The following is a 72,089-nucleotide window of genomic DNA, read 5'->3' on the forward strand; positions in this document are numbered from 1 at the left end:
AATCATATAAAGGATTGTGATATGATTCTATCCAGGCTTGAAGAAGTGAATCTTACTTTGTCTGGACTGAAATCAGTGTTTGGGGTTGGTGAAGTGCTAATAGTGGGACATCTTTGTAGTACTAGTGGACGCCGACCTTGTCCAGCCAAGATAGATGCAATACAAAGAATGAAAGAGACATGCATTAATGTTACAGAGCTGAGGAGATTTCTTGGAGCATGTGTCTTTTATGTTATTTGGATCCCACACTATGCGCATGTAGCAGATCCTCTTTATCAACTCTTGAGGAAAAATCAAAAATTTTTGTGGAATGTAGCACATACTAAAGCTATGCGGAAGCTGAAATATTTGCTTCAATCATCACCTACTCTAAGGAAGGCAGATTATGAGTGTGGTAGGCCTGTGATTGTTACAGTTGACACTAGTCCTACTGGGATAGGATGGGCAGTAGGGCAAGATGATGAGGATGATCACAGGTATGTAATCAGATTTGGAGCAAAGGTATTAAGCTTTCGACAACGAAAGTATCCACAAATCAAGAGAGAGTTATGGGGAATAGTCACTGCTCTAAAATGTGATAAAGAATATCTTATTGGGGCATCTGTACTTGTGGAAACTGATTGCTTGCCACTTCTTGGGATGATAGCAAGTTGTACCACTCCAGATATTGCTATGCTTAGGTGGATTGCCTATATCAAGTCACTAAATCCTGAGTTTGAGCATATTGCGGGAAAGGATAATCCAGTTGCAGATATGCTATCAAGAGCCAGGTATGAAGATGAAAAAGAGATGATTAGTGACATTGATGATGTGGGTACAAAGTTCTACACTGCTGCATATGCAAAGGGGGACCATATTTGCCTATCAAATGCACTTGAGTCCTTTACTAAGGAAATGTATGAAGGAGATTGGTTGCTTATTGGTCAATACTTGAGTACTCTGACAAGACAGGAAAATTGGTCTGACTCAGAATTTAAGAGGATCCGCAGAAAAGCATATGGTTATTTTCTAAAGGATGGGTACCTTTGGAAGCATCCTAAGTAGAGGAATGCTATGCCACAGAGAGTCATATGTGATAAAGAGACTCAAGGGAAGCTTGTGAAAGAATTCCATGAGAGTCTCTGGGCTGGACATCGAAGTGTGTGGGCCACTTTTACCAAAATAAAGGAAAAATATTGGTGGAAAGGAATGTACAAGGATATTTCCCAATATGTGGAAACATGCATGGAATGTCAAATGTACTCAAATGTGCGACATCGTGATGGCTTGCAACCAACCTACCCGCCTGCCATGCACTACAAATGGGTAGTGGATCTAGTTACAATGCCTTTGGGAATTTGGCAGATGCGGTACATAGCACTTGCAAGAGAAGATTTGACAAATCAGGTAGAAGGGCGTGCTCTTAGAACAAAGAGTACGGAAACAGTATGCAAATTTCTCTTAGAAGATGTGATTTGTCGATATGGTTGTGTTGGGAAAATAACAGCTGATAGGGGTGAGCTAGATGTTGAAGAAGCAAGGGAATTCTTTTCTAGAATTGGCATTAAACTATCCCTAACATGTGCTTACAATCCTGAGGGCAATGGTAAAAGTGAGCGAGGACATCCTCCAATCATTAAAGCTTTGGCTAAGGCATGCAGAGAAAGAATGCGAGAGTGGCCAAGGCTGCTACCATATGCTTTGTGGGCTGACCGTACAACTCATAGCTCAGTAATAGGATACATGCCTGCAGAATTAATGTATGGTCAGAAGCCAGTAATGCCAGTTGAAGAAGTAGTTCCAACTTGGAATGTATTGCCCTGGATAGAAGGATTGAGCAGGGAAGACCTCCTTGCATTGCGAATAAGGCAGTTGGAGAGGAGGCCTGAAGATGTAGAGCTTGCTAAAGCTCGCTTGAAAGATGCAAGGTTGAAAAATAAAGAAAGATTTGATAGAAGACACAGACTCCGGCCAAAACCTATTGAAGAAGGTGATTGGGTTCTAATGTATGATAGTAGCCTTGACAACCAATTCACTGTCCAAAGAAAATTTGCAAAAAGATGGTTTGGCCCTTACATTGTCAAGCATGTGCATGGAAATGCCACGTATACTCTGTGTGAGCTTGATGGAACAGAGATAAAGAATCGTGTGGCAGGCAAAAGAATCAAGATGTTTAAAAGAAGGCATGATAGTGATCCTTTTGATTCACAGGAGACTCAGGATGAGAGGCTTTGACAGTGGTAGTATGGATATGGTTGAAGAAGAAGAGGATGATCTTCCTGGTAATGTAGAAGATGAAGACGGCATCCAGTTATATGTGGATCTTGATGATGATTTGGCACATACCAGAGGATGTGCAGGTTTAGAGGGGGTGGATGTCGTGCCATGGCACGCCTATGATGTGAAACCATGCATATGAGACCATTAAATGCAAATCCAGATGCATGGGATTAAGTGCCATGACTTGAGTCATTATATGATGCCTAAGTACATATGTTCATATTGTAAATGAGGTTCAATAAGACGAGCTGAGGCTGAGTCAGGTCTTGAAGCTTCTGTACATAAGCGTGGTGTGAATTATGGAGCTTTATGCTTATGGAAGACCTTGTAGTAGGGAACGCCTTTCTCAACATGTATGGAAATGTGAAAGCATGTATGATGTGAGGATTGGTTTTGAAGAATGCCCTTTTGAGATATTGTGTCTTGGAATGCCATGATTCTGTGCTTGCTCAGAATCGATATAATCAGAATACTTTGGATTTTTTTCTTCAACTGATGCTACTGGAAGGTTTGATGCCAGAAGACTTTAAACTTGGAGAGAGTGAAAATGTTTTTCATATGCTTGGCAGAATGATCAGGGAAGGTATCAAGCCAAATCTGGTTACATTTGGTAGTGTTCTAAATGCATGCAGTCATGCACGTCTAATGGAAAAAGATCAGTTGTGCCTTGATGCCATTAGCAATGACTATGGTCTCATCCCAACTCTTGAGCATTACACTTGCATTGTTGATCTCCTTGGCCGGGCAGGCCATGTAGACAAGGTGGTAGCTTTAATTAAGGAGATGCCATTTCATCCTAGTATTGTGAATTGGCATACAATATTGGTAGCATCACAAACCTTAATAAGAGGTATTATAAGGAGAGCTTGCGTGGCAGCAATGAAGAAGGCATATCCGAGATTTATTAAAAAAAAGGGGGCGCACTTGTTTTTTAAAACAGGGAAATACGAATAAATAGCTGCAAAAGGTGGTGAGGCGGGAACTCCTTGCGGGAGAAAATAAGGAAAAACCAGATAAGCATTGGGGAAAAAAGAAGGAAAGCGCATATCAGAGAGCCGTATGCAGAAAAAAATGAAGACCAGAGGCGCCTTCGACCAGAGAGTTTAATTCTAGGCTGGCGACGACTGTCCATGGCATGTAGGGGTTACAATTGAAGAGCAAGACAAGTACTACCTAATGATATGCTTCATCATAAACTTGTATTCTGCTATGCGCCGTCTGCAGCAAAGCGACCGTGTGGGAATTAGTAAAAATTCAAGAGAAATTCGCTTTAATACTTTCAGATAAGTGGTGGGTTTTTTTTTACTATTTTATTTGACTATCCTACTTACGATTTGGAAAATCGTAAAGCTTTAAAACCTTTAAAGGTTTTGTAAATCAAGAGAAACTTGGATATGAAGTGTTGTGATATCGAAGCATCAAAAATACGCGGATTCAAGACATCAAAAATGCAGTAAGGATTCTAGAAATTTGATTTTGTTTTCTACCCAAATGGATTTGGAATGCAAGTCATGGGATTTCTTAGAATCATGTGAATATGTAATAGTTATGCCATATATCGTCATTTGTTTGTGAGATGTTAGTATTTAAGAGCAGGTTTTCAGGTGATAAAGAACATCATGAAATGATGAATTTGATGACACTGGATGTATGGAATGTAAATGGTCACATGTATGTTGGAAATATTTGAAGGTTATGTTATGCCTACATGTGATTGGTTTTGAGGAATTTGGAAAGAGGAGCCAGTGAATCTATGCTTGGAAAGGATAAGCATTTGGAACACAATTTTTGTGCAATCATCAGGTTGAATTCAAGGATATATTGAGGTGAACCGACACATGAATATGTCATTAAAAATGGATATGTCCTATGCTTCTCGGAGAATTTTGTGTGTAAGTTTCCTTGTAGAATTTGGTACCTACTCTCACAGCTAGAAGTCCTGTACTTTCCCAGCGACACCGTCCACGTCACGACAACGTGTCGCTAACCTTTATTTATGAGTCAAAAACCTCATACTTGTCACTTATTATCTATATTTAAACTACCTTCTCCTTCATTTTTACCCATTTTCTCGTACCATGAATATCTTAGATATTCATGACCATGAAAAACCTAACTCATTTTTTATGCCAAATGAAAAGCTCAGGAAGTCCTCAGTTATACCATCTTTCATCTCTAACATCATCTTGTATCAAATGACTAACATTTTCTTGCCACCCCATAAAATCACGTGTGAAAAACCACCTTGATTTCATTGATGAGTGTATAGCATTGGCTTTTGTTCATTAACATGTACTTCTTTTGCTTACTAAGTCTTGGAGGTAAAGTACGTGTCATAAAAAAAGCTTCAAGTTGAGCTAAATATTCTCTCCCTGGATACAAAAGACCCTCTATTTTGGCTATATACATTTCATTTCCAATGGCTTGTTGAGCTATTTCAGGCACCCTGTAAACAGTAAAAAAACAGGCATTTGTTTACCTTTAGTGGCTAATCTCTCCTAGTAAATGAAGGAATTTCGTTTCAAGTTCTTTTGTTGGAACATCATATTCAAAGTTGGAAATATAGTTGCATAATTTGATTAAGCATTAGATAGTCAAAAGTCCTCATTTTCTTAGGTACAAAGTCTATGTATACACCCTGTCCCAAATTTGAACTAATTCCATAAAATGCTAATATCTTTTGCATATAAACTCATATGAGATTCCCACTTTGTACCTTAGATCTTCACATAATATGGAGCTTAACTTGATTTTTCGAGAAAATTTTAAGATATTTGTCTATTTTCTTTAAATATTTCAAGGTCTTTAAAGTGTTATAATATATGCCACTTTTTGTACCCACAATAGCTACCACTTAAAATCCTCAATCTTGTAGATCAAAAGAGTGGGTAGATACTGAGACATTAGTATAATGTGATGGTTAGTAAAAATTACAAATCCAATGGTTGGATTTTTAATGATCTCTTTTTTAAAATTCTTCCAGACTATCAGAAGGCCTGCAAATATTAATAATCTAATTAGTAAAATTACATTTTTGATGTGAATCATTTAAAACCTATAGGGACTAGTGTACTTGTAATGGTGCATCTATGGAAAAATAAATTGGATCACTCTAAGTATGGAAAGATCATTTGTTTATCATTTCATCATATTTTTGATTAATTTTGATTAATTAGACTAATTTATATTAATTTAAGTTATACTGGGTTAATTTAAGGGCAAGCGTATTTTCTATTATTTGCTTGATCTCATTTTAAGTACCTTGCCCCCAAAATTTGCTCTCCAAGCATTGTCCCGTCTAGCATAAACTGGATAAAATTGGACACCCTGATCTTGCAACAACCCAGATGTAGTTATATGTATGTGAAAGAAATGATGTAGATGTGGAATGTGGATATGGATGTATGGATGAGAATGTGAATGTGAATGTGGATGTATGTGAATGTGAATGTGGAATGAATCCGATGTGATGGGATGGAAAATGATGTATCTAGTCAAGAATGGATACACATATGATTTGGAATTGGATTAAGTAATCATATGGATTGATATGGAATAATGTGGAATGACAAGAGTTCAATATAGAAACTGTATTTGTAAACTATTTGCAAATGACTGTTTTATGTCAAAGATGCTGGGGAAGCATTTTGACTGTCTTGAGTATGTGGTCGTAGAGACCTACCTGATAAAGTTGCAACAGTTGTCGGAGAGTCAATGGAGGACGTCTCGCGTAGCAAGGTCGGCCGAGGTCTTGACCAGCCTCGGTTCGATTTAAATGGTGAGCTTTCGGTACGGTGGATGAGGGACCAAAGGAAGCGGCCTATGAGTGAAGCGCTAGGTGACCTGCGAAGGATCCCAGAGGGTGCTGACCATACAGTGCTCGGGCTCTGGGTCGCCGAAGATACCCACACGTGCGTCGTGGAAGATATTGGAATAAGGAGTAAGAGTTGTTTTCTGAAACCGGGCATGGATCTGGTTGATTGACCTTGCTGGTCCTCAACGGATGAGTCTATGGCTCTTTTATATGGATCTGTTGGTTGATCTTGCTGATCTTCCACGGAGATTCCATTTTGTTATGTGAATATATTGCCGGTTACTATGAGCTAGGAACTATCGAAAAGGTCCTGAGTGAACAGGTGGTGAGCGTTCTGGTTGCCAATGATGCCATAAATACACCGATGAATGAATGATTAGAAATATGGATTAAACCAGAGATTTTGAGGATAGTGATCAATGACATAATGGTTTCATTAAAGGATTGTTTTAAAGTTAGCTGGTGCTGAGAAAAAGGCAATTTCATATTGGGTGCGTAAGTGGTGTGACTAGTTTTATGTTTGCATGAACTTCCGGCTAGGGGGCCTGGGAACTCTTTTCCTTGGTACCCGAGACAAAACCTAACCAAATTCCTAATTGGATCCCATCACTACAGTGGTTGGGCAGTTGGCTAACCCATGGGACTGGATGGGGTTAGGCTGGACTGATGGATCTGTAAATGTTTAGTTCAATAGATGAAGTAAATCCCGGACAAAAATTGTTCTATAGAAAAAGGATCAACAGCTGTGCCTCTCGATGAGGAAAAAAGCGTTGGTCTCTATGATCCGAGTGCAATCTGTCCCTTGAATCTGACTATGGAACTTACGAGTTTGGTTAGATCAGTTTAGTTAAGTAAGGCTTTTGACTACGTTAGGGAAAAGCTTTCCTGGTGGAATCGCCGAGCAAGAGAAGTTTTTCCAAGTTCGGTTTGGAAGAATCGAGGAATTAGTCACCTGTCCGGATATCCGTGGGCGAGGCCCCGAGTGTGGGACCCTGCCCCACGCAAGATGTGCTACTTCCGCTGCTAGCACCCCGAATCCGTTGCATGGTGGGGACAGGGATCTTACAGTATAGGGTCCAGGTGTGCTAGGAGTATTCACTTGAGGGGAGGTGTTGAAATATACAAGTGAATAGGGTGTGTGTGGGAACAAGCCCTTGGCAAGAGGCTGTAAAAGAGGATGCGTAAATGTGAGAGAACCTGTGAAAAGGTGAGAAGAATCTACTGGGAGAGAGAATAAAGGGTAGCATGAGAAGATTTAGGAAGTGTGGAGATATTCTGGGAAAAGTGAAGAGGTGGAGAGAATCAAGCAAAAGAGGTGGAGTGAATCAAGGAGAAATCAGTGGGATTAGATGCTTGGATGTAAACTCTATAAATTCTCACCCATATCAAGTCTTATACCATGGCTTATCAGATATGGAAGAAGCTCGAGGACCTCTATGAGGTCAAGACCTCTACCAAGTGCATGTCTTTGAAGGTGCAACTTGTAAAGATATCATGTACTGATTCGTCTTCCATGAGAGATCACATCAACCAGATGGAGTTGTTGTGGAGTCAGATAGCGTCTTGTGCCAAGAACATTGCCTCCACAGATATGGCAATCAAGCTACTTGCTCAGTTGCCTCCCAAGTTGGACAAACTGTACTCGTCACTTCTTGCCTCCAATAGGATAGAGGACGACATCACATGGGAGGATCTTGTTCCTATGATCTTGGCTCGGAATGCCATATCCGACATACAATGGTGGTAAAACTTCGGGAGTAGAGTAGAGGGGTAGTAGCCCCATGGACCCGGTTGCAAAGTTTCAACCGCAGGGAGGACCCCTTGGGGAGCACTATGCAAAAAATAGCGGGTGGCAGCACACCATCTCACCCATCCAACGTCTGACGGTGGTGAAACTTTGGGAGTGAAGGGGTAGCAGCCCCATGGGCTTGCATGCAATGTTTCACCTGTTCCTACCCACCATCTATATTTCTCTTATATTGAACACTAATTGATGGTTTAGTATGTGAAATATTGACATTCCTTTTCTTTTGAAAATTAATTGTGCTCTCTCCCTCATAATCGGGCCCTTCTGCAACAGTGGTAGCAGATGGAGACTTAAAGGCTGCTGCCATAGCATGGTTCATGAGTATGACACTCATTCTCTTTAGCCTTCTTCCCTTCACACTATGGCACTCATCCAACTTCAGCACAAAGGAGACATTGGAACCTATAAAACATGGAAATCAAACAAAATATTAAGCCGTTCCCTATAAATGAGCATAGACCTAATGCGTGCAAGTTTATGAAAGCTACTTACACAGAAGGGCAACCCATAGAACAATATCATTGCCTTTTGTAGCTTTCGCATTTCAACAAAAATGTTATTGAACTCATTGAATTTGAATGAAACATTACCATCCGCAGTTTTCTTCTTTCCCCATGCTACAATGCAAAGTGTATCGTTGATGTGGTAGTAATCCCCAAACCTGCATTTTACATCTTTATTCCTCACTCCCTTTGCAAAGTGTATCGTTGATGTGGTAGTAATCCCCAAACCTACATTTTACATCTTTATTCCTCACTCCCTTTGCTAGACAAACCCTCTTTGGTGGTGGAAAAAGGTTGTGCGTGATACCTTTCTTACTAAGGGTGTCTCCTAGCAATTGATAAAGAGCTTTGTAGCCCTTCGTGTGCTAATGCCTACCTCATCATATCCATTAACAACATCAACACTGCTGCTGATACTTTGGGAAACCTCTTCTATAATTTCATTGGTGTTGAGAGGTTTGGATTCTTATAAAAGGAGGAAAATTGTTAGAAGAGCTTTGAGGTATGTGTTGATTGGTGACTTACTTTATCATAAAGGAATAGATGGTGTTTAGAGAAGTGTTTGTGTCACGATGAGATTTAGGAATACTTGAAATCTTGCTATGAAGAAGGATGTGGAGGCCACTATGGGGTTGACATCACAAAAAGAGAAGTATTAACATCAAAGCTTATGTGGCCTAGTATCAACAGAGCCCGATCCATCATTGGTGCACAAGTTGTCACGAGTGCCAAGAATTTCAAAAAAGGTGCTAGTTCCTAAGCCCATGCATCATATTATGACCTTTGAAAAATGGGGGATAGATGTTATTGGGCCTCTTTGAGGAACTAGAACCAGATAGTATTATATCATCATTGTAGTGACTATCTGACTAGGTGGCCAAAGCTAGAGAAACCAGTAGTGCCACAGCATAACAGGTTTGCAAGTTTGTTTATGAGATGATTTGTTGTCATTTTGGTGTACCTTTGGAGCTGGTGAGTGACCAAGGAAGGGAATTCAGAGCTGATGTGGTCAAGAATTTGACCAAGAAATGCGGTATAAAACATATGTTTACCACACCATATCATCCCCAATGCAATGGGCTAGTTGAAAGTTTTAATGGGGTTTTGCTGAAGTTATTATTCAAATTGGTAAAAGGCCACCCCAATTATTGGGACATGCAATTGGATAGAACTGTGTGGGCATTTAGAGTTCTTGAGAAGAATGTTGCAGGGTTTACCCCATATCATTTGGTATATGGTGAAGAGTGTACACTGCCACCAGGAGTAAGTGTTATACTTCCTTGACTTGGTTTTTTTTTTGCGGCATAATATGACTCACGAAGAACAAGAGAGATAGAGATGGACCAATTTATATTCTCTACTTTTGGAGATAGAGAAGATGCCATTAGATAGTATGAATAGATTAGCTAGAAGAGGATTAAGACATTTAATGATAAGTTAGGAAGTAAGGTTCTGAAGAAGGGAATGTTGGTTTTGAGATGCAACAATGCTCTTGATACAACATTTTAGACTAAATTTAGGATTAGATGGGAAGGTCCTTTCATCATACATGAAGATTTTTCTAATGGAACTTATGTAAGATCTTGGAGGTGAGATGTATTCTAGCAGAGTCATTGGACTGAGTTGAGGCCATATCATATCAGAATCATGTGAGACAGGAAATAGATGGTGAAACACTTGAAAGTGTATCACTATGGGGTTGGGGCAATATGTGAAGGAAATCTTGAGCCCAATCCCAACATGGTGTATAGAAATGTATAATGTATATATAGGATGGGTGAAATGGATCCTAGGTGTGGCGGAAACAACGCGTGGAAACCAAGAGGATAAGCACAGGTGAAAAAAAGAAAAAAAGGAAAGTGTATGGGTGAACAAAGGAAGTGAGCGACACAACCTTCTAGAAGGAGACGAGGCAGTGATGTGATGGGATTATGAAGGAATTGAGAAGATTTTCAAAGGGGAAGTAGACGAGAGTGAAGAGTGTGAATAGAGTGAGTGGAGTGACTACAGAGAAGAGGCTACTTGACGGAAGATCTTACATATTTCAAAGGTTACAGAGTAAGTTCAATGCAACGGAGATGAAAAAGGATACGTAAGAGCAGAGAATGTGCCTAAGATCAAAGAATCGTCAAGGAGGTGGTAGAGTCACTGTGTGGCATCTCTATTAGAGACATGACTAAGAATGCTTTAACATTAGCTACAATTCAGACAGCTAAGTTTTGGTTTGCAAGTAAGTTCAGCAGAAATGATGTGTGTCCTGGGAGTCAGAGATGTCAGATAGTATCAGAGGGGTGCCACCTACAATCAGTTGTGCAACAAGGGTGATGCTAAAGAGATAGAAGGGTTGATATAATCGTTTTAGTTTGAAAGAAAGTAGTTTTGAGTCAAGTTTGGCAATTAAAAGATTGACAATAGTTAGCAGTCAGTTGTGTTAGCAATTCGACTATCATGTTTGTGGGTTGATTGGTCTTTCAGAGTTCACTGTGAGTTGGTTACAATTGAGAGTCTATAGGGTTGGATCCTTGTGTGATCCTTGTGTGGTTTGAGTGTTGTGAGGGTCTAAAGATATCAGAGGACACATAGCAAAGAAAGTCTAATTGAGTTGAATCATCTAGGTCTGGTTTGGATAGTTGCATCCGTTTTAGTGAGATACAGCTAGATAGGTGTCAGTTGTTGCAGTCAGCAGAGAGTTTTTGATGCGATATCTATTTGAGATTAGATTAGCCTAAGGGTCAGAGAGAGTCATCCAACAAGTAAGAGAAAATTTTTGATTTAGTTAAGGCAACTGAGTCGACTAGGTCTGTCTCTGTTAGTCGAATTAGTATCCATCAAGATCAATCAAATTGGAGTGAGTAGAAAGTTCATAAAGAGGTACTTTTTCAAAATGCAGAGAGCCACATTCCAGAGTGCCCGTTTCTCATCCGTTGTCGAGAGAACTCACTCAAGAGACTGATGACTCATTGTAGCCTACGTTCTCCAAGGTTAAAACTTGTAGAAATCACCTGTATGCTCTCTAAGAGTGTCGCCACACTGCGGTGTATATAATAGACTACAATGTTGCAACTTTGTAGTAGGAGCATGCTTTGGAGGCTCGTCACTCATCAGTTGTGTGGCACACTTAACAACAAGGTTTTTGATCATGTTTCATTCAAGTTTAACATTGTAGTTTGGTATTCTCAAATGGTGTCTTCTTCCAAGATATGGTGTCTTCTTCTTTTACCTTGGAAGATGGAGATTTGAGACAAGTTCTAAGATAAGAACTATGCCATTACTTCAAAGTTCAAGCTCTATTTAAAGATAGGCTATGTTTTATTCTGAAAGATAAGCCACGTTTAATTAAAATTATGTATTTCACAAGCACTCTTCATCATGATTCACAAAGCTAGGATGGGTTTCTCAAGAACATTGATCTTTAGATCGCGTTGTCAAGATGGTTGTTTTCTCCTTTTTGCTCTTACACAACTAAAGAGTAAACTCATAGATTAATTTTTAAGTAATATTGTCTTCACATTTAAATAAAAAGAATACCTTGTGTTTTGTGATAAAATATAATAAAATAAAGTTTACAAGTGTACCTTAATAAAAGCATGTGGTGGTTTTAATGAAAAGGCTTCAAAATACATGGGTATGGGTTGCATTCAAGATGGAGAAGGGAAGGACAATGTACAAATATTTTCTTACTAAAAGGGGCTTGTGTGAGTAAAAAATGATTGAAATTGCTCTACAAATAGTGCATCTGCATGGTCGGTTGTGAAGTAGGGTTGATGACCTTCATGAACCAAGATGTTCCAAAGTAAAAGAGCTTAATTGTCTTAGTCTCAAGGTACAAGAGGAAGATTTTAATTTGACCTCTATTATGACTTAAATTCATGTAACAATCAATAAATTGAAGAGAATTTTTGTAAAGCATAGATGGATCCTTAGCTAAAGGTATTGGGTTGGCCAAAGACTTTGTTTAGGTACTTGTTGTTGCAGATGATTTCAATACTCGGTTTCCTAACTTTTATCTCTTCAATCACTATTACAGGTGATACTTTTTACGGAAATGAACATGCAAAAAACTCCAAAAGCGTCGATATATGCATCGATATAAAACTGTCAAAATACTCGCCGAAAAGAGAGATTAAATAAGCGCGAAATACATGTCGTTAACATAGTTGGAATAATTTATTATCTTACGACAGTTGTTTCGACACTTTTATCGATGCGACTTTTGACCTCAATACCAACACTTATTTTGACACATACTGACAATTCAACAAATGCAGGTTTTTTTTTGCATAATGGTATATCGAGGTACAGTCTTGCTAGCTGAGTGCACCATACTTACACAAAATCTGTACTCAAAGGTCATGAATTTTTATTAAGTAGAAGAGCTTACATAGCTCATGGAGCAGACAAAAATATGTTCACAAAATATGCTCGTGGAGCCGAAAAAATGTATTTAAAGGCATTTCTCCTGTACATAGTGCCTTGGATGCAAGACTGAACCTAATCATTGGTGCCCTCAGGGTTTGGCATTGATCCCTACAAAGAATATTCATAATGTAAAAACTTAAAAATAGCAAGTGAGGCAAAAACTATTTGATGGGTGCAAAATGTAGAGGCTTATCATATTGACCACATCTCACAACATCTGTACTCAAAGGTCACACAACATGAATTTTTATTAAGTAGAAGAGCTTACATAGCTCATGGAGCCGACAAAAATATGTTCACAAAATATGCTCGTGGAGCCGGAAAAAAAATGTATTTAAAGGCATTTCTCCTATACATAGTGCCTTGGATGCAAGACTGAACCTAATCATTGGTGCCCTCACTGGGGGGTTTGGCATTGATCCCTCCAAAGAATATTCATAATGTAAAAACTTAAAAATGGCAAGTGAGGCAAAAACTATTTGATGGGTGCAAAATGTAGAGGCTTACCATATTAACCACATCTGTCCAGTTCACCTCAATGCTCTCTCGCTCAAGTTGCTCAAGGAGGGCATACATGCCATGCTTTAAGGTGTACCTTTCCTCTGCATCATTTGCTGGACGACTGACCACTCTTTGCTGGAAGCATGAAGCATGAATACTTAACAAAAATGAAATGCACATTATGCTAACAAAAGTGAGTGAGTGTACTATTAATACTTACAAAGTACATGTGGAATGCATCCCAGCCACCGCTCCCAAGATGGGAGCTCCCTATGCTCTCCTCCTGCTACTTATACCTATGCAGATTTGCATTGTGCTTCCTGCACTCCTCATCCCAAATCTCATGTGTGTACAATGCTAAGGCTTTTCTCCCCCTATCTTTAGCTTGTGTGTAATGTCACTGCGCCAGTGCTTCATTATATTCACCACATGATCTTTCATCCATCTATGATGGACCTCTTCACTACCTGGTGCTGGGCTCAACTCACTCCCAATTCGATTGACGACTCAATCCTTCTTGGCGTTATCAAGTTTATGCCATGTAGTCATCAAGTCGTGGGAAAAGACTATATGGCATAACTCACGGATTCGAGTCTTCATCTCATTGCCAATATCATTGAGGACCACATTTTCGTTCACTACTTGGTATTGGGAGTGAGCTAGATTAGGGTTAGAGGGGTTTGTGTCGAAGCAGCGGGATGAGAAAGGGCTATTGCAAACAGTGCAAGCAATACTTATGTGGACCATGCATGATTGGCCGGCGGGCTATGGTGGAGAGTGCTCTAGTAAGTTAATTATTCTATGATTTATTGATCCGATATAATTTCACAATTTTGGTATTTCTATACTATTTGCATATCTCATCATAATGATTAGAATGTTTGATAGGGCTTTCAATATTTGCAGTTGGTTATAATGCATGCCTTATGTGTGGGCCTAAATTAGAGGCTCGGTACTCAACATCTTTGAGGAAGGTTGTCTATGAGGGCCACAAAAAGAATCTCCCTGACAACCATGAGTTGTGAGAGAGATTTATTGACCTCCTCGTGTGTGCTAATGCCAAGTGATTGTAGGAGGTCATGGGATGTTGAGCCAAGTTGTTCACCCCCCAAAATGAAGCGGCTATCCATCTTCCATCTAGTATGGTGACCTTCTAGTCAATCATCTTCTTGACCCTATGCACATTTTCAAGAACATAGCCGATATGCTTTGGAAAAACATCATAGATGCTAGAGTGATCTTCTAGTCAATCATCTTCTTGACCCTATGCACATTTTCAAGAACATAGCTGATATGCTTTGGAAAACCATCATAGATGCTAAAGAGATCAAGGCACAAAGGGGTGATCTACAAGAGGTGGATCGCATGCAGCACTTATGGAGATGGAGAAGACCTGATGGGAAGGTGATCCTCTCTAGAACACCTTAGGTCTTAACCATAAAGAGCAACAATGTGTAAATAATTGCATTATGAGTAAACCAAAGGGACACATTTGTACTACCATAGCATTATGAGCAGGTTGTCTTCAAGGTGGACTTGAGAGATCATAGGTGGTTGTTTGTAATCCAAATTGATCCATGCAGTAAAAAAATATTGAAAGATATGAAAATATCATATGAACTAGAGGTTGAGGAACCCACTCAAGAAGCACAAGAAATAGATATTGATCCAGTTGAACAACTAGAAGAAGGATCAAATGAAGGTACAATAATTCAACAACCAGAACTTGAACTAGAAGCAAACACAATAGCTAATCCGGAATTCAAAGAGGAAATAGAAGAATAACTTTCAACACAACCAGAAATAGAAGAGGACGATACGGATGAACTACCTTCTATTCCTACAAAAAACGAGGCTACACCCATTGACAAAGATGCAGATGGAGAGGTCTTTCTAGAAATAGATGTATTTGGATCTCTGGATCTAGGTGAGGATGAGAGAGTCAATGATGAGCTATAACAGCTTTTTTCTTTTTTATTTGGCAAGCAATACTTGGTTTTTGTCATAGTTTTCTTATTTTGGATTATTAATGGAAGCTTTAGCACAGACAATTGTCATAATTTCTTTTAAATATTGCTATTTGGGATCGTTAGTGCAAGCTTTAGTAGAAAAATATTGGGATATTAATTTTTTATAAATATTGTTACATCTTTCTTATTTTAGATTATTAATGGAAGCTTTAGCACAGACAATTGTCATAATTTCTTTTGAATATTGCTATTTGGGATCGTTAGTGCAAGCTTTAGTAGAAAAATATTGGGATATTAATTTTTTATAAACATTTTTACATATCTTTGTATTTATTTGAAAAGTAACTAAAAACTAGGTTGATAAGGACTATGAGTCTAACTAAAAACACTTGAAAATTTTTTTTAGAAGTCACATCAAATTTAAAAATTTATATGTGTTTTTTCAACGTCTTTTCGATGCTTTTCTAGACAAACATTTTGACGCTTATTTAGACACAAACATAGACACTTATTTCAATGTCCATTTAGATGCTCATTAATTTGATGATGCGCGTACTATCGAAACTAGATATCAAAAATAGAAGATCTTGTAGTAGTGAATGCATCTAATTTTTTTAGCTCATGTCTTTATCTAGAGGATGAAACAATAAGAGAAGGTACTATAAAAAGATTGCGTAAGAAATTATTGTAACATATCCAACCAAGATTGATTAGTGGATAATGCATGTACAATGGTTGATGTAAAGCTTGTGAAAGAAAGGTGTATGCATTTATTGATAACTCAAATTTAAATTGTGAAGGGTTTAAATCACGAAAGAGACTTGGTGGTATTAATCAAGGTGCAAGATAGGCATGATAGCTTTCCTAACTTCATGAAGCTATGGCAAGCAATACTTATGATATGGACAAGTACACTGGCATGTGAAAGGGGATTCTCAAATCATAACTTGGTCAAGGAATATGAACAAAGTTGACACTGAATACTTTGGATACGTTAATGAGAGTGTCACACACTTATTTTTAATGGATCTTTAAAATAGGAAGATGCTAAGGAGAGGAGGATTTATGATGTTTGATAATGCATAAGATGTCTCAACATGAATTAAGCCTCATTTTCTTGTTATTATTTTCATTTAGATATTCACTTATTTAAAAAGTGTTTATTGTGTTGCATTCTAACTACCATTACATAATCAAACGCTGCATTTTGACGTCCAAGTACTTTAATTATGTTTAAATGGAACCTTATATCATGTGATATACTAGTTATAATCAATGTCATGCTATTTTTTATTTTATGTGAATGTTTCAATTGATTAGCAAGCTCAATATATTTATGTCATGTTAGTTTTTTCTTTATGCATCAATCAAGTTTTGTATTTATACTCAAGTTATATTATCAAGGTCAATGTACTAATGACGTGCACATTTTTAATGTATATGAAGGGTTGTAATGAATCTCAAAGCCATGTCATGCTAGTTTTTGCTAACTAATGTATGATTGCTTGATAACAAATCTATCAATCAAGTTTTATGTTTTCACTCAAATTTGAAATATTAGTTGTAATCAAAGGTCAATATGCTAATGGTGTGCTGATTTTACAAGTATGGAACATCATCAAACTTGTAACATATCCTTGATTCTATTCCATTTAATTAATCATAAAAATTCACAATATTTATAAAGTATTCAGATATAACAGCACTTGACCAGATCTAATAGATTACATCATGCTTCATGAGAAAAAAGAAATTTATCTAATAACTATAATCATTTCTAAGTTTGATCAATCCAAAAATAATAATAATCGCTAATACAATTATGCAAATCCAACAAGATATTCACCAACAAAAATCTAGCCAATCTAGGGCTTTCTCTTACGCATGTCCATCCAACCTCCACACTAGACGTCACAGCTATGTCGGCTATGCCTCCTTCTCGATCTTGTCCTCTCTAGGTTCTACCACAAGGCTCCTAGATGGCTTCAATCTCGTTCATTGCCTGGCAGGTAAATAGTACCATATCCGACCCAATTCTCGAATAGCTCTCTCTCTCTCTCTCTCTCTCTCTCTCTCTCTCTCTCTCTCTCTCTCTCTCTCTATGCACAATCACATCAAGGCTCTCAAAGAGATACCCCAAAAACAACCCATGAAAATTAGTTAGACTACAATGCATGAAAAAGATAAGGAAAGCAATCTTTTCTAGAAACACATTCTTTAACCAAAATAAAAACGTTTTGGAAAGTGGTGCAAGATTTTTTTCATGAATATTGGCCAAACCGTGAGGAATATCTGAACATGGACTTTGTTCCTCTTATTATGATCTATCTTTCTTTAGTCCATGTCTCTAACAAATAAAGTTATCTACTCGTTCAATTTGGTGTCCGGGCCTTGTTTTAGGTGCCTGTTGTGGCTATGTTTACAATGTAAACCCCCATACGAGTTTCCTTTAGTCTAAACTACCCACTATGACCCTCTTTTACATTATCTAGAGACCACTTACAAATGATAGCACAAAACATGCATAAATACCCCAAAATTTACCAAAATCGACATCTCTAAAATCACTCAATTATTGACCAAAATTAATCTTCTATGTCCTCCAAGTATTTTTCACTTATAAACATTAAATACAGATGCTAAAGTTAAGCAAGTCAACTAGACCCAAAAATACGTACATATCAATAACAAAACCTCAATATATTCACACAGCACTAGTTGTTGTCTTTGAATGACCAGGTTGAGGGGCATTGTTTACACAAATTTTAGAGAATTACGGGTATGAAGGGAAAGTATAATTTTTACATGTGTCTAATGGACTACTGCATCTTCTACCTTTGAGAATTCAAAGGTCTCAATTGATTGCCTCTACGAGAAAAGTGTCTCCATATTTATATATTTGAAATTTCACAAGGAAAATCCTATGGAAAAAAAATTGTACTAAGGCAACATGATCATTGCGAGCATCTACCATATGTGCCGATACCTCTTGCTACCCAAGTCAGGAAACCCCTCATAGCCACTTCCTACTCTCAAGCTGCTTGCTTGTGTCCAAAGGTTGCGCTTGCAAGGGACAACAATCTTTTCCCTTGTATAAGTAGAGAGACAAAAGAGAAGTCCAATCCACGTGCACATCGTTGTGCTCGCATGATGCCTCCCCCACCATCCCTTCCTACCATGACTGTTGTCTTCGGATCTGGCTCTTTCTACCGCCGCCCCCACCATCCCTTCTGACCCACCGTGACTGTTGTCTTCGGATCTGGCTCTTTCTACCGCCGCCCCATCCCAAAAAATCGTGTGCACGGCTCGAGGTCCACGGGTGCTAAAAAGCAACGAGAGAAGATATGATTCCATACAAGAACAACCCCGAAACACTTGTCCAAGAAGTGTGAAAACCATGATTTTTTTAAAAAGGCTATCAGTTGCACAGAGAGAGAGAGAGAGAGAGAGAGAGAGAGAGAGTTCAACTACGGGAGTTACAATACCGAAACGATGCACCATGCAAAGCAAGTTCATCGAGAGTTATAAAAAAGGAAACGATGCATTAATCAAAGTCTTCACTCTCATTCATGTTGCATGTAGAATATAGAAGCTTTAGAAACCTTACAACATCCTTAGCCTTAATAGGTTTTTTATTTTCTCAACTCTCTTGAACAAATTAATGAATAAACATTGTTTGCAAATGTTGGGCCCCCTTAGTGATGGAAATCGTCATAAAGGGAAAAAATCAAGGCCTTTACACATTATACTGCATTGTAGGAGTTACTATAGTTTATTATTCTAAAGATGTACATTACCAATAGGTATAGTTTATTATATTGTAGAATGAGTCACATCAGCAATACATTTAGAATGAGTCTACGGAGTTTACCATGTCAAAACCTTTAAATTTTCTTTAAATCTAACTGCACCTCTGAACAGCTTAATGGATAACTACAAAAGAGGACCCCAATATGGTTATAAACAGGCGCGTAACATTAAATGAGCCAGAGCTATCCTTGGAGGTCCATGACTAGAATTCGTGTAAACCGTGGGATTCTCATTGTCGTTAACAAGCCGGTCAGACGGACATTGCCGCGTTAGAAACGTCGAGCCGGCATCGATGGCCCTTGGAGCCGCGTTCGGTAGCTACTATACATTTGTAAAGCTTCAGAATCTCCTTCCATCTCGAATCTCATCAATTCGATTTTACATTGTGTAGCAATGGGCATTCGGCTTAGCTCGCATATGTTAGTATAGTCGTAGTCTTTCTTGTTGTCTGTGTCTCTCTCTCCGTCCATCTCAAAAGTCACCAAAGAAAGCAATTGGCTGACCTCGCTTGTTGTAATTCTTGTGAGATAAACTCTCTTTCTCTCTCTCTCTCTCTCTTTCTGTCTCTCTCTGCGTGGGGAATGGGGAAACCAGCGGTGCATCCGCTTTTGCTTCTCCTAGGCGCTGTTTTGCTGCTTTCTATTTTCTCTGTTGTTTGCGATGGGGCGCCCATTACCCCGCCCGATTTGTCCAAGTGTCAGCTGGCAATTGGAGCCTCGCCGGATCCCACACATCCAGTGACGCAAAAGCTCAATTGCTGCATTCCTGCCAAGGAGAAGGTGGTCGAATTCTCCTTCGACACGTTTTCCGTGTTGAGAAAGAAAGTAAGGAGGCCGGCTCAGCACGCCAAGGCCAAGTACATCAAAAAATACAACAAGGCCTACGAGCTCATGCGAGCGCTACCCAGCGACGATCCGAGGAGCTTCGCAGTGCAGGCCAACATACACTGCGCCTTCTGCAACGGAGCCTACAAGCAGAGGGACACCAACATAACGCTGCAAGTGCACTTCTCTTGGCTCTTCCTACCTTGGCACCGCTGGTACCTCTACTTTCATGAGCGCATCCTGGGCAGCCTTATAGGCGACCCCGGCTTTGCCCTTCTCTACTGGAACTGGGATAACCAGATTGATGGCAACACCATGCCCCCCTTCTTCAACATCAACGGTACCGCAGTCTACGATGCTAAGCGCGACCAGGCCAACTTGCCACCTTCTTTGGTTAGACTGAGTGTCTCATCGAACGGCTCCAACACCTTCTCCTCTCGTATCGTCCAGGAAAATCTCAACGTCATGTACCAGTCTGTCGTTACGGCATCCACTGCCGATATGTTCATGGGAGGCGCCTACAGGTAATATACCTTCCCTATTCAAATTCCTTCGTTTTAATTATTTTCACTGGTTTTGATTTGTTATGCTTATCCGATGTGAATTTTGAAAGTAATCATCACGATGGAAAACTTGGTTTACTGGTCATAAGTACAACAAAATGGATGCATTAGGGTAATCAAGACAAAAATAACCCTAATTGTGAGTAAGTGACAACCAAAATTGTGTCAACGCAAAGTTAGGGAAGGTGACCTTGTTCATGAGATGAGCCGGATAAGTTATTTGGCCAAAATAGTTATAATACTAAATGTCAAAACACACAGATAAAAATTTTGAGATAATCTCCCATAGCCAAAGACACTCCGTCGCTTAGGAGAATCTGCAATCATGATGACAAATTTTGAGATAATCTCCCATAGCCAAAGACACTCCGTCGCTTAGGAGAATCTGCAATCATGATGGCAAATTTCTTCGTATGTTTTTAGCGATGGGGAGAACCTGCTGGTTGTGTACTCTCTCTCTCTCTCTCTCTCTCTCTCTCTCAGGCTGTTGGTTGAGTCCGTGTTCCGTGCTCTTTCACTCTCCGGGGCTATTGAAGGCTTTCCTCCTCTTGTACCGGGGCTGAAGCGTCTCCTTGTCTCTCTGATATGCTCATTCTATCTGAACCCAGATACACGCTATTGAACCTTTCCTCCTCTTGTACCGGAGCGGTGGCATAAAAAAACAAACGCTTTGGGACGCAAGGGCATCTTGTTATTCGTTTGTAATAGTGTAATAATTTTTTGTGCATTGACCACGAATTATAATACCAAATTTTTTGTCAGCTCGTAGACATTAGTTTGGAAGGAAACGAGCACTGGGCGATGGCGCAGCTTAAGTAGCAAGTCAAATAATAGTATAAAATTTAATAATCTGTTTGTGAACGCAGGGCCGGCTTGGATCTGTCCAATGCAAGCGTGGTGAACGCTCCTCTCGGAGGAGCCCTGGAGATGAACGCCCACAGCGGCATCCATTTCTGGACAGGCGACCCCAACGCGGAGCTGCGCGGGGACATGGGTGTGTTCACAACTGCGTCCCGGGACCCTATCTTCTACGCCCACCACGGCAACGTGGACAGGCTCTGGGAGGTTTGGAAGTCTATTCCGGGCGGGCGCCGGACAGACCCCAAAGACCCAGACTTCTTGGACGCAGAATTTCTCTTCTACGACGAGAACGCCAACCTAGTGAAGGTGAAAGCCAGGGACGCCCTCGACATCAACAAGCTTGGGATCAAATATAAGAAAGCGGAAAAAGGAGATGACCTCTGGCTCAATTTCTCACCCTTGCCTGCCTCCAATGGCAGCCAAGTCTCGTACGCAAAAGCTCACGGTGCCCAAGCGATCAGCCCCGCATCATCCTACACCAAAAGCAATCCCATACACCTGGGCTCCAACCTCACCGTTCTTGTGAAGCGCCCCTCAGACAAGAAGCCCGAGGGACTAGAAGAAGTTCTTCTCATTCAAGGCTTGGAAGTCATCCGAGAAGCCTATGCTCACTTGCAGGTCTTCGTTAACCTTCCGCAGGCCAACGCCACCACCCCCATCTCCAGTGCTGAGTACGTGGGCTCATCCAACATCGTCCCTACCCCTGGCAGCTCCAAGCACTTGATAACAAACATCATGCTGGAAATTGGAGACAACATCAACAGGATCGGCATCCAGGACGAAGAGTGGGTGGTCATCACCATCTTGGTGCAATCAGAGGCACCCAATTCAGGCAGTGTTACCATCCAAGGCATGAAGATCTACTACCAGTAAAACGGCGGTCATGTTTCCCCCCCTTGCGCGTGTACCCGCCCATAGCAAGGGAAGCGTCCACTGTGGAAATCTACACCCGTGTGTAAACGCCCTAATTCATTTAAAGGAAAATAAAATCCCTAATTCACTTAAAGGCCAGTGATCATTCAAGGAAACTTCCTATTTATCTTATCTTACTATATATAAAAGGAAAAGCCATGTGGACTTTTCTTACTGCCACGTGACAACTTTTTTAGGCATCTATTAGCAAGACATGGGTTGAGGTGGTCTCCTATATAAAAATATTTGGAACGAGAGAAATATTGTATTATTCAAAAGACTAACTTGTCATATACGTCAAGCTTTTTAGAGAAGCTTAACTCAACTCCTAGATAGTGTTCTTTAGATTTGTTAACTCCATAATAGCTTGCGCAAGCTCTTCTTCTTCCACTGACAATTGGTTCCTTAACTCCTTTCATTCTTGTTCCTCACTCACCTGGTTTGCTTTGATGTTGTTAACTTTCTCTTCATACTCTTCTCGAGCTTCATTCACAGCAAGAATCTCTTCCACTTCAATTCATGATTGCTGAGCTCGGCAGACAGTCTTATCCGCTTTGAGAATCATCTTCATCCACACATATAGAGCACTCTTCAGGCCAGGGCATTTGAGTGAGACTACGTTTTGAAACACTACATAATTTCTCATATTCCAAACACACCAAGGATATTCAGCTCTTATTACATTCCAGATCCTTGATGAGCATCCAGTAAAATCACCAAGAAGAATTTGTTTCCATGTTCGCTACGTAACACTGACCGGGGTAAGACATTGGTGAATCAAATCCAAAACACTTTTATTAAATTTGCAAGAAATAAATAGATGAGGAATTCTCTCTTCTTCATGTCTGCAAAACGGGGGCAAAATCCGTCTCCAATTCATAGTTTTTTGGCTCTAGAGCATGTCCAGATTCCTTTATGCATAATGAGCCAAAGTAAGATTGCTTTTTTTTGGAGGAATAGTTTTTGACCAGATTTTAGAAAAGCGGAATTCCCACTGTTTTCTATCCCAGAGGATGTTCCATTTAGAGTTTAATCTCACATACATCAACATTCCATTGATATGTAGGGTAGGGATGGGTAGCAGCGAGTTGGAATGTCCCCAATTAAATGCATCTAGGGTGAGGGGGCTTCTGCATTGTATGAGCATTGCCTTGTCAGAATCCCATTGGGTTATCCTACATTGAATGAAAAGGAAATCCTCTCTATTGATTATGTATAGCATCCTTAACTTGTCTGCTTCATACCATGTTTGAGTTGTGAAATCTCATATATCTTCCTAGCATTGAATTCCCTTTTTTAATAGTTTGTGGGCTCTCTTCAAGTTGTTAGTATCCACACTATTCTATAGGCAGATGGAGAACCATATAGAGTCTTTACAAAAGAAGCTAGCAGCTTTTCTCGTGTTCTTCGATAGGTGAAGGAGTCCTTTTACTCTATTCCATGAATTGATGGATTAAGCATTAACGGATTCATAGAGCTTATGTATTACTACTTTAATGCATTACTACATGTGGCTTATGTATTAAACTTTAAGCATATGGCTTATGCATTAAGCTTAATGCTCTTGTGCCCACATGCCCTTATGGTGTATGCATAAAGCTTTATGTAAGATTAATGAATAGAGCTCCTTACTTTGGGGGTTCACCTAAAAATATGTAAGTGTAATAGGTGAGTTCATCATGAAGGATATATTAATTCAAAAATGTTACAGAATTACATTTACATGAGGGGTTTTTAAACCAATTCTAGAAAAAAACCATAAGATTATGAAGAAAAAGGGGTCAAGTTCTTCTAGTGATTATGAGTCCCTTGATTTTCAAAATCAAGATCGTTTGGCTGCAACAAAAAATAATATGTGTGTGATCGTTGTCGAGGATGTTATATGCGTCGACAACGTAGCATTACGATGAATCACATTTCAATGTATGGAAAATGGGAACGAACGGGGTCAATGGTAAGTATACTTTGCTTATATTGTAAGAATTTAATTAAGAATTAGTATTCAATGGAGACTCACATTGAAATACTCGTGTGTAGGATAATGTGCCACACCTTTCAATGTTAACTCATAGGCGACGTCAAGAGGCCGTGTCATAGAGAAATGGCAGAGGCTTTATAAAACGTAGAAGTGGTGGAGGATTGGAATGATGGAGATACAAGCCCACCACCCTTTCCTCATGAGATGGTGGAGGAAGAGGTTTTAGAAGATATGGTACGTGCTCTATTTGCCAATGAGCATAGTGAAAATGAAAAAGCCATGGAAAATGATCACCTTTATAATGCGGCTTCGACCCTACTTTTTGAGGGATGCACATATTCCATTCTACGCGCTGCTCTCGAGTTGCTCAACTTTCAAACAATCTATGGATGGAGCAATGCAAGTTTGAATGTACTTCTTAAGTGAGTTTTCTACTTTCATAAATTGTCTACTTCCATTATAGATATATAAGAAGAAATTATTTTTTATATTAATTTATTTGATTGTTTTGTCGATAGGCTTTTGTCAAAGATGCTTCCAAAGGAGAATAAATTGCCAACCTCAAGAGACCAAGCAAGGCGCTTTGTGACATCTCTTGGAGGCTTGGATTATACTCGCATCCATGCATGTATCAATTATTGTGTTCTCTTCCGTGGGATACATGCAGCGGCGAGAGTGTCCTATTTGAGAAACTCCTGCATGGAAGCACATCGAGGAAATGTGGCCAAGCTTCAAGGAAGAGCCTAGACATTTGAGACTTGGATTGGGTATGGATGGTGTTAATCCTTTTGGAATCAAGAGCACCTCATATAGTATATAGCCAGTCGTAGTAGTGTGGTGAATTACAACATTCCTCCATCCATGGCAATAAAGTCATGTTATCCCTTCTCATTCCTAGGAAACATAAGGTAAAGAATATGGATATATATCTTAAGCTCTTGATTGATGAGCTTGAGATACTTTGGAGCGGTATCCATGTGCATGACATATGTCGGCCTTCATCTTCACGAGACTTTCTCTTGAAGGCCATCTTGATGTGGACGATGCATGATTTTCCTGGTTATGGCAAGTGTTCAGGTGAGTCAAATTGGTTTCTATTCATGATGATTCTTTATTATCATTGTATTGTTTTTTGACATGCTTGAATGTGTATGTTGTTTAGGTCTCTCCACATCTATATACCATGCATGTCCTATTTGTGGTCCATCATTGGCATCTAGGCCAAAGAGCTTGAAGAAAGTGATATATGGGAATCATCATCGATTTCTCCCTCATCAACATCCCAAATTTGGCCACGAGAGGGACCAAATGGGAAGACAATTCTACCTCAAGCACCTTAGATATTGACAAAGAAGGAGGAGAAGTTGGTGAAAGATGCCATTACTACATTCCGTACTCCAACGGGGTGCATGAGGTGTTTAAAAGGTGCCTTCACAAAGACAAAGAAGAGAGGTGTTGAGAAATTATATTGCTTAAAGTCCCACAATTGGCACAAGATGCTTCAAGTAAGTGAAACATTGAAGTTGTACATATTTTCGTATTTGAGATCTATCTTTGTGAACATCTGGGTCCCACTTAACCGATCCAGAAGTTCATCAATCCTAGGGATAGGATACTTATTTTTAATTGTTAATTGATTCAATCCTTTGTAGGCAATATAGAGTCTTAACATTCCATCTTTCTTCTTTTGAAAGAGAACAGGTGCATCCCAAGGTGAGACACTGGGTCTGACGAATCCCTGCTCTAACAGTTTTCTTAACTGTTCCTTAAGTTCTATGGCTTCAGGGACTGGCATTTTGCATGCATGCTGGGCTACTGGCTGAGCTTCGGGGATAAACTCGATCTCATGATCGACTTCACGAGACGGAGGCATCTCAGTCAGCTCTTCAGAGGCAACATATCTGCATACTCACTTAACCACACCGGTTCTTTAGCCTTGCATTTTATGTCTATTGGATTCATCTTAACGACATAAACAGCTTGCCTCTTTATGAGCCCTTTTAACAATTTAGAAGCCTTGACTAATTGTAGCACTGGGGATCCAAAAATTCCAGTTCCTTGAACTTTATTTCCGTGAAGGTCAAGGAAAGAGATGGTTCCATTGTGAGAGTGAATGTCAGCCTGATTCTTATGGAGCCAATCCATTCCAAGGATTCCATCATAGACTCCTAAGGGTAGGACTCTGAACTGACACTCTGTTAACGTTCCCATCTAGACTAAACTGAATAAGGTCTGTCTCAAGGTGTGTGAAAAGAATCTTTCCACTGGCCAATTCCACTTGCATAGGTTTTCTTGATTTTTAGGACTAATTTATGCTAACATCCTAGGGAAATAAAATAATGAGTACTGCTTGAATCAATCAAAAGCTTGAATTGCTTATCCTGGTACTCTACTGGAGTTTGGAGAACTGAAAATTGACGGTCAGTTATTCCCCTGATGCTCTATTGCGGCATAGATCTATCCTTTTTCTTCTTCCACTTCCTCAGCTATAGTGACGGCTCTAGCTGCTGCAATCTGAGGTGAAACTCTCTCTCTTTAGTTTCCCCAATTCTGGGAGGGAGTTTGGAGATTGCTTTGTATGGAGGCTGCAAAAGCTGAGCTGGCACTCTTCTGGGGTTACCCTAATTTTGGCGCGGGGGACCCTGATTGGTGGACTGATACGAAGGAGTCTGTCTCTGAACTCTGGGACCATGGCTTCCTTGTCCCACAGAAGGAGATGGGCAATCCTTGAGCTGGTGCCCAAACCCCTGACATCCGAAGCACCTATGTTCACTTCAAAGCTCTCCCCTTTGCATTCTTGAAAGAGCCAGAGTTCCTGAGAAAGAACTTCGGGGAAAGGTCTTCCTTCATTCTTGAAACTTCCCGACTCTAGATTTTGGTTGGGACCTTGGTGTCTCTTTGGAGGCGGAAGGTTGGAAGAACTTCCCAGTGTCTGGAATCTCTTGAAGGATGAGGGAGCTGGCTTTTGGCAAGACTTTAACAATGAAGGCTTTGGCGAAGCCTTCACCATTCTTACAGTTTCTTCCATGGAGACTGGTTTGGCATTCTTGACCAGAGTGTCTAAAGGTTCGTTCATTCTCCCCGAATGAACCTGGCCATAAGTTGCTCTTCATCTAGCGGTGGTGAGTACTTGAGGAGAAGAGCAAATGCCTAGTGATATTCTTCAATGGTTTTGCTCCCCTGGTTTAGCTCTAAGAATTAATTCATCTTAGTTTCTAAAAATCCAAGGGGACACAGATAGGCTTTAAGATCATTCCAGGACTGGGTATTCCTATCCAGATGGTTGGTGTCGCAATGGCTTCTCCATGCCACCCTGGCAGTTTCCACAATTTTCAGCCTAGCAAGAGCCATTTTTCTCCTCTCCTTGTATCCGATGACATCAAAATATTCCTCCATTGCCTTGACCCCCACTTCTCCATAGCCTCGCCCCCAAGTTCTCTCCTTCACCGTCCTGGCTGAGTTCTGTGAAGAGCCTTGTGAACGTCGGGGTCAAGCTCTTCTTCATCAATGAGAGGATCTGGCTAACGGCCACAGTTCCCTCGCCTCATGATTTTGCCAAAAATGATACATTATTAAATTTTTAATTTGATTTCATCCACGAGATCCTAAGACTTAAGAGGTTCGGAAAATAATTTATTAAACAAGATAAACGATCTTATTGGAGATCTATGACATATGTCTAAGTAATAGATTTTTCTTCATCAATTTGTCACATAATAAACAATCACTTACACAACAAGGAAGTTTTCCACAAAACTTTTTTTTATATATATAAAGGTTGCAATATGTACATAGAGCATCTCGGCTCCAGAAAGTCAAAATCTCCTCGGGAGACGCATAAGACGATGATACTGGGCTATAGACATGCCCCGATACAAATGTTCCCTTACTACCAAGGGAGCTACTATCTTCTCCTTAGGAATAAAGCGACTAAAAAGTCTGTAGATATGGCAGGAAAGTCTGAAATCTCGAGGCATAGGGTGACATAAAATAACACCATGTATCACTTTCAGCCTCATCAGAATCATGGCCAATGAGATATTTTTCCTCAACATCGCGTGCTGGTCGCAAGAGGCATGGACATACTGCCTTGCAAACCACTTGTGCTGCAGTCTCTCTGCTAGGTCTGGGAAATATAAATCCTCAAAATGGCCTGCGAGTCTGGCTCGGCTCGTTCGAGTTGTAGCGGAAGAGATGAGATGTTTGAAGGCGAAAGCAGTCATGTCTTGACTGGGTGAGGTCGGGAACACCAGATAAGTGTGGAACTTCCATCTATAAAAATAAATTCTTTGATTAAAAATCTTCATTAATAAAGCTTAAGGAATGAAAATATAATACGTAAATGCTCTTTCTGAGTTTTTATTATAAATTTCTGATAAGAATTCATTTGTCCTTATTAGCTTTCAACAAAGCTCTGATACCAGTTATGAGACTCTTGCCCTCTCTGCGGTGCCCCCTCTGAGGGCATTGGCGGCGGAAGTAATGTCAGCCTCTCGCATGGGGTAGGGATCCACACTCGGGGCCTCGCCCATGGATATCCGAACAAGAGACTAGCTCGAGACGGTTCCTCCGAAACCAAGCCCGAAAAACTTCCCTCGCTCGGAAGGCATAGGCGATTCTGCCAAGAAAATCATCTAACGGGAGAATTGATTTAACGAGTCGAAGTCTTAACTATTCAAATTGATCCGACCGAACCCGAAGTCACATGGTCAGATCAAAGAAGATACTTGCACTTGGTCCATAGAATCACTGCTTTTTTCCTCCTTAAACGAGGCACAGCTATTGATTCCCTCCCACAGAACAAGGGTCTTCCTAGGACTTAATCTAACTAACGTAACTAATCGCAACTTATTTGTATCGCAGGAATCCCCCGATCCAGCCTAACCCCAACTGGCCCATGGGTTATCCAATTGCCCTGTCAACTGCCCAACAACTGTATTGGTGGGATTCCTTTATAAAAATTTGGTTATGTTTTGCCAGGGTATCGAGGAAAAGAGTTCACAGGCCCCCTATCTAGCGTTTCAAGCAAAAGTTAAGGTAGGCATACCACATACACACCGAATATGAAATTACCATTATAACAGATTCGGCTGTCTTTAAAACAATCTTTCAATGAAAATCATAGTATTACTGAACATAATCCTCCAAAATTTTGAGTCCATTGTATTACAAAATATATCATCTGGACTCTCCATTGAAGACCAGTTGGTCAACCAACGAGATCCAATATCAAAATTTGATTCACAAAAGTCATTCTTTTCAATCCATCCGAATCTTCCTCGACGTACACATGGGTGTCCTAGCAACCGCAAGCCCATGCATCACCTAGTCAAAACCCTTAGGATCCTACTTAGGTGTCCTAGCACTTCACTTAGGGACTGCTTCGTTGGTCCTCGCCCATCGTACTGGAAGCGTACCATTTTAACCATACCGAGGCTGGTCAAGACCTCGACAGGATTTGCTACGAGCGACGTCCCTCGACAACTCCCCACCAGCTGTTGCAACGAGCCTCTTCTTAGTTAAACACATACCAAATGCTTCCTCCAGCATTTTGGCGTAAAACGATCCTTTAAAAGAAAAGAGAGGTTCTATGCAAGTAAAATTCTCTGTTTGAGATTGGTTTCACAAAACCCTTTTTCCTTAATCCATATTTTCATAATGAGAATCATTGATCTCTCATCAGGGTAATCTACCCGTCATTTGACTGGATGTCCAACTAGATTCTTGGTGATTTTGGTCAAGGGAAAACTATGCTAATTCAATGATAGCCTATTCTTTGTAATTAAGAACTGGAATCGGTCACGAGGTTTTTGGTTGATTCAGATCGAGAGATGGACAAGTAGTTTACTGGCTGTCCCTTTCACAGTCGTGGTCCAACCAAAATTACTCGGTTTACTTCTAACTTTGATTCCAAGGATTTTCTTCAGATATGAACTTCTAAACGTAAGAAAATTTCAACTTTCTGAATTTCATTCCTTCCTAACCATACTAGATTAAGAATTGGTTCTATATGAGAATATCTGATTTTTATAAAAATACTCTTCTAATTTTGGATAAATATCAATTTGGTGATTTATCCACATAAAATAACTAAAGATATTCTTTCTACCGATTTGATTTATCAACCCTAATTCTCTAGGTGGAATCATGATGAAAATTGCTCTTTTGTCACCAATATTTAATTTAAACCTTTCTCTACTTCAATACCACAAAAATTCTTCTTTTAATTAAATACAAATATCCATTTTTTTAATATGCTTAAATTTCCTCTTTTTCTCATTTAATGATTGAATTCCAAACGTCATGGGAATTTCCCTTTTATCATTTAAAAATTTCTCATGCATAAAATAAATTTATCTAAAATTTCTCTAAAAATTATCCATTATTTCAATTATACCAAGAATTCCACTTTTACCATTTAAATGATTGAATTTCAATTGTCATGGAAATTTCTCTTTTATCATTTAAAATTTTCTCATGCATAAAATAAATTTATCTAAAATTTCTCTAAAAATTATCCATTATTTCAATTATACCAAGAATTCCACTTTTACCATTTAAATGATTGAATTCCAATTGTCATTGAATTTCTCTTTTATCATTTAAAATTTTCTCATGCATAAAATAAATTTATCTAAAATTTCTCTTAAATTTAAATAAAAATATTCATTATTTTAATATACCAAAATTTATCTTTTTCCATTTAATTACATGGATCTCCATTATCATGGGAATTCCTCTTTTTGCATAAAAATAAAATTATAAAAAATTTCTCTTTTCTTTAATTAATTATTTATGCATAAACACTAAAAAAAGTTTTCCCATGAATATGATGAAAATCATTCTTTTGGCATAGGATGTCCAATCCTAGAATATGGTAGGAAGTCCTCTTTTAACATTATGCATAAAAATAAGATATGTATTATTTTCTAAAAATTTTGCCATAGCTTTGCTGCTATTTTACTGATAATTTTCAATTTTCTAGAAAAGAATAAGACATTGCAATACACTTATGATAGAAGACCTATTCTTAAACTTAAATCCAATTTATGGAATTAAAACATAAATTTAGCCATAATCATAATCTTAATTATGATTAATCTACTAGATTAGGCTTATTTCTACTATTCTTCTTTTCTCAAAATGACACTACATATACACGCGTTCGATACACACGCGATAAGTTACGGGCGCGTGTATGGTCGCACATGTATATGAGTAAAATCGAGCGCGTGTATATGAGCATTTAAATTCGCGTGTATACTGAGTTCATAAATGCGTGTAATAGAGCGTGTATATACACGTAAACACTATGTTTTAGACACAAATGTACACGCTTTATTACACGCGATAGCAGAGAAAAACTCCATATAGCAGAGAGCAAATATTATTTAAGAAAAAATCCATACCTTTAAAAAAATAAAAACCATCTTCTTTAAACCATCTCATAGTACATTACAATATATATCATTACACAATCCCACTACATGCATTTACAACAATATATATTCAAAAACAGATCATGAGATGATAATTAAAAGACAACATATACAATAGAATTGTCATCAATTTAGAACGATACAATGATGGATTGGTTAGGATTCGATCTCATCTTCAATAAGATCCATCCTTGCCAAACGATCAACATCAATATCCATTTGATCAATTTGTAAGGCTATGATTAAATTTATTCCACTATCGATATTCTGTCCATTGATAATAGTACCAATGCCCTGATCATCCTCATCAACATCACCATCATCATCAATGGTAGGGTCATCCTCATGATCATGAGAAATGGCACGCTCATCCTCATTATCATGATCATCTCTTATTTCTTGATCATCAATCACAATATCTTCATTGGCATATTCGACATCATCTTCGTTGTTGCAGCTTGCTACATCCTCCATATGCTCCATATTAGTGAATGTATTGTACATCACTTTGGAACGTGATGCAACAGGGATGACGTACCACCATTTAGCATCATGCACCATTGGCAGATAGATAACCTACTCAAATACACATACTGCAATTAATTAGCATATCAAACGTCAAGGGGTACGTGAGCTTAGATATATATGTACATGAAACACATTAGTAAAAAAACGCATACTGGCAATACGAGCCTATCTTACTTTGTTTGTGCCAAAACTTTGTAGAGTCAATAGTTACATAGCCACTTGCATGGCATTCATTTGCCATTTTGACATCCAAAACATATACAAAAAAACGACGAAAGTCAAGCCTAAATATGTCTTGGATTGTGCCACAATAATTATCCATTTTTCCATTGGCTCCCTCAAAGCTACTAATGACACCAATCTTGTGTATTCCTCTTATCATCAATTCTTTGTGTTCGAAAATGCTTTCCTTTACACCATATAGCATTGAACATAGTGCACTGGACCAAAATAGAAGCAATATTTGTGTAAGCAATGTGAATAAATATTAAAAGCAAATCACTTACAACTAATGCAAAACATTAGTTCTATGTACCTTTAACATGCATCCTCGTGCATACTCCCATTCTTCCACTGTGATATGCAGCCCCTCATCTCTCTGTGCTCTCTCCATTTCCTCATGCAACCAATCAACATGGATATCATTCGGAAGTGTTACTAGATGCTTAGGGTACGCCTTACGAGAGCCATGTTGCCTCTGAAAGAGAGCTCTTTTTGCTTGCCTTCTTGTCTTTGCATCCTCATATCTTGTAGCCCATCTGCTCATCACATCACTATTAAGAATGCAAGTGAGGTTGAGATCGTCAATCAATGCTCTCTCAATTACTTTACTCTGTCCTTTTCCTTGAGGCACAATAGAGGTCATCCTCAAGTCCTCTTCATTGCTCCATAGTCGCGGCAAAGAGCGTCCACTTGACTAAGAAATTCTGAAATATATACAAGAGACTCTTGTATCAAACACCCCTCAGCCATGCTTCCTTCGAGCCTTGCACTTTGCCTTACACAAAGTCTTTTAAGGTCTTCATGAAGCGCTCTAGGAATAACATCCAACGTGCATGCACAGTGCCACATAAAGCAATTTCATCCACCAAATGCACAATGTGGTTGATGCTAGTAGTTAGGTATTATGAACTGCGCACATAAGAGCACATGTATATATGGTTTGAGGCATTACAAAATTTAATTTCAACGTACAAGACTTGGAAAACACTTACTTGGAGCATCTTGTGCCAATTGTGGGACTTCAACCCATATAGTTGCTCAACACCTCTTTTCTTAGTGGTTGTTGTAAAGGCTCCCTTCAATGATCTCATGCAACCAGTGGGAGTATGCAAAGTAGTGATGGCCTGCTTTACCTGCTTCTCCTCCTTCTTTGATATAATCCATGGTGCACGCGGAAGAGGAATGTGCCCACCCTTCTCTCGTGGGGGCCAAGCTTGACCCGCATGCTGACATTGTCTCGTTTACCAATAACATGTTCCCAAATACCAGATGCCACATTCTTGAAGATGTGCATGGCATCAAGAAGATGGTTGATCTTGAGATGGGTCCAATATGGTAGCCGGAAAAAAATGGAGTACCTACACAAGAGATGCCATGACATGATTGCTCTATGTGATCTTTAATCCAATTAAAGACTACACAAAAGAAAATTAAAAAACATTACTGTACCTGTTCATGCCATTTGGAGGAAGAACATTTGTAGACTCCCAAATGCACTTCCAATCTTTTGCACGAAGTGTTTGTGGAGGAATGTTACTCTTCCTAGCAACATATTTAGGATGATTTGATGGGAGAAATCAATGATGATTATCGAATATGGTCTTACACAAACCATCCGCATACTCATGTACTAAAACGAAGGGCCACAAACAGGACATGCATGTTTACCCGATGTTTTCAAATCTGTTAAAATATAAATAAAAGTTAAAAAATAAAGTCAATAGTTGTAATTAATATAACCAATAGTATTGGAGTAGGGAGTTATTTGAATTCTTACCAGAACAATCACTGTATCCTGGAAAGTCATGCATTGTCCACATCAACACTGCTTTCAAGTTGAAGTGTCGAGAGAGGAGGGAGGCCTACTAACGTCCACCATCGCAACACCTCTCCATAGTTCCTCCAACTTATTAATAAACGGTTTGAGATAAACATCCATGTGCTTTACTTTATGCTTCCCTAGAATTAGAAGAAATTAAATAAGATGTCCCTTCTTGATCGCCATTGATGGTGAAAGGTTGTAATTCACCAACACAACTGGCCACACGCTGTATGCGGTGCTTTTGAAACCAAATTTTGAAACCAAATGGATTCACTCCATCCATACCTAGGCCAAGTCTCAAGTTTTTGGGCTCTATTTTGAAGCTGGGCCACTCATCTTCAGGAGTGTCTGTGGGAATTCTCCACATGCCATTATCTGATCGATGTGAGGAATGCCATGACATGAGCTCTGCTATGGATTTGCACTTGAACATGTGTTTGATGCAAGGAATTATAGGAAAGTGTCACAAGACTCATTGGATGCCTTCAAAGTGCATGGCCAATTGGAAGTGAGAGTGGCAAAATAGTCCTACTACCAAAGGCACCATGGGTATTAACCAAGAGGGAGCACAATAAGGTGAAAAGAGTGATCACCTCTTTTTGTACACCAAGGGGAGTTTTGCATTCATTGAAGGGTGCCTTTACAAAGACCAAAAAGAAAGGAGAGAAACAATTATATGGCCTTAAGGAACATGATTGGCACAAGATATTACAAGTATATAAACATTCGCTTATTCATTTTCTCTTTGTGGTACATAATTTGTAAGCTCATATACTAACTTCCATTTTTTTCTATGCATAGTTTATTCTTCCAATTGCTATAGTTGGTTGTGGAGACAAGAAGGTGAGAGAGGCTATTTACAAAATGGGAAACTTAGTGAGGTATGAATCTTCTCTTCAATTCACTAAGTTATATTGCCTATTTGGAATTCTCATGTGCTCACAAGTTATGTATTGGTAAATAGTACACATAATTGCTATGTATGCAGGTACATATCCTTAAAGGAGTTAGATCCTACATCCATTGAGATGGCTCATCTCAATGATATTGAGGGAGTATGTATGATCGAGGACAACTTTTCTAGAACAATTCTCACTAGCCAATTGCATCTTGTAGTACATTTGGTTGATGAAGTGGTGTTGTGTGGTGTTGTTCATGTTTGATGGATGTTTTTTCTTGAAAGGTCATGAAAACCTTAAAGGATTTTGTGAGACAAAGAGCAAGTCCAGAAGAAAGCATGGCAAAGGGATGGTTGATGCAAGAGTCTCTTGTGTATATCTCAAAACATCTATCTCATATAGATCCTTCCATGCCACAATTATGGAGCAATGAGGAGGATGATCGACTAATCACTAATGTGTCCTAGGAAAAAGGAAGGCAACGAAGACTAGATGAAGCATTATGCCACAAGGTGAATACATTCTGCATTCCAAATAGTCCCATCATGGAGAAGTGGGTTGGGAGATACAAGGATGCAATCATTACCAAATTTTGATGAAGATTTTGAAGTGATCACAGATGCTAGTTGTTTGGCTATTGGTGGAATGATCACCCAAGAAGGGAAACTAGTAGCTTACACTTCAAGGAAACTCAAGGATTGTGAGAGAAACTACGGTACTCATGATTTAGAACTTTGGGTTGTAATTCATGCTCTTAAGTTATGGTGACACTACCTACTAGGCAAATGGTTCATGCTTACTACTACAGATCATAAGAGCTTAAAGTGGATTTTTACCCAGTTAGATCTCAACATGAGACAAAGGCATTGGATAGAGATCTTATCAAAATTTGACCTTGAAATCAAATACAGACAAGGAAAAGATGATGTAGTTGGAGATGCATTAAGTAGGGAGTCCTTTGTAGCCACAATCTCTATGCCAGGAAACCCTTTACTTATGGAAGTAAAGGAAAAATATCTTTGGATAAGTACTTTTGGACACATTTTACAACTCATGGCCCAAACAAATAACTCTAGGAAAGACAGTAGGATAATCAAGGATTACACTCTTAGTGATGGATTCTTACTCTATCAACTAAGAATGTGTATACCAAACAATACAGAGTTACAAGATTGAATCCTACATGAAGCTCATGATGTACCATCTGCTCTACATCCAAGATATGTAAAGATGCTAAATGTTCTACAAAGGAGTTTTTTTTAGCCAGGATTAAAGAAGGATGTACTCAGATATGTCACACAATTCTTAGCTTGTCAACAAAGAAACAAGGCTGAAAGGGTTAAAATGCCCTTTAACTCGGTGGCTGGTTTGATGGGGGAGGCCCATTGGGTTGCCGAGAGCTTACCGATGTCGCAGAGTTTGATGGGGGAGGCCCATTTGGCTGCCAAGAGCTTATCGATGTAAGAGAGTTGCTGCTTTTCCTGTGACATAGGCCAACCACTCGATTTGTCTCTTGGTAGACTTCAGGCCAGTTTCATTTTCTGTCTGATGCTGCTCTGGTCTGGCTTCCTCTTGAGTTGTTGCCTCTGCTTGCTTCTTCCTAGCTTCTTTTTCTATCTACTACTGCTCTGGTGTGGCTTCCTCTTGAGCTATTGCCTCTGCTTGCATCTTCCTTTCTTCCTCTAGCCTTCTTGTCTCTTCAGCTTCCATTACCTTCTTGGTAATTTCCTCCTCCCTGGCTTTTCTAGCCGTCGCTTCTTTGGCGTCTTTCTTTGCTGTCTCTTCTGCAACCTTTCTTCTTTCCTCCTCTTGTGATTTCTAAGTGGTTTCCTTTTTGGACTGTTGTTGCTCTTCCGAGCTATGCTCTGGCAGTGTCCCCAACTGTGCTAAAGCTTTTGAGGTGGCCGGCCATCTTGGAATGTCCCCCTACATCACCAGTTTTTATGCTTGCTGAAGATTTCGGGCAACCGCACCTACCCAGTTTACCTTCAGGCCTGCCTCAGCAGCCCTTAATAGGTAGTAGTTGGTTCATGTTTGTGTTCTTTGCCAATAGGCATATCATATCTAGATAGACCCGTAGCTCCCTTTGCCTGGATTGATCTGTACAGGTGGAGATAGTTGTCGAGCTCCTTATCGATGTCGGCCTGGTACGAGTTGGAATTCATTAGGCTGGAGGTTGGGAGATGTAGAGCTCTTGCCATAGTGTCGATAGTTACATGGATGGGTTTGGCATCTCCCAGTCTGCACCCCGTTGTGCATGGCTTTTACCAACTCTTCTTCTTTCTCCTAGGTGACGTCTTCTAGAGGGAAGAACTTCCTCTTTACTAAAAAATCTCTAAGGAATCTGCTCTTGAAAACCTTGTCCTGAACGTCAAGGATTTCTTCATGTTGGAGTACCCTCTGGCCTTGAGTTGGAGAAATTAATTATTTCTTAAGCATACTGATGTGGAATACATTATGTACCTTGAGATGGGGAGGCAAAAGAAGTTTATAAGCTAGATCGCCTACTTTCTTTATAATAGCATACGGTCCACAAAATCTGGGAGAGATCTTCTTGTACTTCCCTAAAGATAAGGAACTTCTTTTTGGTCATACACTCAAATGAAGACCATATCTGATTCTTCAAACACTCTCTTTGATCTCTTTTTATCTACATAGTGCTTTTGCCTATCCTGGGCTGCCTTAATATCTTTACAGATTGATTGCATTTCCTGCTCCATGTCATCAAGCATCTGTCTGGCCATTTTGACTCTGATCAATGGGTCGGACTAAGTCAACGGTGTAAGGAAATCTTGTCCATACAGAGCTATGAAAGGGCTCATTCCAATGCTTCGATGATGATAAGAAGCATTGTAAGCAAATTCAACCAAGTCCAAATGGCTTAACCACTTCTTTGATTCCCTGCCAGCATGACCAAAGGATATCTTCTATTACCTGATTCACTGTTTTAGTCTAACCATCGATTTCGGGGTGATAGGCTGTACTAAGATCCAAGAAAGTTCCTACTGCTTCGAAGAATACAGTCCAAAATTTTGATGTGAACTTGGGATCTCTGTCACTTAATATCCTCCTGGGTAAGCCATGCAATTTGAAATATCTTTAAGGAAAACTCTAGCAACATCCACTGCAGTATATGTTTCTTTCACTGGAATCAGATGGGCAACTTTGGTTAGTCTGTCAACTACCACAAAAATGGAGTTGTAACCTGATTGCACTGAAGGTATTCTAGTGACAAAATCCATATTGATACATTCCCACTTCATATGTGGAATGTCTAGGGGCTGCAGTTTTCCTGGCATCTTGACTCTTTGACATATTAAGCATTGCCGCACATGATCAAGTACATCCTTTTTGAGTCCTAGATAGAAGAAGCTTTTCTTCACAGACATATAGGTTTTTATAAACCCTGGATGTCCTATCAAGCTATCATGGGCTTCTCTGAGAATCCTTCCATTTATTCCCTCATCATTGGGAATGCATAGCTCATTATTATAATACATGCATCCTTTATCCAATTTGTACCCAAGAACTCGACTCATTTCCTAAGGAGTCTTGCTTTCCTGCATCAAAAGGGTAGCAATAGGGGCAAAGAATTTTTCCTACATGATTCTCTCACTTGCTTCATTGATCAATGGATTTGACACCATTTTAATTGCAAGCAAAGAGGCTTTTTGCTGAGCGCATCTGCCACCAAATTTTCTTTCCTTGGCTGATACTTAATTTTAAAATCGAATTCCTACAAGGTCTGCATCCATCTCCTTTGACGCATGTTGAGATCCTTTCTGGGTAAAGATCCACTTCAGACTTTGATGATCTATATCAAGGTGAACCTCTGTTCCAAAAGATAATGTCTCCATAACTTCAGATCATAAACTACTAAGAGTAACTCCAAGTCATGGATGGCATAATTTCTCTCATGTGTTCTGAGCTTTCTGGATTCATAGGCCACTGCATGACCTTGCTACATAAGAGCACCGCCTAAGGCAAACCCACTGGCATCAGTAACTACCTCAAAAGGTTTGGTAAAATTTGGCAATTTAAGGACAGGGTTGGTTACTAAGGCTGTCTTCAGCTTATCAAAGGCACTTTGACACATAGCAGTCCATTGAAATAGGGTACTCTTCTTGAGAGGGTTAGTTAAAGGGGATGCTATCTGAGCATACCTGGGTATAAAGATCCTATACTATCCGGTTAATCCTAGGAATCCTTTGACTTCCTTTACTGTCTTGGGTTCCAGCCACCAATCTACGACTGCTTGGATCTTTGCGAGGTCAAGAGAAATCCCATCTTTAGACACTATGAATCCCAAGTATTCCACCTGGTCAATAGATAAAGAACACTTGCTCTTTTTTGTAAAGAGTTGGTGCTTCCTTAGGATTTCCAGGACCTTATGCACATGATCTTCATGATCTGCAGCATTCTTTGAGTAGACCAGCATGTCATCAAAGAAGAGAAGAACAAAATCATCCAGGTATTCTTTGAGAATTTTCTGTATAAGACAATTAAAGACAATTAAACGTCGATGGGGCATTAGTCAATCCAAACGGCATGACTGTGAACTCATAATGCCCATATATAGCGGGTATTGAATGATGTCTTCGGGATGTCATGTTCCTTGATTCTGATCTGGTAGTACCAGGATTTGAGATCTATCTTTGTGAACATTTGGGTTCCACTTAACCGATCCAAAAGTTCATCTATCCTAGGGATAGGATACTTATTTTTAATGGTTAATTGATTCAATCCTTTGTAGTCAATACAGAGTCTTAACGTTCCATCTTTCTTCTTCTGAAGAGAACGAGCGCACCCCAAGGTGAAACATTGGGTCTGACGAATTCCTTCTCTAACAGTTGTTTTAACTGCTCCTTAAGTTATATGGCTTCAGGGAGGACTGGCATTTTGTATGCACGCTGGGCTACTAGCTGAGCTCCGAGGATTAACTCGATCTCATGATCTTCTTCACGAGACAGAGGAGACATCTCAATCAGCTCTTCTGGGACATATCTGCATACTCACTTAACCACTTTGGTTCTTTAGCCTTGCATTTTATGTCTACTGGATTTATCTTAACGACATAAACAGCTTGCCTCTTTATGAGCCCTTTTAACAATTTAGAGGCTTTGATTAATTGCAGTACTGGGGATCTAAAAATTTCAGTTCCTTGAACTTTATTCCCGTGAAGGTCAAGGAAAGAGATGGTTCCATTGCGATAATGAATGTCAACCTGATTCTTATGGAGCCAATCCATTCCAAGGATTCCATCATAGATTCCCAAGGTAGGACTCTGAACTCACACTCTATTATGTTCCCATCTAGACTAAACTGAATAAGGTCTGTCTTTAGGTGTGAAAAGAATCTTTCCACTGGCCAATTCCACTTGCATAGGTTTACCTCATTTTTGATTTAGGACTAACTTACGCAGACATCCTGGGGAAATAAAAGAATGAGTACTACTTGAATCAATCAAAAGGTTGAATTGCTTACCCTGGTACTTTGTTGGAGTTTGGAGGACTGAAAATTGATGATTCTTTCCCTGATGCTCAATTACGGCATAGATCTATCCTTTTTCTTCCTCCACTTCCTTAGCTATAGTGACGGATCTAGCTGCTGCAGTCTAAGGTGGTGGAACTCTCTCTTGAGAAAGAGCTTCGAGGAAAAGGTCTTCCTTCATTCCTGAAACTTCTTGTCTCCAGATTCTGGTTGGGACCTTGGTGTCTCTTTGGAGGCGGAAGGTGGAAGAACTTCTCGGTGTTTGGAATCTCTTGAAGGATGAGGGAGTTGGCTTTGGTGGGGTGGAACTTTAACAATGAAGGCTCGCCATCCTTACAGCTTCAGACATGGAAACTCGCTTGGCATTCTTGACCAGGCTGTCTAAAGGTTCGTTCATTCCCCGAATGAACCTGGCCATGAGTTGCTCTTCGTCTAGCGGTGGTGTGAGTACTTGAGGAGAAGAGCAAATGCCTAGTGATATTCTTCAATAGTTTTGCTCCCCTGGTTTAGCTCTAAGAATTCATTCATGTTGGTTTCTAAAAATCCAAGGGAAGAAAATCTCTTCCTTAGATAAGCTTTAAGATCATTCCAGGACTGGGTGTTCCTATCCAGATGGTTGGTATTGCAATGGTTTCTCCATGCCACCCTCACTGTTTCCACAATCTTCAGCCTAGTAAGAGCCATTTTGCTCCTCTCATTGTATTCGGTGACATCAATATATTCCTCCATGGCCTCAACCCACTTCTCCACAGTCTCGCCCAAGTTCTCCCCTTCACCTTTGAAGGGACCTGGCTGAGTTGTGTGAAGGGCCTTGCAAATGTCGGGGTCAAGCTCTTCCTCATCAGTGAGAGGATCTGGCTGTCGGCCACAATTCATCACTCGCCTCATGATTCTGCCAAAAATGATACATTATTAAATTTTTATTTTGATTGCGTCAACAAAATCCTAAGACTTAAGAGGTTCGAAAAATAGTTACTTAGACAAGATAAACGATCTTATTGGATATCTATGACATATGTTCGAGTAACAGATCTTGCTTCTTCAATTTATCATATAATAAACAATCACTTATATAACAGGGAATTTTTTTGCAAAACATTTCTTTATTTATATAAAGGTTGCAATATGTACATAGAGCATCTTAGCTCCAGAACGTCAAAACCTCCTCGGGAAATACATAAGACAATGATACTAAGATAGTGATACTGGGCTACAGATATGCCCCGATACAAATGTTCCCTTACTGCCAAAGGAGCTACTATCTTACTCTTTGGGATAAAGCGGCTAAGAAGTCTATAGATATGGCAGGAAAGTCTGAAATCTCGAGGCGTGGTGTGCTACAGAATAACACCATGAATCATTTTTAGCCTCATCAAAATCATGGGCCAACGAGATATTCTCCCTCAGCATCACACGCTGGTCGTCGCAAGAGGTGTGGACGTACTACCCTGCAAACCACTTGTGCTGCCGTCTCTCCGCTAGGTCTGGGAAATATAAATCCTAGAAATGGCTTACGAGTCTACCTTGGCTCGTTCGAGTCGTTAGCGAAAGAGATGATATGCTCGAAGGCGAAAGCAGTCATATCTTGTGACTGGGTGAGATCGGGAATATCGGATAAGCATGGAACTTCCATCTATAAAACCAAATTCTTTGATTGAAAATCTTCATTAAAGAAGCTTAAGGAATGAAAATACAATACGTAAATGCTCTTTCTCAGTTATTATTATTATTATTATTATTATAAATTTCTGATAAGAATTTATTTTCCCTTATTAGCTTTTCACAAAGCTCTGATACCAGCTGTAAGATCCCCACCCCCTGCGATGCCCTCTCCGAGGGTGCTGGCAGAGCGGAAGTAGCGTCAGTCTCTCGCGCGCGGGGCAGGGATCCACACAACACGGGACCCACCACGGATATTCGGATACGAGACTAGCCCGACGAATCCTCCAAAATCGTACCTGAAAAAAACTTCCCTCGCTCGGAAGAAAGGCACGGGTGATTCTACCAGGAAAATCATCTAACGGGAGAATTGATCTTAACGAGTCAAAGTCTTAACTATCCAAACTCATCCGACCGAACCTGAAAGTCACATGGTCAGATCAAGGAAGAGACTTGCACTTGGTCCATAGAATCACTACTTTTTTTCCCTTTTTGCGAGGAATAGCCGCCGCTGATTCCGTCCCACAGAACAAGGGTCTTCCTAGGACTTAATCTAACTAACGTAACTTAATCGTAGACTCCCTAGCCGGCACTTCAAGCAAAATTCAAGGTAGTCATACCAATTAAACACCCAATATGAAATTGCCATTTTAACAGATTCGGCTATCTTTAAAACAATCTTTCAATGAAATCATAGTATTACTGATCATAATCCTCCAAAATATTGAGTCCATTGATTTACATGCTAAGGGACTGAGCTGCAAGCAAGAGAAGCACAGGAAGCGGTACGAGGGTAAGAGCTTCATCTACTCTTCCCTATTTGTGTTGGCGACTACAGCCTTGTCGGGAGCTCTACGGGAGGCACCAGCAAACGATCTCTGATTGAGGAGCTTTCTTCGCAGGAGTAAAGCTATAGGGCAGCTATACTGTCCTATTGGACTATCCTATTGGTGGACACCTTTTTCGGGCCAAAAGTGCGTTTCGGGCGCGTTGGGACCTCCGTTTTCCTTCAAAAAGCAGGCGATTTCGAGCACAACGGGTAAGTCATCGATTCTATGTAGAACTTTGTTTTAAGAACTGCAAGAAGACAGATTGGTTGTGTAGACATTGTGTGTGCTGCAAGGAGGTCAATAGGTTCCATTGGGTGTATGTATGCACATTGAGGTCACTGGTTGTGACATTTGAGTGTAGTACAGTACCGCTGGAGAAAATACAGCAGTTTGTGTAGGACAAACCAGAGTGCTATTTCTGGTAAATTTGTGTGTGGCAAGATGTCAAATGATGACATAAACCAGATTTTTGCTGAGAAGCTTGACAAGAACAACTTCCATGCTTGGAGGTTCAGGTTGACAAATTTCCTGATGGGAAAGGGTTATTGGGACTACATAGAAGGTGAGCATGAAGAGGCACCGGAGATCAATTCGACTGCTGCAGATGTGAAAGAGTTCAAGGATTGGAACCAAGGAGCCAAAAAAGTTATGTATTGGCTCTCTATCAGTATACAAGACACTATGATTGGACACATACAGGATGCCAAGTCTCCCAAGGAGGCATGGGACACCTTGGTAAAACTCTATGAAATGAATACTAAGGCACGAAAGATACAGTTGAAGAATGAACTTCATACTGTGGAGAAAAAGAGTATGTCTGTGAATGACTATGCATTGAAGATCAAGGGTATTGTGGAATCCCTTGCATCTATTGGCATTTCAGTACATGATGATGATAAGGTGGAAGTCTGTCTACGTGGTCTCGGGCCACAATACAAGGCATTCAAGACATCTATTCAGACTCGGAAAAACATTCTCAATTTCACCAATTTGGTGTCTATGTTGATTATAGAAGAGAAGAGCTTGGGTAAAGACCAATAGTTTTCACAAAAAACAAAAACAGTTCAGAGCAACAAGCCTTCTACACAAGTTCAGGAAGAGGACGAGGTAGAGGAGGCCGTGGATGCGGCCAAGGAGGTGGCCGAACAGGTAATTAGAATTATGGTCAGCAGCAGCAGCAGTAGCAACAACAACAACAGTCCCAAAATTCACAACAACAACAACAACACGCAGGTGGAAGAGGCCAATTTAGAGGTAGGGGGAGTCAAAGAGGTCGTGGAAATTGACAAAGATAGTATAATGATACATGTGGATGCTTTTATTGTGGTAAGCCTGGACATGTGCAGGCAGATTGTCATAAGAAGCAGGCTGACATGCAAAATGGAAAATTGCAGTAAAACAACTATGCATCCTCGAGTACGTTGATTCAGGTGCTTCAAACCACATGACAAGTCATGGGGAGTGATTCAAGGAGATGAAAAACCTTGAAAAACCAGGTTTTGTGGAAATAGGGGATGACACTGCTCATCCAATTGCCCATGTTGGAGATGTGCCATTGTCTATGCAGGATGGCAAAGTGAAGTACCTTGTAGATGTACTACATGTTTCAAAAATAATAAAGAATCTGGTTTCAGTTAGCCAGATGATTGAGCAGGGCTTGCAGGTTCGGTTTAACCCTGATGGTTGTTATGTTGAAGACTTTAAAGACAAGTGCAGGTTGGTTGCAAAAGGCAACAGAGTGGGCAGAATGTTTACATTGCATGTAAACATGCTTGAAGTGAGTGCTGTGATGTTTGCAAATGGTTCAGGAATTGTTGCAGACATAGACATTTGGCATAAAAGAATTAGACATGTGAATGTGCAGAGAATGAAGTCTATGCAGACTAAAGGAATTATGACAGGGCTGCCAAAGTTTAAAGTTAAAGGTATGCAGAAAATATGTGAAGCATGCCAATTTGGAAAGCAAAGAAAGCATGTATTTCCACGTGACAGAAATGTGAGCAAAAATGCACTAGATGTTGTGCATTCATATGTATGGGGCCCTACGAAGACCATGTCTATGGGAGGCTACAGGTATTATGTGAAATTTATTGATGATGACCACACAAGGAAAGTGTGGGTATACTTCATGAAAGAGAAGAGTGAGGTGTTCACTCATTTTCAGAATTTCAGAGTTATGGTTAAAAAGCAAATAGGGAAACATGTAAAGTGCCTAGGTCAGATGGAGGGGGAGAGTACTTCTCCAATGAGTTCTCTGAATTTTTGAAGAAGAATGGTATTCAGAGACAGTTTACATGCAGATACACTCCACAGCAAAATGGAGTTGCTGAGCAGAAAAACAGCCACATTGCTGAGATTGCGCGAGCATTAATGGTGGGAGAGAACAATATGCCGCATAGCTATTGGGCTGAGGCTGCTTCTACAGTAGTTTACATCATGAGAACAGGACTCCAACTGTAGCCATACATGATGTAACTCTAGAGGAGAGGTTTATTGGCAAAAAACCTAATTTGTCTCATCTGAAAGTCCTTGGATACATTGCATATGTGCATGTGCCAGATGAACTAAGAACTAAGCTGGATCCAAAAGCTAAAAAATGTGTGTTTATTGGGTATTCCCTTGAGCAAAAGGAATACAGGTGTTATAACCCTGCTACACGTGACTTGAGGGTAAGCAAGAATGTTGTTTTTGATGAGATGATTAGTTGGTATGTTGCTAGAAAAGAAGTTGTTGGGGCTGATGTGAGTGGAAATGTGGTTGCACAGAATGCAAGTCAGCAATCACAGTCTTTGAGTGGACCAGGGGAGTCCTCATCTAGTGGTTCAATTGATAGACCATGGAGTGGCAGGCTCCATCATAATACCAATCCTGCATATGTGATTAGTACATCACATAAAGGCAAAGAGAAAGTGGTTGAGCCCCTCAGTATGTCTGACATTTTTGCAGGGCATTCTCATGTTGATGGAGAGTCTAGTGGCTCAGAGATGAGCCTTGATGAGGATATTGGGATGCCAGCTATGAGAACACCTGGTGTAAAGAAGGCTATGGAAGCCATGAATGCAAAGCCGTGAAGATCTGGGAGAGTGAAGAATCATGTGGTGCAGAGGTTTACCTATGATGGTTATGTGGCACATCACTATGCATACATGGCAAAAGTTGTGCAAGTTGTAGAGCCCACAAGCATTGATGAGGCTATTGGAAATGTGTGTTGGGAGAAATCTATGGATGAGGAGATGGATGCACTATATGGAAATGAGACTTGGGATTTAGTGCGATTGCCTGAAGGCAAGAAAGCCATTGGATGTAAGTGGGTGTACAAAGTAAAACATAACAGTGATGGAAGCATAAGCAGGTACAAGGCTAGATTGGTAGCCAAAGGATATGCGCAGACATATGGCATTGAATATGAGAAAACTTTTAGCCCAGTTGCCAAGATGGCAACAGTGAGAGTTGTGATAGCAGTGGCTGCATCAAAGCAATGGTCTTTACATCAGATGGATGTAAAGAATGCATTCTTGCATGGGGATTTGCAGGAAGAGGTGTATATGTTGCAGCCACTTGGTTATGAGGATGTGAGTCACCCCGAGCCTGTTTGCAGGTTGAAGAAAGCCTTGTATGGCTTAAAACAAGCACCAAGAGCATGGTCTGACAAGATTTCTGAATATCTTGTCACTATTGGCTTTCATGTAGCCAATGCAGATTTCTTGTTGTATGTGAGACACAGTGATAGAGGGGTTGTGCTTGTTGTCATCTATGTAGATGACCTGATCATTGCGGGGGACCATGATGCAGAGATCTTTGATGTTACAAAGATCTTGCTTAAATAGAAGTTTGAGATGAAGGATCTATGGGGGCTCAGATATTTCTTGGGCATTGAGGTGGTTAGGTCACCACATGGTATTGGATTATTACAGAGACAGTATGGCTTGGACATGTTGTCCAAGTATGGTATGACAGGCTGTAAGCCTATCTCAGTGCCATTAGATCAGAATGGCAAGTTGAGGGTAAATTCAGGAGAGATTTTGGAGGATCCTACTATGTATAGGTGTATAGTAGGAAGCTTGATCTACATGACGATCACCAGGCCATATTTGAGCTATGATGTTGGGTTGGTGAGTCAGTTTATGCAAGTTCCTCGAAAGCCACGTTTGGATGCATTGAGACGTATACTGAGGTATGTGAGATCTACTTTTCATTGTGGACTATTTTATGAAACTGGGACAGAGATATGTGTACACAGATGTTGATTGGGCTGGTAGTATCTTAGATAGAAGATCTACTAGTGGCTTCATGTTTTCTTTGGGGAGTGCTACTGTGACTTGGAGCAGCAAGAAGCAGCCTACGGTTGCTCTATCTAGTACTACAGAGGCTGAGTACAGAGGTGCTGCTATGGCAGCATGTGAGGTAGCTTGGTTGAGAAAGCTACTTGCAGATTTGGGTCTATCAGACAAGTTGTCATTTTCTGTGATAACATTAGCAGTATACAGTTGGCCAGCAACCCAATTTTTCATGCTCGCACGAAGCATATCAGAGGTCCACTACCATTTTGTCAGAGAGAAGGTTTTGGCAGGAGACGTTGACCTTGTTTATGTCAGCACACAGGATCAAGTCGCTGACATCTTCACCAAAGCATTGGGTAGAAGCTCCGCAGATTCAGGGCTTCGCATGGTGTACATGAGATGGAGTTGAGCTCGAGGGGAAGTGTTGAGATATCGAGCTCATCTAGTGAGGCGGTGGACGCTGATGACCCGCCTGGGGGATAGGCCCCGCACTTACACCACTGGCATGGTTGGTGAGATCATGGGTGATATGCGGCCAGTGGGATGACAGGCTGTGTGACAGCCATTCTAGAGACTGGCATAGTTATAGTGCCAGCTCATTTAGTTGGGTTCACACTATAGAGAACCCTAGTCTCGGGGGGGTCACTATATGTAAATCCTCTATATCACGTGCGTTCAAGGCCTATTTAAAAAGTCCCTTATCTGTGAATTTTTTAGTGAATATAATGTATCCTTTCCTATTCAAATCTGTAAATTTTTTTTAAAATACAATAAATAAATCCCCTGTGTAAATATATTTCTGTAAGTTTTAAATATTTAAAATGTCCTTCTGTTGAACCCACGTGATACTTACATATTTATACGAGTGACCCCCCCGAGACCCTAGTATGTATTTGGTTGAGTACCTTTTTTGTATTGTGTGTAGTCTTATCTTTGTATATGGTGTGTTGAGTGTTGTGTGAAGAAGAAGAAGATTTTCAGCCTCTCACCTTGTGTGTTCTCTTTTAGGGTTTTGTGAGTGTGTGTGTGCTTTTGCAAGAGCTCAAGCTCTCTTCTCCCCTGCATCTTTTCATCTCATCACATCATTTCCCATCTCATCACATCTTTCTTCATTTATCCTCATCAGATCTCATCCACTCGCATCTACCCATATCCACATCTCATCACATCATATTCATTCACATCTCATATCATCCATTCACATCTATCCCAATTTACATCACATCCATTTCACATTACATCTCATTCATTCTTATCCCGATTCACATCACATCACATCTCATCCATTCACATCCCATATTATTGATTCACATCCCGATTCACATGTCATCACATCTCATTCATTCACATCCCGATTCACATAACATCATATCTTATTCATTCACATCCCAATTCACATCCAATCACATCTATTCACGTCCATCACATCCATCACATCACATCCATCACATCACATTCATTCTCATCACCATCCCATCCCATACATTCTATCCACATTACATCACATCACATCTATCCACATCATGTCTCATTCATATATATCTCATCTCATTCATCCACATCCATCCAATCGTTCACATGTACGACTACGCACATCTATCCATACACATCCACATCCACATCCACATTCATTCTTTCACATACACATCCACATCCATTCTTTCACATACACATCTACATCCACATCCACACCCATGTACTTCCCATCTCACCCTTTCACATATCCTCTCATCTCATTCTCATCCACATCCATTTACTTCACATCTCATCCCCATTCATTTTCATCACACCACATCCTATCACATCTTATCGCATCCCATTTACATCTTATCACATCCATTCACATCCTATTCCCATTTACTATTTTAAATACTTTAATATTGATAATGGGACTTTTTCTAAATTTCTGCCGATTGCTTGGCCTAGATAAAGGTTCTTTTTCTCGATGACTATTTCCATATTCTTTCTCAATTTCTCAAATGAATTATATTCAATATTCCTCTTTTGGAATAGAAGAATTCATGGAATTTACAAAAATCAATTCTACCCATATTTTCACTTTTGATAAATAATCATAAATTGAATTATGCTAAAAATTTCTCTTTTTCTCATTTAATTTCTTGGACCTCAAATATCATGGGAATTCCTCTTTTTTCATTTGATTATTTGCATTCCAATTTCATGGGAATTCCTCTTTTCACATCAAATATTTCTCATAAAATAAATTCATCAAAAATAAAATATCCATTAATTCAATATGCTAATTCCAAATGTCATAGGAATTCCTCTTTTATCCTTTAAATATTTCTCGTAGATAAAATAAATTTATCTAAAATTCATCTTTGAATCTAACTAAAATATCCATTAATTCCAATATGCTAGGAATTTCTCTTTTCCCATCTAAATGATTGAATTCCAAATGTCATAGGAATTCCTCTTTTACCATTTAAATATTTCTCGTAGATAAAATAAATTTATCTAAAATTTATCTTTTAATTTAAATAAAATATCCAATAACTCCAATATGCTAGGAATTTCTCTTTTTCCATCTAAATGATTGAATTTCGAATGTCATAGAAATTTCTCTTTTACCATTTAAATATTTCTCATAGATAAAATAAATTTATCTAAAATTCATCTTTGAATTTAAATAAAATATCCAATAATTCCAATATGCTAGGAATTTCTCTTTTCCCATCTAAATGATGGAATTCCAAATGTCATAGGAATTCCTCTTTTATCCTTTAAATATAATTACCATAATTTTCTCATTTCTTAATTATTTAATTACACATAAACTTAAAAATTAGTTTTTCCATTGAATGTGACAAAAACCATTCATTTAGCCTACGATATTCAATCCTAGAATATGGTAGGAAGTCCTCTTTTCACGTTATGCATAAGAATGAATTACGCATCAATTTCTTAATAATTTTACCATAGCTCCTTTGCTATTACTGGCAATTTTTATTTTTTATGAAAAGAATAAGACATAGTAAAATAATTATGATAGTATAACTATCTTTTAGCATTAAATCCAATTGATGGATTTATCCCATAATATTACCATATTTTTCAAGCATATAAGTATAAAAACCATTTTCTTAAACCTCTAGCTTCACAAGCCTAGAGTTTGATTTATGAATAGAGAATTTCTCCATGAGAAGCATTAATTGAATATAGAATAGGTCATAGGAATGACCATTCTTTGGGGGAGAGAGAGATATGCTAGAAAAAAACATTTTAATTTAAGCATAAGTCAATGAGACTACCTGCGCATTTCCTAGGGTATACATAATAATTAAGTCAAGCTCTTGTAGCATCAGCATCCACCAGGAAAATTTTCCTATCAGCTTTGGCTTGTTTAACAATGAAGAGGCAATGCTTTGATTATCCACATGAAACACCAACTTATTTCCTAACAGATAATGCATTTTCTTCTGAATAGAATAGATCAAATCCAATGCTTCTCTTTTAGTAATGTTATAATTTTTTTCAATTCTTGAGAGGATCTTTCTTGCATAAATACACTGGCCTCAACTAGCCTTCTTTTTATTTTTGCATCAATACACTGCCAATTGTGGCAACATGATATGCATCCACAAAGACATGGAAAAGTCTAGTTCAATTAGGGTTGTTGTAAGCATTTTCTTTAGCCATTGAAAATCTTCTTCACATTGCTGTGTCCATGCAAAAGCAACATCTTTCTTTGTCAGCATAGAATGGATAAGCAACATGAGCAAGTTTCTTAAAAACAAGTTGTGCCATTTGACCTTTCCAATAATTTTTCCAGCTCCTTAAGTTTTGTGGTGTGTTGAGGTGCCGATTACCTCAATTTTACTAGGTCGATTTGTCAACCCATCTTTTGTCACACTATGTGTCTCAATGATGATCTTGTTAACCACATATGGTTAACACATTTCTATAATAACTATGTCTGCACACTTATGTAATGCGTACCTATATTGTATTGTAAATCGCATCATTTGATGAGAGAAATGCCTTATAGATGCTCCCAAGTCTTGAGCTTTGAAGGACAGACAAGAGGATCTCGGTTAGTTGGCCAAACCATAAAGAAAAGCCTTGTAACTATGTTTTGGGTGCCTCGGGTCACTTACTACCAAACGACCTAGTGGGAAAAGGCTTGGAACTATAAAGGCCAATTTCCCTTGTTTGTAACTCATTCTCCCATTTATGCAATAGAAGTGGAGTGTTCTCTCTTCCTCTCTCTTGCAACTCTAATCTAGTATGTGTGGGATGCTTAGGGCTAGGGTTTGGGTGTGATTAGTGCTAATTGCTTGTTCTCTCTTCCTTCCATCTTGCTTCTCCTCTCTCTCTTGCAACTCTAATCTAGTATGTGTGGGATGCTTAGGGTTAGGGTTTGGGTGTGATTAGTGCTAATTGCTTATTCTCTCTTCCTTCCATCTTGCTTCTCCTCTCTCTCTTGCTTGAGTGATTAGGTTCACTGTGATCGTCTTCTGCCGTGGAGATCCCACATGATCTTTGCGATAGAAGTTGCACCACCTGTAGGATTAGGAACCGCCTTGGTGTGACAACAAGTACGAGAAGATCGCGCCCCGGATGAGAAGCTATTAACATGCGACGGTGGATCTTTTGAGCATAGCTCGAGCTCGGTGGATCGACAACTTTCCATGACACATTAGAGTGAGCTGTACATCTTTGGTGCCGCTACCAGGGAATCCGCTACTTGTCGCCTTCCTTGTTCGAATCTGACAGAGTCTCCATTACCCAGTGCCAAGTAAGCAACTATGGCATTTGATTTTGGGTTGTTTGATTTATTTTTTTAATTATTTTGGTTGTTTTTGTTTTGATTTTATACATAGCTTATGGTTGGAAATAGGATTAGCATGTTTAAGCTTAAAAACTATAGATTTGAGTGATTAAAGAGCTCAAAAGAGGGTTTTACTTAAACCTAGAGTGTTTTTTGCTAGTTTTTAGCTTTCAATCATGTTTTTGTTAGATTTGTGTACATAGATAGGTTAGGAATGTAAGATAGAACTTTACTCAACCAAAAAACATTTAAAAAAATCATAAATAATCTCTTAATTTTTATTAATTATCACTAATCTATTGGTTAGTGTGATTAGTGAGTTTAAAGAGAGAGAAAATCCGCTTGCAATTGTGGACTAATTGGAGTGGCATTAGTGTTCTAAATACTTACCTTAACCTAAATCCATGCTTAGACCACTCCCATTAGGTCACAATTAGTCAGAATTAGCACTAGTTAGGTCTCATTTATCTTCTTTTTTCCTTTTGAGTAGGTTAATTAGAGACTTAATTATAAGGATTAATTGGGTATGATCACATCATTAGATTAGCCTTAGCATTGCTAATCCACCTATCAAATCCTCATCTCAAAACTCCTTACCATTAAGGAGTAATTAGAGAGTAAAGAAAGAGGGCTAAAGGGCGATTAATAGTGAGATTAGGAAAGATTAATTTTTAGTTAAGTTAGAGAGTCTCTAAATTAGTTGAAAACCACTAATTTAGAGTTAACATCTAACTTTAGTCTCTTTCCACTTACTTGTCATTAAGATGGAATCTTAGTTGTCCCCCACTTAAAATTCAAATCTCCACCCAACCTAAATTCAAAATCGCACAGCGCACGAATGTATGGACGTCACAAAAAAAATGTATACTCCTAAGCCATGGCCATTAACACACCTAAAACCATAACCGTTCACTCTGAAGCCTAAGACCATTCACTCCTAAGCTTATGGACGTATGCTTCCCAAAAAAAAAAGTATGCTCATAAAGCCACACCCGTTCACTTATAAGCCCGTAGTTGTTCACTCCTAAGCGTATGGACGTACGCTTCTGGTGGGAAAAAAAACTTTTTTAAAGAAATTGTATACTTAGAAAGCCACGGCCGTTCACTTATAAGCCCGCCGGCAATTCACTCCTAAGCGTACGAACATACCTTCCCCAAAAAAAAGTTCGCAATTTTTAAATTTTTCAAATCTTTAGAGGTGCTTATGTTCTACCTCCCCAACTCACAAGGGTGGTTTTTACGCACACAAAACACCCAAAAAGACCTTATTTCATGTGGAAGAAAAAAAGAGCGCCAAAACTTATATTTTGGATCCGTGCATGCATTGTTGAAGCTTTTCCAAGCCTCAATGCACACCATGGACACCTTTTAGTCATGGTTGCATGCCTTAAGTGCCCCCATTCCATTGGACAGTACCTCAGCCATTGTACATTCATATGTTGTCGACATGCCAACACGTTTGGCCGTGAGGGCGAAACGATTTAAGAGCCCTCATCTAGTGGTGCACCTCCATACATGCACCACGATGTGAATAGATGCCCCAAGCACACACACATGCCTCCTTCTATAACCACCACGGGCCTATTCCCACCCCCCATCCACGTGCCACCTTCCCTTCATCCCCAAATTGACCTTGTGAGCTTAGCACAGCTATAGGAAGGAGAGTGGGCCCAACAATTGCATCTGTGAACATCATATATGCACAACCAATGTGGGCAAAAATCTTCAAACTTATGTTGAAATTTCACGGAGTTGGAGACCCCATATCTCACCTAGAGGTCTTTAACCAAATCTATCTAGCATTTGAAATTTTCAATGATGCAACAAAGGTACATCTCTTTGGACTCAGCCTTGAAGGCAAAGAGGTGCAATGGTTCCAATCCTTGGACCCTCTCGGCACAAAGGCATTTTCAAAGCACTGAGAGGCCTTCACTCTTGGATTTGCACCATGTGGGCCCAAATGGAGCCCCGTTATCCAATTGTTCCAATTGGAAACAAAACCAAAAGAAACCTTACGTGACTACATTGCACACATTAAGTACCTCGATTTGCGTTGTGAAGAAAGGGAACAATTGAGTGACAAGTAATTAATGGATCGTTTCCTCTTGAGTTTACACAATCCAAAGCTTCACAACCATTTATTAATGAGGGACCCCTTAACCTTTGATCAAGCCTCCAAATGGGCGATCTTTCTCAATGACAATATGTGAGAAAGTGATTCCACCCAATTGGCCACCGAGCCAATGACAACTCAAAGCCCGTTTTTCACATTACTCTCATCTCCTCCCAAGCACCATGCATTAATGGCGGCACCGCCGCCAACCCCCACTCAAACATAGCGCCACCATGACCTTCTATAGTTCCCATCTTTCCATTCCAACCATTTCCTCTCAAGGCAAACCACATTGATGATGGAAAGATCAAAACGTGGTCCATTCCTAAGCCCATAGAGCCCATGCACTCCAACACCCCTCTGGCACCCCTAACACATCATATTCCTTTTCTTGTGCCTCACATGGACCCTAAAATGATTGTGCACTTGCATGGAAACCACCTCTTCAATGTTTCCTCTGCCATGGACCCCATAGAGTGGTTGAATGCCCTCAAAAGAAAATCCTACCATTGACACCATGATGTCACGGTTGTGGGATTGACCATTACTTCAAGGATTTCCCTTTGCAATCAATTTCTAGTTCCACAGTTGACGATATGCCATCCCTCAATGTGTTGAGCATTCAACATGGGAAGATATCCACTGTCCCATTGAATTTAGTCACATGGATACAATCCAAACTTAAGAAGGCCAAAGAACCAAAGCAGTTCAACACCTTAGCTACCGAATGTGCCACATCTAAAAAGAAACAATGCTCCAAGCACATTGGCAAAGGTGAAGATCAAGTTACCAGAAGAGGCTCAACAAAGACCACATCATCCTCCTCCGCAAGTGATGATCCTCCTCCGCAAGTGATGATCGTGCCAAAATGCCACTCCCCCAAGCAGCCTTGAGGAATCAACCAAACTACAAAAGCAATTGGCTGCATATCCCAATCCCATCATCAAGAAGCAATGTCTTCCATATGCCCAAGCACCAGTATAGGACTTCCAGGCCCAACTCAAAGAACCACCATTACTATTTCCAAACATAGGCATACCCACAGACACACAATCCCCCGTAGAACTATTTACTTGGCGTCCAGAAAAAGAACCTAAGCTTTTTGCACTAAGTAAGGTAGGAACCCGATCTTATGCTCAAGGCTGAGGAAGATCTGCTCGCCAACTTGACATTGACCCACAAATATCTTGCCCCACCAATGCCTTCTAATCCTCCATTGCCTATTCCACAGGAGGCCAAGACCAAATCCCACGTTCACATCAAAGAAATCAATGTGGACCATGACATAAAGTCCGACAATGACTCACAAGGCGCCCATACAAAATTTGCCAAAATGTTTTACCCTCCTATGACGCCCAAGTCTCAACCTAAAGCCCCATCAAATAAGGACCAAATCAAACTCCCATACACCATAGCTAGTCCAACTTACAAAAACCAAGCCCTGAAAATGATGATGCTCCGCATGCATGAACGTGACCTTGCCAGCCTATCAGCCTTTGTTTCCTCCCAAATCCAAATTCCCATTGGAACCTTGTTATTACAAAGGAATGCGAATTTATGGAATGACATTAGGGATTGGATGAAACAAAAACTACAGGCTCCCATAGAGGATATGGAAAACTTAGATTCCTCAGATGAATCTGAGCCCCCATCATCTTGAATTACTTCATGCAAAACACCCATAATTCGATGATGGGGCTCAGATGAATCTGAGCCCCATCATCTTGAATTACTTCATGCAAAACACCCATAATTCGAGTAAATTCACTGGGTCACTACATTGGAAGTGATGACATAAACGTAACCCTGCCCCTTTCCTACGAAGGACATGAGTTCATGGCCATCCTAGATGGGGATGCTGGCATAAGCATCATCAGAAGGACGCACTGGGAAAATGGGGGAGAACGTACTGGGAAAATGGGGGAGAACGTACTGGGAAAATGGGGGAGAACCACCCGTGGATCACGCCCAATTCATTGATAAGGCTCATGGACAAGACAACCTCAAATCCCTTTGGACTATTGGAAGGACCTCAAGATTAAAGTCCTTGACATGAGCTTCAAACACACATTTGTAGTCATGGACTTTACTCAAACTAGCTATGGCAGCATCGTGGGAAGGCCCTTCATGAGACTAACATGAGTGGTCCATGACTGCAAGTGAACTTATGTACATGGAAGACACATCCCATGATGGGAGGTCCCTTTGCCGCCAAAAGATTCTATGACCACAGCCAGGACTAATGATCTCTTTTTTTGCGAGGCTTATCCTCATCAAATCCTTGATGATGCGTGGGAGCCATACACAGCCAGGACTAATGATCTCTTTTTTGCGAGGCTTATCATCATCAAATCCTTGATGATGTGCGGGAGCCATACATAGTCGCTTCTGACATGGATGACAAAGTCAACCACCATGACTGGATGAAAATCTGAGCTACACTTGATATACTCCCAAATCGCAAACTCGGGATGCAATTTGTGGTCCCAACCTCTCAGTACCTTCATGAACCCTACAAGGCCTTTGCCTCGCTTAACACCTTGAGTGTAAGTGCAGCTTCCCAACATGCAACCATAACCCTTCAAGTATGGTTAGATTTCCCCTTTGGCTAAAATTTGCAAAGAAAGTGTGCCTTACTATCTCCAACAACTAGCCACAATCTTTTGCCATGGGAAACATGGGTCTCCCTAGGCAAACCATCTCTTTATAGTGCTCATGCCAAAATTCAGTTGCCTAGCAAAAAATGGATACAAAGCCTTGGGTCTTTTACACAAACAGTACATATTGTCTCCAACCCATTGGCTTGTAAGATTTATGTGGTTCCCACAGGTGAGACTAAAGAAGCAGTCATCCTTGGAGGGATCTGGGTCCAGAACGCCCCATGTACAATCAACTCAACTGACAACATAGCTACCCTAATGATGATCCTCTGGGAAGGGAAGTCCCCCGTATCCGATCCTATGCCAGCCTGCTTCCACAAAGGGTACTCTTTCACCCCAAAAACCTAGTAAAAGTCTTCCACCACCCCCTAACTACCACAAGAACTAACCCCACCAAGAATATGGATTGGACCTGCAATTGAATGGTCTACATTGATGGCAAGCCCACATATATCCTATGGTCCATACCAATCTCATGTTCTTGGAGGCATGGAAAACTCTTGGAAAACCCACGCTTACACTTGAAAGCACTTAAATTCAAATCTCACATGAAATGCATCTAATGAGTGTTGGGTATTTCATTCCTAAAATATCCATTGGAAATAACCAGTTGGAGTGCAAATTTCATGTCATAGATGCAGGTGCACTCCAAGGCCGAATTATAATTGGAAAAGAGTGGTTGATGCCACTCACTACCAAATCAATTGGCGAGAAGAAATGGCCACAACCATGGATGTGAACAGCAAAAAAGCCATAGTCCTCTTGTATCCACAAGAGGATATCATACACACAGCCTCACCCCCTCAACTACCCTCCACATCATTCATGTCATAGATGCAGGCACACTCCAAGGCCGAATTATAATTGGAAAAGAGTGGTTGATGCCCCTCACTGCCAAACCAATTGGCGAGAAGAAATGGCACCACCATGGGAAGCAAAAAAGCCATAGTCCTCTTGTGTCCACAAGAGGATATCATACACATAGCCTCACCCTCAACTACCCTCCACATTTGAGTCCACAAGAGGAAATCATACACACAACCTCACCCTCGACTGCCCTCCACATTCCAGTCCCATCCTCATCACCTACAGTCTCCCCTGTTTTACCACACCACATGCCTTACCAAAGCTGGTGTACATCCTCAACCATCCACACCGCAAGCACCACAATCTCTTTCCACTATCATGACAATCAATGGTGGGTGCCCAAGAATCTTCTTGCAGCTCAAGGATTCTACGATGGCTACACATAACTCTAGATCCAAAACGGCCATCTCGAAAACACGAGCAAAAAGCAAACCAAGCTAACAAAAACCAACCATAAGCCAAACCTTCACAACACTGGCGACTACCCACTAAGAGCACAAGGCTACTATGAAGGCAACCTTCACCTCTGGTGGCTACCCAAGAATGCAGCTTGTGTTCATCCACCACAATAAATCCCCAAAGAGCCATGATAAAAAGGCTCAATGGCCAAAAGTTTAGGCAACCCCAAGCACACTGAAGCCAACCATGATGGGTGCCTACCAACGTGCTCAAAGATCAAGGCTTCCATGAAGGCAACACACAACTATGGCTCCCGAAGCCCCAATCAAAAGCTTGTCCTCAGCATTGATAACCTACTCATAGTAGCTCAAAGCCTCGTCCCAACAAATAGCCAAGAAGCCTTGTCAAAACCAGTGGGCCCTCATCACTCAGCAAACGATGGGTGCCAAAACATCTCTTAGAAGCCCAATGCTTCAATCATGGCAACTCCATCATTTGGGTCTCGTAGAATAACCTTCAAAGGTTGGCCCAATCCACAAAACCTGAGCCAGTACCTTGTCCCCACCCGTCCACTTCATCACCAAACCCAGGGGCAGTGCCACAAATGTCAGAGCTTCTATAATGACTTAAAAGAAACCTCAAGGATAAGCTCACAAATCTAGCCAAATGGGCTAATCACTACAAAACCCTCTTTTGGGGTGCTAACCAATAAACAACCTTCAAGTCCTCACCTAGGAGGACAAAAAAAGGGTCTCTAGGTGATTAGGCATGTCTAGGTGATTAGGACCACGGGCCCACCTTTTTCCCTCACCCATGCACAACACCTACAATTCTCACTGGGCTCTGTCATTTATGCACACACTGCACAAAGGCTTCATCATCAAAGAGCCATCTAATTATATCTCTGGATGGGGGGACCATGGAGGCACAAGCCTGGTCACTGGTATGACCCATTGCCTGGAACTTCTTAATCACCCCCGCTTCGCCCAAATAATTGTGCTTCATGCCTCATCAATCCTACCCATAACTTCTTCTTATGCTACCTTAGCTTTTGACACCAAATAATCCAAAGTAGCTTCTACTTCCATACTCAGAAGCTACTACTCCTATGGATCCTCGCCCGTCAACTACCACTCTCATCAACACATGATCCCAATCCCATGAGCTACAATGATAGAAGAAGACAAACCACTAAAATATAAAGAGAGAACATCGACCCCCAATAGATCAACACCCACGGGAGCCAAGATACCCATTAAGGTGTCTTGATGAAGATGCTATAGCTACATGTACATCGCCATCAAAATAATGCATCTTGGAGCGCAAGAAGTTTCCATGCAAGCTGCCTCCTTGTCCCTATGAAATTCCCCCCTCACCACTTGCTTCTAACACCATTGTTTTACTAGCCCCTCATCAACACCACCACCTACCACTTGGATACTAGTCATTAAGTATTCTGTGCTCCTCTACTCATTCAAGTACTTTGACTCCTCTCAAGAGGCTATCCAGTCGCAAAGGCGACAAAAAAGAAAACAAGTATTCTATGCTCCTCTACTCATTCAAGTACTTTGACTCCTCTCAAGAGACTATCCAACCGCAAAGGTGAAAAAAAAAAAAGAAAACAACAAAAACAAAATAAATAGTACTACTAGGCACATACAAGAAAGCAATATTCATAAGAGCCCATACGACTAGCCAGATACTCAATCACCAGTACTCCACTAACTTCTTTCCATCTTACTAACTACCCCATCCCCTCTTATTTTCGGAAAGACCAGAGGACCAATCAAGTGTGACACTTCCCAGTGTGCCTCAAAAACTTCTTACCGATCATGAGAGGACGGATCAAGTTTAGGAAGGGGAGTATGTTAACCTCATACGATTAACACATTTCTATGACAACTATGTCCACACACTTATGTAATGGGCGCTCGTACTATATTGTAAATTCTGTCATTTAATGAGGGAAACGCCCTAAAGACACTCCCAAGTCTTGAGCTTCAAAGGACAAACAAGAGGATCTCGGTTAGTTGGCCAAACCATAAAGAAAAGCCTAACTATGTTTTGGGCGCCTCGGGTCACTTACTCCTGAGTGGCCTAGTGGGAAAAGGCTTGCAACTATAAAGGCCAATTTCTCTTGTTTGTAACTCATTCTCCCATTTATGCAATAGAAGTGGAGTGTTCTATCTCCCTCTCTCTTATAACTCTAATCTAGCATATGTGGTATGCTTAGGCTTAGGGTTAGGGTTTAGGGTTAGGGCTAGGGTTCTCTCTCCCTCTCTCTTGCAAATCTAATCTAGCATATGTGGTATGCTTAGGGTTAGGGTTTGGGTTTGGGTGTGATTAGTGCTAATCGCTCATTCTCTCTTGCTTCTTCTCTTCCTCTTGCTTGAGTGCTATCACCATAATCATCTTCCATGGAGATCCCACATGATCTTCGTAAGAGAGGTTACATCACACGTAGAATTAGGAACTTTGATGTGACAACAAGTGTGAGAGGATCGTGACGAGTGGCTATCCACACGCAACCGTGGAGCTCAAGCTCAGCGGATCGACAACTTCCCACGACCGTTAGGGTGAGCTTAACAGATCTGTAAAGGCACATTTAGCTAAATTCAACTTTATCCTTATCTATCTATATCTTTCCAAACACAGCAGTAGCTATTTGAGATACTCACTCCTCTTCCCAAAATGAGATTAACCAACTCACAAACTCGGAGATGAGGCCTCACATCAAGAATTTTTATTACCCACGTTACATCACTGTGTCAGAGTGCATGCGGAAGCGGTACGGAGACAAGAGAATGAGAATGAGAGAAACACAGAAATCTGAATATATGAAGCAAGTACAATAGCCATGCTACGTGGAGCAGTGTGTGGCTCTGTTGGGTAGGGCTTGTGGATGGAGAAGAAAAGGAAATGAATGGATAAATGAGTGAGAGCATGGGGGCATATATATACCCCCTCTAGGAAGCTAGCCGACTAGTCCTAAAAAGGACAAAGGAGGGCAAAAACAAATAATGCCAGATGGCCCATAAAAGGTGCCTAAAAAATAATAGAAAAATAGCCAATGCTACCTAAAAATAATCAGATCTCCTATGTCCCCCACACTGACTCAGTGATGGGTCTCACAACCAAGAGATGATTCATGCTAACACCCCCTCTCAGATTCGGGCTGTGGCATAAAGCCTAAGGAGCTGAAGTGAGTAACCCCATGGAGGGTTGTGGAAGGGCCTTTGTAAACAAATCCGCTGCATTTTCCTTAGAAGGACAATACTCAATGAGAATCTCCCGTGCCATAATCTGCTCTTGAACAAAATGATATTGTATATCAATATGCTTCGTCCTGGCATGGAATACTGGGTTCTTGGCAATTGCCAAGAAACTTTGGTTGTCACAAACGAATCAAGGTAGGCACCGTCGTGGGAACCCAATCTCTGCAAAAGCAGTCATCTAAGCTAAACCACCTCTTGAGCAACTGCTACACAGACATCGCTCGGTACTCAGCCTCTGTAGAAGATAATGCCACCGTAGGCTGCTTCTTAGAACTCCATGAAATAGCTCCGGATCCAAGAGTAAAGCAAAATTGAGATGTCGATCTCCGTGTGTCGATGTCTCCAGCCCAATCAAAATCTGACCATCCATTAAGAGTAATCCCCTAGATATACATGATGCCATAGGATCGAGTACCCTGCAAATATCGCAATACTCACTGTGCTGCCTGCTGCCTGCCAATGCACCAATAAAGGGGTGGCCATGAAAGAGCTGAGAATGCCCACTGTAAAAGAAATGTTGAATGAGCCAAATGAGAGACCCAACCAAGGTCCTGTATCTAGAACCATCTGTAAAGTCACTAGCTGCCTCCGAGGGGACAACTTCTGCTCCGAGTCCATGGGGTGGTAATCTGCCATGCCAAATGTCTCTAAAAGCTCACAAACATGTCTTTGCTGAGACACAAAAATACCATCATGAGTCTAGAAGATCTCTAAGCCGAGGAAGAAATGAAGAAGTCCAAGATCTGCCATCTCAAACTCCTGGCCAACAAATATATGAAGCAAGTATAATAGCCCTGCGTGGAGTAGTGTGTGGCTCTGTGGGCAGGGCTTGTGGATGGAGAAGAAAAGGAAATGAATGGATAAATGAGTGAGAGCATGGGGGCATATATATACCCCCTCTAGGAAGCTGGCCGACTGGTCCTAAAAAGGACAAAGGAGGGTAAAAACAAATAATGCCAGGAGGCCCATAAAAGGTGCCTATAAAATAATAGAAAAATAGCCAATGCTACCTAAAAATAATCAGAGCTCCTATGTCCCCCACTGACTCGGTGATGGGGCTCACAACCAGGAGATGATTCATGCTAACAATCACATGCAGCCTCTTGACATGCAGCCTCTTGACATGCTTCTCTAACTCTAGGGCAAACCAAATGATTTCTCTAATAGGCCCCAAAGCTTGTGGATTGATCTCTTCATTGACTATATCCTTGGTCCACAAGGTTATAAGCTAGTAAGCCAGTGTGTGCAAGACTAGAAGCTAAGAAAGTTTGCAAACTCTAAACCAACCAAGTTTGCCAAAATTGGTAAGCCAGCAAGCCCCATGGTCTCTTATACATGCAAGAGCTTATGTATAGAGCTCACATAAGAGCTCTTAAGATCTTATAATGGCTTCATGCATGTATAGCTCTTACGTGATCTCTATGCATGTATAAGGACTCTTATGCAATATGATGTAGATGAAACTTAATAAAATGAAAGAAAATATGTGTGAAAAAGAGCAAAAGAATGACTCTTTTGACTTTTCTTTTCTAATGCTCCTGTTTTTTGGACTTGAAATAATTCTTAGAAATTTCATGTCTTTAAAATTTAGAATGTATATATTCACATCTAGTATCTCATTTAAATCCTTTTTGAAATAATTCTTAGAAATTTCATGTCTTTAAAATTTAGAATGTATATATGAGTCTAGGATCTCGTTGAAATCCTTTTTGGAATAATAAGATTTTATTGTGCCCAAGAGTGATTTTTGTTGTTTTGTGGACTTTTTTTTAGTAGTTTAGAGTTAGAAGTAGGAGAAAGTGAGAGACTTGTGGATAATTTAGAGTAGAAAATTTGTGGAGTGTTTTTTAGTAGTTTAGAGTTAGAAGTAGGTGAAAGTGAGAGACTTATAGATACCTGAGAGTAGAAAGTGAGAGACTTATATGTAATTTAGAGTAGAAAACTTATAGATAATTTAGAGTAGAAAGTGAGAAACTTTTAGATAATTTAGAGTATAAAACTTTTATTGAATAATCCCTAGCTTGGTTTGTCTGTCTTGGCCAAATCTACCCTCTAAACTAATTTATAACTCATTGTTTGCATAATATTTCATGCCACAGTTTTGTAGGTGATTATTGAGGCTACTTCATTCATTTTGGAATTGGATGAACAAGACTTAAGAGCTTCATGTGGGCCATGTACTACTATGGGCCACTTGCTATGGGCTATTTTCAGAGTATTACATGTAGTTTACAACCATATGGAGATGATATACTCTCATGAATTGTGTTGCACATGGCTAGCCATCCATATGAGTCGATGATTCATTGATCGTATGGTTTCAAGGATGAAACCAATTAATGAGGTGGGGATGGTCTATAATGTGGTTAAGGACCATGGGGTCATTCCATGGTTATGACCTTATGTGTGCGTACTAGCACTAGGAGTTGAGCTAGGCTCATAGGTTTGGGCATGTAATTGTGTGTACATCCTAGCACTAGGAGCTGGGCTAGGCTTATAGGTTTGGGCATGGGCACCAATAAAGTGTGTGAAATAGGAAGCCACTATTTAAGCAAACTTGTAAGCCCTAACTCTTAGATAAGCATTTTACTGATCAACTTCTTGCTTGATGCAAGCTTTCATGATGGTGATGACTCCCTTCGTGAGTCTTCATGTGTATACTCCAAGTTAATGAGTATAATCCCCTCTCTTTAAGGGCTGCTTCTACCAATCTCTTGATTTTTAAGAGCCCAAGCCGCCATGTCCATAATAGAAGGAGGCCTCGTATATGAAGAACTTCTACATCATTTATCCCTTTCATGCTGCCTCGGCAAGTTACTTACTACTAGGGCTATATCCCTAACATAACCTACATCCTGGCTAGTCCTACACCTCGCACGCCAACTTTACAATGGATCTTAGAACATGCACACCTCTCCAACTTAGCAAAAACTTTACCGCCGACTTGGGTGAGTGAGAATGTGGCACCATTTGGAAGGGGAGTATGTTAACCACTTCGTAGGTTAATAGGTTTCACCTATCCAATCTACCATAAGGTGCTTTGTCATCTTACCTACACACGGAGGGCACCTATCTTTTGTAAGATAGTGCTAGAACCAGTCTTAGCATGATCTTTTGTAAGACGGTGCTAGACTTTATAAAGTGGCCTTAACATGATCTTAATGATAAATGTCACTTACTTCATGTACATGCTTGCTTTTGACTAGAACTAATAATTTTCAAGTTTTGTCGAGCCTAGTGTAAAAGCTAATGATTTTTTACACTTAGCATTCAATCTCTTGCAATAGAATACTTGTGAGCTCTTCTTCCTCTCATAACCCTCTTGCTTGTGTTTTATTTAATCTTGCATGCTTGATCATTCTTGCTAGATAGGCTAATTTGTAGGATTCTCCCACTCATTTGCTTCTTCTCCACCCATCTTTTGTGAAAGAGAATCAATGCGAATGATATCTCCTTCTTCCCTCCATCTAGGTAAAGGAAGATCTATCTTCACCCCCGTAGCAAAGGATAATTCCGATGTGACAAACGAAGGACGCAAGACAGATGAGCTAGTGCACCCACATGGAAAGCTGCATTGTGGCTCTATACCAAAGTACCAAATGACACATAATTTGGCAAGGCTAAGGTACGCTCTTGACTTGAAAAATGATGATGCACATCCTCTTACAAATAATCCCCAAGCCCCTACCCCTCAATTAAAGTATGATTAGGTGTAACTAAAGTCAAATATTATTGCTATAATTGTGAACTCCTTTTTTATAATTTCCTTTTATATTGTTTTGAATTTAATAGCTCCACACTTTTTTTTTGGTAGGATATTTTACAGAGTTCAAAATACCTTCAAGAAGTATAACACCTTCTTTGTGGAAGAAGAGCTTGTCGTATTCTCTAATCGTAAGTCGCTAGTGGGGCACATTGAGAGTGACCTAGAGGTAAAAACTAAGCAATTCGCCACCTCGGGGAGGTCATTAAAAAAATTGTATGTGCATGTAATCATGTATTTAAAGTACCCCTTTAAAAAAATTGTATGTGCATGTAATCATGTATTTAAAGTACCCCTTTAAAAAATTTCTCAACACAATTGTTCACCCCCACTTTTGTAAGTATACATGTTTAGAATTTTCATTTTTGCAACACAATTATTCAACCCCCCTTTTGTAAGTATTATACATGTTTATATTAAAGCATCTATGTATATAAAACCACACCTCCCAATTGTGGGTGGTGAGAGAATGGGTGCCTTGACCAAAGCTTGCTTTAACTTCTAAAAAGATTCATCGCACTCCTCATCCCACAAACTCCACAAGTAATCTATATAGTGGCAAGAGAATGGGTACCTTGACCAAACCTTGCCTCAACTTCCAAAAAGATTTATCGCACTTCTCATTCCACAAACTCCACACCTAGTGGTCTAACAATCACTACAAATTCTAGAATGAAGCACCCACATTGATATCCTATGATATTATCCTACATTGAGGCTATGAATATTTGAACAACCTTGAAATTCCATGGTGGTGGTAGTTCTATAAGTAGTTATATAGTGACTATGATCTTGACCTCATATATGGCTATTCCATGTCTAGACACCTCATAACCCAATATAATTTCATGAACTAGCATTTGATTGGGTTCATTTGAGATTTGGTACTCTTACACTTCTTGAGGTGAGCTAGATTCTTTGCTCATTTTGATTATACACATATCTCAAGGAACTTCCTCAATTGCTTCTTGAATGCAATACACATCATCCTCTAGAAGACTTCTAATGTTTTTTTACATAGCCCAAAAGGCATCACCTTGTATGCATAGATTTCCACTTAATAGCAAATATCGTCTTATGATGATCCTCGACGTCAACTACAAATCATGGTAACCACTAAATCCTATTCAGAAATTGTAACCCTCTCCGTGTTGAAGAATCTCTTATATACATAACAAAATTTATTAGTACATCATACCTAGATATGCCATGATTGTGGACACAAGAAGAGGATGATCGACTCATTGGGGAAGAGCCTCAAAGACAAGGCCTTTAGAGAACAATGGATATGGCATTGCGAGAGAAGATTAATGAATTTTGCATCCTAAACTGATGTGCTATGGAGAAATGGATTGAGAGGCATAACCTAGTAAGGAGCAAAAGAGACCAAGATCATTTTGAATTTTAGAAAGACTAGAATAACTCGAGCATTGCCCAGATTTGCTTGCTCAACTTCTAGAATTTCCTTCTAGTAGATGGCTTTAGCAAACCATACGAGAAGTAGAACACAGTGGTGAAGGTTATAAGAGACAAGTAGGAGGAGCTAACATATGGTTGTGACTACCATGTAAGTGAGTTTTTATATATACACAAAAAACCATAAGACATAGTGTATAAGTTTTCATTTTTCATAAAATTTCATGATCTTATTTTTCTTGCACTATCACAAATTTGGTGCGCTTTGGTTATGTGGTCATCACTTTCAAGTGGATTGAATAGATAAGAAGAGAATAACGCCAGTTTGATTGCGGTGTCAAGGTCAATTTCATCATGCAAGAAATACTTTTAAGTGCAAGTGACTTGAATAGTGAAGTTAGCATGCTTGATTACTATGGAATGATACAAGACATTATAAAGGTTGAGTTCAGAAAGTTTTCTGATGTAAAGTGGTTCAAGGTGGTGAATCAAGGACCACAAGAAATCATGCATAGAGATAAGAGCGGACTTGTTCAAGTAGACTCCACAAAGACATGGATAGACCAAAGGGACACATTTGTGCTACCGAAGCATTGTGAGCAGGTCATGTTCAAGGCAGACACAATAGATCATAGGTGCTTGTTTGTAATCCAAATTGATCCATGCAGTAAATAAACATTTGAAGATATGAAAATATTAGATGAAGTAGAGGTTGAGTAACCCACTCAAGAAGAACGGGAAGCAGATATTGATCCAATTAAACAACTAGATCAAGGATAAAATGAAGGTATAGTAATTGAACATCTAGAACTTGAAGCAGAAGCAAACACAATGGATAATCTAGAATTCAAAGAAGAAATATAAGAATAACTTTTAATGCAACAACCTCCTCCAATGCCAGAAATAGAAGAGGACAATACAGATGAACTACCTTTTTCTCCTACAACAAACAAGGCTCCACCCATTGATGTAGATGCAGATGGAGATGTCTGCTAGAAAGAGATCTATTTGGAGCCATGGATCTAGCTAAGGATGAGAGAGTCACTGATGAGATATGACATCTTATTTATTTTTTATTTGACAAGAAATACTTGGTTTTTGTCACAGTTTTCTTGTTTGGGACCATTAATGCAACCTTTGAGAGACACTTGTCACACTTTGGTATGCGGATATTACCATGGTAATTTCTTATAAATATTGTTACATATCTTTGTATTTACTAAATGTCCCATAGAGAGAGAGAGAGAGAGAGAGAGAGAGAGAGAGAGAGAGAGAGACCTCAAAATCTTGATTTGATATCACAAGTATATTGCTTAGCATGGATGTGGAAATGAGATCATTTACATTTATTTATGGTGATGGACAAGATATTGAAGGTATCCTTCTTGATGTTCACTTAAATATAGTCATCATTGCTTCCCATAATCTATTTAATTTTCATGGTTTAAATGTAGACCCATCGTTTTGGAAAGCACAAGCAACATCTGTAATAATTAAACTATTAGAGAGTACGTGTATTACAATATGAAAACTAGATTTTTATGTAGCTTTTCTGTTTATGTCAACAAAAATTAATATTGTTTTTTTTTGTAAACAGAATATCTTTATTTTTTGGAACCTAGATTATTGCTAGGTTTGTATGGTTGAGACACTTACAATGATAGTTTTAAGCTCCTTGGAATTTACCAGCTAAGATTGTAAAAGATTACGGATCAACTTTATGTACATTTAATGTTTGTAGACTATGGAAAGCCTAATAAGTTAGATCTTCGATGCATATAGGCACTAGATATTACAGAATATTCTGCTTTGCTATCTACAAGCCCATTTTTGAAACGCCATTGGTCTCAAATGTTGATCCACCAAATGAGTTTTGTAAGGTTTTTAACTTTTTACTTTTTCTCAGCATAAATTAAATCTTGCAATAGCTAATGTTATTATCTTAAATATATTTTTTGGATAGATGGAGATGAGGAGTACAGGCTTCCAAGGAGAGATAATCTATTCGCTTGAAGATTGTTTTAATGCTTTCTCAAGCGTGTTAATATTGTCAACACTATTTTGGTTAGAATGCTAGATGTATATTTATGCCAAGTTTGGTACTTTATTCAAAGAAATGTAAGTGCTTTAGGAGATTCTACATGGATATATATGGCAATCATGGTGTGTGTATATATAGGTTCGTAAGTTGAGGACCATGAGGTTCAAAATGGGCTTCAAATATAAGGCTTATAACTCTCCATGACGAGCCTTTTGTTTTTATGCATGTAAGAATACTCTTTCTCGTTAGGGATGGATCATACCACTAGGTACGGCGGGTATAGGTGTGTGAGTGTGTAAATAAGTAAAAGTGTGTGTGTATAGGTACATGTATGCTATGTTTGTACTTATATATGTCTAGAGATAGATATGTATGCTATTTTTGTTCTTATGTATGTCTAGAGATAGATAGATGTTGCTCATATGTATAGGTAGTCTATGTGAGATAGATAGATGTTGTTCGTATGTATAGATAGTCTATGTGAATACAATGTACACATATATGTGCAAATATATGCATTTACATAAGGATAAGTTAAATATGTATATACATGTATTTATACTTGATTTCTTCTATGCATGGGTACATATGGATGTATAGGTATGAATGCGTATATATAATGTATATATGTATGTGAACATATATATTTACAAAAACATAAATATGTGTATCTATATGAAGGCATATATGTGTGTACATAAATATATATGGATAGACATCGTAGATGTATGTGTATATGTAAACCTCTCATGCCTGGAGGATGGGGGATGGATTGTCTCCTCACAAAGTTGTCTTTTTTAATGGTGTGCTTAGCTCAACCCATTCGAGACGGGTCTCACCACCACTAGTTCTATTAAACGAGTGTGCATAACATGTCCTCAATCATGTCTCCAACCTCAACTCCATGCAAGTTGTTTCCACCTTGCCTTCAAAACCAACCCTAACTTACCATTAATGTCTCATTATATCAGAGCAAAAAATTTAGAAGAAGCAATTAAGTTAACTCAGATTTTTAGACGACGCTGTCGCGGATTAGACACTTGGACTATAAGAATCAAGTTAAGCAAAACGAGCCGAAAATTTTAGAAGAAGCAATTAAGTTTACTCAGATTTTCAATGACACTATCGAAAAAAAAATTGTATGCAGAATGCACAACGGACATCTGATGTGTTCGAGGGTTCCAAGCATCAAAGACAAAATAAAAGAAAGGAGCCTCACCAAAAGAATGATCAATCTAAGAAGTCTAAACGACCACAAAAGTTTCTAAAACATTTAACTTTATTCTTATAGTCCAAGTCTAAATCCATGACTCTTTTCGAAAGTCGTCCATTCCTTCCAACTTAAGAATGATTTCTCGATCATTGTAGATTTACTGAGTCAATGTGAGATTTCTCATCTCACAATTGTCCCATGCTTCTGTTAACTCAATTCTAGGGTTAACAAGATCTACCACCATTATCTTACATCAAGGAGTCACGATAGATACACCAAAGGGTCATACATTCAAGATGATATGAAGCAATAGTGTCCAAAGCTACAACTTGGACGGGTGCCCGTAATGGTGTGACGGAGTATTTATGGTGATTCCCACTTGAAGAGCATGTGGTAGCAATTTAGGATGAATTCCTAAGTGATGTACTTCATGGATATATTATGAGAGTAGTCATTGTAATAGCATTAGGCCTCTTATGAGCCTAAAGTGCTAGGTCGGCCATAGTTAACGGAGTGTGAACACTTATGGCCATGTATATAAGTGAATATCTTTCATAATACAACAGACTCTTCCATTGTGCAATTGAGTCTTTCTCTTACTAATCCTCTTGCTAATATCTCTCCCTAATGCATTCTAGTGAGTGTGTGTGAGTGAAGTGATGTGAGAGGAGGGACGAGTACCCGTAGTGCAACATGGCGGTGTGAACGCTCGCGAGGTGTGGTTGAATTGCTTCTTAAGGAGTTGTAGAGCTTGAAGACCTCAAGGGTTACGAGCTCAGCCATTGGAAAGATCCTCACGATAATTATGGTTCACCAGGTAATCTATTGTTGGATGTGTTTCAAGGAGGGTTAGGGTGAGCCATAACATTTTTGGCGCTACTGCCCAGGGAACCATCCTTTGGCTTTTTCCATCGTTTGTCCTCTAATCTACACATTACCCATTGCCCCCCATTATCTTGATTAATGGTTTTCCATGAAAAAGATGTTGATTTGATGGTAATTTGTGTGTGATTCGGTGTAGAATAGCTCTCTTTTTTGTTTTTGAAAAGAATGCCTTTTGCTTAATTTTTAGCTTAATTTGTTATTTTTGTTGTTATTATTGTGGTTTTTCATGTTCTTAGGGCTTGCACATAGTTTGTACTAGGCTCCATTGCATCAAATAATGCAATAGATTGTAATTTTTAGTAAATATTAGCTCTCTTTTAGTATTAAACATAGAACTAAAATCATTAATTTAGCTTAATTGTGTGTTTGTTATTAAAATTGTTGGCATTAGAGTGCTAGCAAGCATTAGGAGTAGCTTAATCTTTCAAAAATTCTCTTTAAACCATTAAAAAACTCTTGAATTTGACTAATTTCTCTTAATGGACTGGTTTTTTTCATTAAGGGTGATTAATCTTATTTAAGATGCAAAAATTTGAGAAAATATGTTAATTGGGGTCTAAATTGATCATATGAGTAGTCAAAATTAGTGTTTTTGTGTGTTTTGAGAGCACCTAAATGCATCAAAATACCTAATTACATCAATTTCTTTATTAATTGGAAAATTTGACTCTCTGCTTAATTTTATCTTAAAAGAGGAGACCACAATTAAGAGTCTAATTAATCTCTTATTTTGGATTAATTTACACATTTGTTGATGCACAAAGATTAGCATTCCCTTGCTCTATCCAATGATGTGCTCAATTGTGTGAATTAATTAGGGATTAGTGGTTAATTAGAGTCCTTGATTAGTGTAAAAGAGGGAAAGATTAGTGAAAGGATTAATCTTGAATTAATTCTTAATCACTTTTTTGCATAACTCATTAAGGCTAATGAGCATTCAATGAGTAGATTCTCATGTGTTGTCAAATTGTCCATTTTTGGGGGTCATTTATGAAGGGTGTAAGGGGTGTCATAAAAAGGTTGACTTTTTTGATTCCCACGTACCTTTTTGGGAAAACGCCCATATCTCCTTCATTTTAAATTCAAAAAATACTCCCCTCCAAAAAAGAAAAATTGTATTTCCCACTAGACTCAAATTGTTTTTTTCAAAAAATGGTTTACAACGTGACTCATTTCTGCAACTTCACGACCTAAGGGCTCATGCCCTAAGAGCCCACGAAAAAAAATTTGAAAAATGGTTCACGCTATGAACCATTTTTGTAACTTCACGGCCTA

The 72,089-nt window shown here is 39.6% G+C and overlaps 1 protein-coding gene across 1 annotated transcript; it reads left to right on the top strand.

The window, feature by feature from the left end:
* The first annotated feature begins 19,437 nt into the window (after window positions 1-19,437).
* LOC147609971 (polyphenol oxidase I, chloroplastic-like) lies at window positions 19,438-22,327 on the top strand. The gene is made up of 2 exons (XM_086787129.1): window positions 19,438-20,431; window positions 21,337-22,327. Exons 1-2 carry the CDS (start codon window positions 19,665-19,667, stop codon window positions 22,202-22,204), a joined length of 1,635 nt encoding a protein of 544 aa, XP_086643255.1. The 5' UTR covers window positions 19,438-19,664; the 3' UTR covers window positions 22,205-22,327.
* Window positions 22,328-72,089: the final 49,762 nt, after the last annotated feature.

Source organism: Cibotium barometz, chromosome 50 (genome assembly GCF_041138505.1).
Source record: "Cibotium barometz isolate CiBa-2024 chromosome 50, ASM4113850v1, whole genome shotgun sequence".
Lineage (NCBI taxonomy): Eukaryota > Viridiplantae > Streptophyta > Polypodiopsida > Cyatheales > Cibotiaceae > Cibotium > Cibotium barometz.

Bases quoted from the DNA above. Each gene is read 5' to 3' on its own strand.
- LOC147609971 (XM_086787129.1), top strand. From the start codon at position 19,665: ATGGGGAAACCAGCGGTGCATCCGCTTTTGCTTCTCCTAGGCGCTGTT. The intron at 20,432-21,336 runs GTAATATACCTT...TTGTGAACGCAG, and splicing joins TTCATGGGAGGCGCCTACAG to GGCCGGCTTGGATCTGTCCA.